Source organism: Helianthus annuus, chromosome 12, assembly GCF_002127325.2.
Source record: "Helianthus annuus cultivar XRQ/B chromosome 12, HanXRQr2.0-SUNRISE, whole genome shotgun sequence".
Classification (NCBI taxonomy): Eukaryota; Viridiplantae; Streptophyta; class Magnoliopsida; order Asterales; family Asteraceae; genus Helianthus; species Helianthus annuus.
This window is the reverse complement of record NC_035444.2, coordinates 150,658,923-150,731,011: the sequence shown is the minus strand read 5'-3', so window position 1 is coordinate 150,731,011 and position 72,089 is coordinate 150,658,923. Positions and strand designations below refer to the sequence as shown.

Below are 72,089 nucleotides of genomic sequence, written 5' to 3'. Positions count from 1 at the left end.
TATGTATCGAAGAATCGAGTTGTACGTCAAGGGTTTGGCTCCAGAAATTCGAAGCCATGTAACTTCAGCCAACCTCACTACCATTCAGCCGATCGTTCGACTTGCTCACAAACTCACTGATCAGGCCGTAGAAGAGGGCAGGTTGCCCAAAAGGATCAGTGCTACTGTCGGAACTTCTAGTGACAACAAGCGTAAGTGGGAAGGAAATCAAAGCAAGGATGCTAACCCCACTCAGGCCCTAGCTCAGCAACGGAAAACTGAAAACAACAAGGGCACTCAACAACAGGGTGGCTATCGCGGTAACCACCCCAAGTGCAACAAGTGCAATCGACATCACAGTGGGCCTTGTGGGAAAAGCCAGTGTCAGCGATGTAACAAAATGGGGCACGAGGCCAAGGACTGTAGGAGCCCACGTCCCATGGGGCAGAACCAGCAGCAACAACATCACGGGAACGCTAAGGGTTGTTTCCAGTGTGGAGCTGAGGGGCACTTTAAGAAGAATTGCCCTGAACTGAACCAGAACCGCAACAACAATCAGGGAGCTGGAAACAACGATCAGAACAACAATGCTGGGAATGGTGCTAGAGGAAGGGCTTTTGTGATTGGAGCTGGAGAAGCGAGGAATGACCCCAATGTCGTGGTGGGTAAGTTCCTACTCGATGATCGTTATGTTTCTGTATTATTTGATTCTGGAGCCGATGCTAGTTATGTGTCCCTACGTATTAGTAAGAAGCTTAAGCGTCCGCTTTCGTTACTAAGTTCTCACCATATCGTCGAGTTAGCTAATGGTAGAAACATCGAGGCCTCACATGTTATCAAAGGCTGCAAGCTAGAATTGTCCGGTCAGACATTTAGTATCGATCTTTTCCCTGTTACTCTTGGAAGCTTCGACGTCGTTATCGGTATGGATTGGTTATCCAAGCATCGCGCTGAGATCCTCTGTCAAGAGAAAGCAGTCCGTATTCCCCGCCGTTCTGGCAAACCTCTTATTGTACAAGGTGGCAAAGGCGGAGAAATCTCCGGCGTTATCTCGTTCTTGAAAGCCCAGAAGTGTTTACGAAAAGGGCACACCGCTATCTTAGCACTTGTCACCAACACGCAGGAAAAGGAAAAGAGGATTGAAGACTTTCCAGTAGTGCGTGACTACCCCGAGGTATTTCCTGAAGAATTACCTGGACTCCCTCCCCACCGTCAGGTCGAATTCCAAATCGAGCTAGCTCCCGGAGCAGCGCCTATAGCTCGTGCGCCTTATCGACTAGCCCCTGCAGAATTGAGGGAACTCTCTACTCAACTACAGGAACTATTGGATAAAGGGTTTATCCGCCCTAGTTCATCACCCTGGGGAGCACCGGTACTCTTTGTTAAGAAGAAGGATGGCACGTTCCGAATGTGCATCGACTATCGTGAGCTGAACAAGGTTACCATCAAGAATCGTTACCCTCTCCCGCGAATCGACGACCTATTCGATCAGTTGCAAGGATCGAGCTACTACTCTAAGATTGACCTGCGATCAGGTTATCATCAGCTAAGGGTCCGTAATGAAGACATCTCCAAAACTGCATTCAGAACTCGTTATGGTCATTATGAATTCCTCGTTATGCCCTTTGGAATGACCAACGCGCCCGCGGTATTCATGGATCTCATGAACCGAGTGTGCAAACCTTACCTCAACAAATTTGTGATTGTGTTTATCGACGACATCCTGATCTACTCGAAAAGTCAAGAAGAGCATGAACAGCACCTACGCCTTATCCTCGAACTCCTTCGCAATGAGCAACTGTATGCCAAGTTCTCGAAATGCGACTTCTGGCTTCGAGAAGTCCATTTCCTTGGGCACGTGGTTAACAAGGATGGAATTCACGTCGACCCGGCTAAGATCGACTCAATAAAGAATTGGCCTACTCCTAAGACTCCGACCGAAGTCCGCCAATTCTTGGGACTAGCGGGATACTATCGAAGATTTATCATGGGATTTTCAAAGATTGCTCAGCCTCTCACGGCTCTTACTCAGAAGGGTATGGTTTACAAATGGGGTGAAGCTCAGGAAACCGCATTTCAGAAACTAAAGAATAATCTCTGTAGTGCTCCTATTCTCTCGCTGCCTGAAGGCACTGACGACTTCGTGGTTTACTGCGATGCATCAATCCATGGGCTCGGTTGTGTGTTAATGCAACGCGACAAAGTTATTGCTTACGCCTCTCGACAACTTAAGACGCACGAAAGGAACTACACTACGCACGACTTGGAACTAGGAGCAGTGATCTTTGCGCTTAAGATATGGAGACATTACCTGTACGGTACCAAGTGCACCATTTACACCGATCACAGGAGTCTCGAGCATATCTTCAAGCAAAAGGAATTAAACATGCGACAACGTCGATGGGTCGAACTCCTGAACGATTATGAATGCGCCATCAAGTACCATCCGGGCAAGGCCAATGTCGTAGCAGACGCCCTCAGCCGGAAAGACACTACGCCCAAGCGCGTGCGAGCATTACAACTTACCATCCAGTCTAATCTCCCTACCCAGATTCGAAATGCTCAGATTGAAGCTCTGAAACCGGAAAACATCAGGGCTGAGTCCCTGCGAGGATCGAGACAACGACTAGAGCAAAAAGAAGACGGCGCCTATTATGTGGCAGGGCGCATTTGGGTCCCACTTTACGGAGATCTACGAGAGCTTGTGATGGACGAAGCCCATAAGTCCCGTTATTCAGTACATCCTGGTTCAGATAAGATGTACCACGACTTAAGGACCACTTACTGGTGGCCTGGCATGAAAGCCCACATAGCAGCTTACGTTAGCAAATGTTTGACCTACGCAAGAGTCAAGACTGAGTATCAGAAACCAGCAGGCCTACTCCAGCAACCAGAAATCCCGAAATGGAAATGGGAACAAATTTCCATGGATTTTGTTACGGGGCTACCTAGATCCCAACGCGGGAATGACACTATTTGGGTGATAGTAGATCGATTGACTAAGTCTGCACACTTTCTGGCCATTAAGGAAACAGACAAGTTTTCTACCTTGGCAGAAATCTATTTAAAGGAGGTAGTCTCGAGGCACGGGGTGCCAACTTCCATTATTTCCGACCGAGACGCTCGTTTTACTTCCGAGTTGTGGCAAGCTATGCACAAATCCTTTGGCTCACGTTTGGACATGAGCACCGCTTACCACCCACAAACGGATGGGCAGACTGAACGCACCATCCAAACCCTGGAAGACATGCTTAGGGCATGTGTGATCGATTTTGGCAAGAACTGGGAGAAGCATCTACCGCTGGTGGAATTCTCCTACAACAACAGCTACCACACTAGTATTCAGGCGGCACCTTTTGAGGCATTGTACGGTCGTAAATGCCGATCACCTCTTTGCTGGGCGGAAGTCGGTGACAGTCAACTCACAGGCCCAGAACTGGTGGTAGATACGACGGAAAAGATTGCCCAGATCAGGCAACGCATGGCGGCAGCTCGTGACCGTCAGAAAAGCTACGCTGATAAGCGTAGGAAACCGCTAGAATTCCAGGTCGGGGACCGAGTTCTACTTAAAGTCTCACCCTGGAAGGGTGTGGTTCGTTTCGGTAAACGAGGCAAGCTGAATCCGCGATATGTTGGACCATTCGAAATTACCGAGAAAATCGGTAAGGTTGCTTATAGATTGAACCTGCCTGCAGAGCTGAGTGTTGTGCACAATGTTTTTCACGTGTCTAATCTGAAGAAGTGTCTGTCAGATGAAACACTCATAATTCCTTTCAAGGAACTCACTATTGATGAACAGCTACACTTTACTGAGGAACCGATTGAGATCACGGATCGAGAGATCAAAACCCTCAAACGTAGCCAGATACCTCTCGTGCGAGTTCGTTGGAACTCCCGACGTGGCCCAGAGTTTACCTGGGAGCGGGAAGACCAGATGAAGTCCAAGTATCCCCAGTTGTTCCCTAATGAAACCCCAGCACTGAAGCTACAACCGAATTTCGGGACGAAATTCCAAACTAACGGGGGGATGATGTGACACCCCGCTGAAACACTCTAGCTTGACAGTGGCTGCTTTAACTTTCGGGACGAAAGTTCTTAAAACTTGGGGATAATGTGACACTCTAGGTTTTTCCGAACGAACACCTCGTAATATTTTTGTGTATATATATGTTATTAAAGGAAAACGTGATCCTTTTTCATGATATGTGTTGTATATATGTATTATATATATATGTGTATGTGAGTCGAGACCATGACTCGCAACCACTCGGTTGCGAGTGGGCCACTCGGTTGCGAGTGGGCCACTCGGTTTCGAGTGGGCCTCTTGGGCCGTAACCGGTTTGGGCCGAAACCCCCTAAGCCTACCTTGAAGCCTTGTATAAATCTCCAACCTTTCCCCACTTACCTCATTTGTTGCACAAACATACCCACACTTCTTCTAGTCTCTCTCACTAGAAAACCCTCAACAACACCACTTTCTCTCCCAACTTTCGGTTCAAGCTCAAGGATCTCGGACAAGAAACTCGGTCAAGACCATCATCATTCGGACACTCTACTTTCTCGGTTCCTTTCCTTTGTTTCGGCTCCTTCTTCATAACCGGTTAGTGTTCTATGGTGTGTAATGGATGCCTTGTATGTTTGATGAATGAAATGTTTATGAACTAGAAAATGCTTGGTTAGTAGTGTTATGCATGATCCTTGAAGTGATTTGTGGGTTTAATGATGTGGGTAAATCATTATGTGATAACATTTGATAGCATGATTCAAAATGGCTAGAATGATATTTTAGGAATTATGATAAATCAACCAAATTCATGTTTGATGTTACAAAAGTATGTTTCTCTTATTTTCTTGCATAATGATCTTGTTAAAGCATGTGTTGGGACTCATAAAATGCATGTTTATAATTACTTTGTGTGAATGAGAAAACCCTAGAATGTTGAATATGGATGAACTTGTTGAATGATAGTTGAAGATGTGAAAACCCTTATGATTTGATCCATTTTACTAATAGACAGATTAGGAAAACTTGTTTCTTAAACCTCATTGGTTGTTTCCCGATTTGGGCCTGATGCCTTGTACTAATTAGCCTGACTAAGTCTGAACCTACACGTGAACATGAAAAGGACAGCATTACGACTCGCAACCACACAGTTGCGACTCGTAACCATAGCATGACAACTCGCAACCACAGCGGTTGCGACTCGTAACCATGGCGTAACAACTCGAGACCACGCAGTTGCGACTCGCAACCACAGCGTGACAAGCCGAAACCTCATGGTTGCGACTCGAGACCACCTGGTTGCGACTGGGCTGTCCACTTTGGTTATTGGGCCATAATGTGTTTAATATGGGCTACCTGTTGACTGATCTACGTGTTACTGTTTGAGTGTGTAAATGTTAAGGCCGGCCCAATAACCCACTGTCTGATTGCATGCGTGATACGTGGTAGTTATGTGTAAGTTTTTACGTGAATGCTTGTACACCGAACCTGACCTATACCGGTAACCATGTTAGGACGTGGTGACCAACGTGTTTGACAAAGTAACCTAATCTGCCGAGCAACCCAAGGTGAGTTCACACTAAAAGCATGCGTCCCGCGGAGGGACACGAACAAACTACCAATTTTGGGAAAAACACTTTTGACCCATTACTCCGGGGGAAATCAGAATGGGTAATTACTATCTCCGGGGGAGATACGTTTGGATATTATTTATAAATCACAACTAGCCATGCTAAACGAAACTCTATCACTTTAAGTCCCTGCTTACAGTACCGATTAATCGCCGGGGGCGAACGGGTTATTAGTTGATAGCGCTATTAGGCTTGACAACCTCACACCGTGACCGGGGGGATCGGGCGTGAACTAGTAGACCTTGCAACATGGTCAATGACGATAGACATTGACTCGGGGCACAACAACATTCCGTCAACAGTTTCGGTATCTACAGTTTAGTGAGCTTACAGATGGGGTAGCTCCCCACAACGTGATTATAAATGCTTTATCTAAACAACCTAAGTTTTTGGTAAACTAAAACTGGGCAACTAGTGAACTCACTCAGCATTATTGTTGACCCCTTACTGCATGCTTTGCAGGTAACCAGTGACTCAGGAGCTGCTGCTTGGGGATGTGTAGTGTTCGTCAAACCCGTGTGTTGGGTTTAACTATCTTGAACTAAGGACTATCTTTAAAACTTTTTGGTTTATGCTTCCGCTGTTTTGTTAAACTAATCATCGAACTTAAACTGCAATGTTGCTAACTACTTTGAATAATAAATATTTCATATATTAAATCAATGCTCAGTATGATTAGTGGCTGGATCCTGGTCAGTCACGCCTCCAAGCGGTGGTGTCCGCATGTGGATTTTGGGGGTGTGACACATTGCTGTTAACTGCCAATACTGGAGTTATGAGACCAGGAGGTGATTTAACTGCAACATCAAAGGTCACATTGCCCGAGATTGCCCAAGGAGATCGCATGAAAGATTGAGGGCCAATTCTCAGAAAATGGCAAAGAAGAAACCAGTCGTTGTCAAGCCCAAAGAATTAAAAGTTTCGGGCCAAAACGTCAAAGAACAGAAGGTCAAAGAACCTAAAGTTCAAGAAACAAAGATAAAGCTTTCTCAGGGGCAGAAAGACCGACTGAGGAAAAAGAGAAAGAAAGCCAGAGAATATCTGGAGAAGATTTTGTCCTCGGGTTCACCCGACAGATCGAAGAAGAGTGCTGATAAATCGATTCACTCGACAACTAAGTCAAGTAAACCAAATTCATCAGATACAAATCTGAGGACGAAAAAGGAAAAGAAGAAGGTAACATTTTGTGGCGATGAATCTGGCTCATCAAAGTCAGACAAGCCACAGTCAGGCAATGATTCTAGTATGGTAAAACCAGAAGAGCCATGTGTTGAGGTAAAAGTCGAGAATTCTAGTTTAACAATGGATGAGAAAAACTTTCCACCATTGTTGAAGAAGAATTCAAAATCACCTAAGGCTGGTCAGGCTTGGGTGAAATTATTCAAATAGAAAAAACCTGACTTGCCGGAGCTCCCAGGTTGGTAAGCGTGGAGCATGAATCGGCATCTTTCTTGAATTTAATTCGGTAACGTCAATCATATAAACGGTAAAGAGGTTTGTTTATGTTTGTTGATGTTTTATAACTGGTACAGAGGTTTCTGAACTGATAATGGTAAATCAAGGACATTAATTTGTACTTGTATTTTCCTACATTGGTCGAAAGACAAGATGATGAACCACAACCCCGAACATTTGTTGGATATTCCTACAAATGGTAACCTACAAGTGGTAAAATCTATCAAACTTATTTTCCGGAAAAACCATTTTGATTAAAACAAACTTAAGTGTTTTGAAATTTAAATGGGAAAATAGTTTGTTGTGAGGGGGAGTTCTGATTGTTTACGCCAAAGTGGATGGAGAATTGAAGTAATTCTCATCATGTTGTCAATTTTGTACAGTTTGTTTCAAATTTTCCCAGAAAATCAAAATTGAAACATATTTTGATTTTAGGGGGAGTAAAATTTTAAAAAAATTAGAAAATTTGAAAATGTCAAAAACATTAAAAATTTAAAAATGAGTTTTGTTGCGTAAAAAGAGGAAATGATAGTAAATCAGTGGACTATCACAGCACGCTAAAGAAATGTAATGCAAAATGTGATAAACGGTCTCACTGATGATGTGCCGATAGGTTTTTGTACATTTAGTAAATTTATTCGGGATATAAACCTAAAATTTCAAACTTGTGAAATTTGTGGGGAACACTACTTGGATATATAGGTAACCCCTGAAATCTCGTTTGAAAGGTCTCGTATTCTGATATACTAGGTGTTTATACTCTATAATGTCTGGGGTATTATTCCGGGACTTCTGTTGAACGGTAGTTCTGACCTAGTCCTTGGCTAATACTTTCCGCAAAATGCTTGAAATATAGCATAAAGCCCTCAGTTGATTAGACAATAAAATTGATAATCATCTGTTGTAGCTGAAAAGATCCTCTAAAGGGGACACACTGCTAAGTCGAAGCTGATATCTCTCTGCTGAACGGAAGTTCTGACCTGAGATCCCTCAGTTCTCGCATTTTTCCCCTAATTTATGTACAGGCATCATTGTAGTGTTCATACCTGTAAGACTGAATATTGGGATTTTGGATACGGGAGTATATTCAAGAGGTGGGACACATGAATTGAACTAAGTTCATAAAACAACTAAATAGTATCCTGAATAGATTGAAAATTGTATGGAAATTTAAGAGGACAATTATATCGTCAATCTACGTGAATCGTTTAGAACTTAAAACGATTAAAAGCTTAACGGTGCTTGTGATGTGTTTCAAAATCTGATATGATCCTCTTGCACAAACTCACAAAAATATGTTTGTACATATTTCATTTCTGCATTTAATTTTTGTCTTTGCATTTTACGTTTTATATTTTTGAAAAATCCAAAAAGATTTTAGACAACTGATGGTGAAGAGCTGATTTTCAAAATCTCAAAGGCTAAACTTGATGAACAATCAGGTTGGTTAAGTGGTTTGAAATGTTTAAAATGATTCATTAGGTTGAATCGGAAATTGAAATGTTTCAAATTTGTGATCTGTGTATAATTGTAAATATTCTCATATGTTTAGTTGATTCATTAAGTTGAATCACAACTTTATTTGTTTGTGATAGAGTGTTTGAGATGTATGCAGGTGATGCAGATGATGAGCTGAATAGAGAAAAGCCAGGAGATAATTTCTATGGTGGTAACAAATCCCAGACAACTATCCTAGCAGGATGATAGGGGGAGTCTGATGAAAGTTATAGCCAAAGAAAGAAAGATCCAGGCAGAATCATTGAAGAAGACCAAACTATATCCGAGAATGTCATGGTGAAGACTCTCACTGAAGATTCCGTCAACATTCAAGGGGGAGTCTGTTGGTGCAGTTGTCTGTCGACTACATCTTCGTTCGAGTCTTAGAATAGGATTGATTGTAAAATGTACGATATACGAGTAATTGTGTGAATTGTATAGATTTAGGTTGTTTGGATCGCTCATAGTCCATTAAGTTTAGGGTCGCTCGAATGGTAAACAGCCTGGATCGCTCGTACAGCAACTATGTTGGATCGCTCGAGTAGTAATTGGCTGGACCGCTCGTATGACACCTGATGGACCGCTCGTGTGTCATGTCTGGGCCGCTTATTGGGCCTGTCCAATAAGCGGTCCCAAAGCCCTATATATACATGATGAGCGATTTCAGTTATAACAGTTAGAACGGTTGGAGAAAACGTGCCGAAGTGCTGCCGGTGCGAGATTTGAAGTGTAGTCAGCGTCAAATCAATAAAACAAGTAGTTAAAGTGATCTGCGTGCTATTTCTACCTTAGTTTCTTGTTATTCCGCACCTGAAACCAAGGAGAAAGCCTCTGAACGACTCGTTTGGGTCAGAATACGATCCTACAATATTGCATTAGTAAAAAAAAAATTTAAATTTAAATTAAAAGTTTGGTTCATACCGACTATCGGGCAAGTAGAGGCCTTAACAAACGCCATAGCTAGCGCCTCCTCTTCTACTTTCGTCCAAGGTCTCCCCTTTGCTCTCGGTTTTGGCACGGTTTCGGGTTCAACCTTCTTTCCCTTCCCCTTGTTTTTTTTGTGCGTGAGCTCTTGCGGTGGCGATTCGGGGACGACTTCTTCATCATCATCGTCAAGTTGAACCGGGGGTTGCGACTGGAGTTGTTCAAACGTGTTACGTTGCATGATTTGTTGGAGCGCTTGGTATTGTTGAACTTGTTGAAGTTGAGACATTTGTGAGAAGGCGTTGGGTGTTTGTTGGAAACCCGAAAACGGAAATTGTGAAGCCCCCCACGAAGGATCCATAGTCGGAGTGTAAGCGGGACTCGAAAAAAAATTAGGTTGGTTCGGATTGGGATTATTCGGGTTGGGGTTGTTTGGGTTGGGGTTGTTTGGGTTGAATGGATTCATGATTGGGAGAGAATGTTATAAAAAATATGGAGTGTTTTTATAAAAAAGGAAGAGAATTGGAGAAGAATGGGAGTAGAATGGGAGAGAATGGTATAAAAAAGGATGAGATTGTGGTATTTATTTAAAATGAAAATGATTTTTTTTATTAAAAAAACCGTTATCAAACGGCTATATATTCAAAAGGTGGATCGGTGGACCCGGCTGTGGGTCGCCGGGTGTGACGGGCCGAGCCCCAGGGGGCGGTGTGGGGGTCCGGCGCCGGGCCTAGCCAGGCATCAGCCGGCCCCCATACCTTCTAGTCTAAGGACACACTAGCACATCCTTAAACCTACTTCTAAATATATATCATTTAGCCATTAAGGTGTAGAATAGGTGGAGGTCATGAGTTCAATCCCCATAACATGCAAGTTTAGACATTAAAAAAAATATGTATCATTTATTCATCATAGACTTGATCTCTTACTATTTGAGCGGGACATCATTTTCAACACCTTGATACCATTAAATCAGCTTTTAGTTACATTTAGTATATTATTGGTAAAATCAAATTTTAATAATTAGTTCCTTCGTTGTCTCAAATCTATAAGACTAGACGGTATGGAGCCCCGTCGCCGCCCCAAACTCCCCACCCCCCATGCCCGTCGCCGCCCCAATCCCGGCAACATCGGCTCCCACCAGCCGAACTCGACGCTCCCACCTCCTCTCTCATTCTCTCACATATACCTATACATACATACATACATATATATATATATATATATATACAAAGAGGTTCATCCCCCACCCCCTTAGGTCCATCACCCTCAAACCCTTCCTACGTGGCGGCCCATCCTCTTGAGGATGGGGCTCTCCATACCCTCTCGTCTAAATGAATTTTAATATTTAGGTTACTTGATTGTTTTAAAATCTTTGCACTGAATGTATAACAGAATCACAGTTACAAAAAGAGAAAACCGGGTAGACAAAAATGATACAATCTTTCTATACTAATAAATGAAAATATTTTTTGGGCAAAATCTATAATGGAATCACAATTATAAAAAGAGAAAATCAGTTAGACAAATGATACAATCTTCCTATCTTCCTATATACTAGTAAATGAAAAAAAAAAAAATTGGACACGTGTCACTTTTTAGTGTTTTCTCACCTTATTTTCATATTATCTCTCATATTAAATAATAAAAATTTTAAACGAAAGAAAAGATAGGAATAAATATTTGTTTTTCTGTAAATGATTTTAAACAAAAATTTAGATAAGGATAAACGTTTGTTTTTTATACAATCATAAAGTTATATCCCGAGCATTATAAGTAGAGATATATGTACTTTGGAGTTCGGGGATTGAAATTATGGTAAATTAGGAATCAAAGGTTCCCCTTTGATAATTGTATTATTGTTTTTTTTCATTAGAATAAATAATTATTCTAGGTCTGGGGCATATGCATCTATCAAATTATACGTGTTTTAGATGCATTGCTATAGTGGTTTAAATTCACCTTTATATTCGCACAATTATTTCAAATGTCAAATCTAGACAATTTAGTTTCACTTTTGTAAAGTTAGACGTACTGTTATAATTGGTTTAAACCCATCATTTATCGCACATTGCATTAACATTTAGAAAGAACACTATTTTTTAATATAACAATTCTATACTCCATTCGAAGAGAATTTAATTCTAGATTTTACGGTATAATTCATAAAAATGACGAAATATATAAAAACGTGGGGATCGATCTCCACCCTTTTGTACTGTAAACTCTCTTGAATACAAATTTGAAACGAGTGTTTTATGAATGAAATAAACAAATGTGGCACCCGAGGAAAATCCACAGTCATCCTAATTTAACACCTTGCCGCTTTGTGTTACTGATCAAATTTCGGGACGAAATTTCTTTCAAGTTGGGAATGATGTGACAACCTGAACTTTCGAGGTTGGCTTTACCAAACTTCATGACCTGTTACTTGTAACCGTTTCATTTTAAGGTGTGTTCTTGTTAGCAAATAAATTGTTTTGAATAATTGGATGAACCTAGTTACACACTTCACTGAGTTGCACAACACGCTAGTGATCGTACACCTTTCCATGGATGGGTTGTCCATCGGCCCGGATCCTTATGGGCCCGAACTAAAGCCAAGCTGGGTTCGGCCCACTTGTTCCAAGTGTTTACATGCACATCGAAGTTAGAACAGTCTTCACATTTGTGCAAACACAAGAAAAGCAAACCCTAGCATCCTTCCTTCCCCTCATGATCGGCGGTATCCATCCCCATCTTCGAAGCCTTCTCTCTCTCGGACTAGCACATCCCTTACGTTCTTTCGGTTAGTAAAACACTCTCGTCTGGTTTACTTTTCATGTGTTCTTGATTATGTGTTTAAGTGTGATTAATGTTAGTATGCCATTCCTTTGTTTTAGTTGATGATTCTTGATGATGTAGAATACGTGTGTATGTTCGGGGTATGCGTTCTCGATCATGTGCGGCTTGCCTTTTTGTTGATTGTTATCGATGGATTCTAATTAGATTGAAAATAAGGTTCACCGATTTGTTAGACATGCGCAGGAATTGGTGATTAGAATTAATGATTTGAATAGATTGATAATCAATGAATTGTTAAACTGATTCGATGTGGCTGGTAAATGAAAAACTGATTTAGGTGTTTTGAGAAATCCGTATGTGATGGTTCAACTAGATCTTGAAGCCGGTGATGGTTGATAATCATTGTGTTCCAAGAAATTCGTATTTGCTAGACATGTGCTTATGGTAGTTATGAGATAATTATGTTGTTTGATCTTCATGAAAAGAGAAACTGTTAATGATTAATGTTTGCGAGAATTAGGGAAGTAATGATAGAAACTTGTAATTGAATAATAGAAACTTGTAACAAATTGCCAATAATTCACGGCATTAATTGGCACCACACGCACACACACTTGTGCGATCGCACAATATGGATCAGTCGCACAATATGGTTGCAATCGCACAAGGGTACTGAATCGCACAACACATCATTGGGTTAGTCTGTTGGGCCGTAGACTATTGGGCTGGGTAACATAGCTGATCGCACAACCCAGTCTTGATAGCACAAGTAAGGTCTGATCGTACAAGCCAGTCTTGGTCGCACAAGCTCACGTGGATTGAATGAAGGTTGGGCCTTGCTCGTCGGTTGAATCGCACAAGTAGATTGGGCCGTGGCCCAGTGTGGGCCGCATAATCCACTCGAATCGCACAAGGCCATTCGGGTCGCACAAGACGTGTGGGCCCGAATGCTTGGGCCGTACATGGTTTTGTTTAATGTTTGGACTGTTATGTGATACGTGTATATGGACTTGCATGTTAGTTTGTATGTCGTGAAATGTGAAGCTTGTGATATGAACCTGTGAACGTGCTAAACATCTGATATGTGTTACTAGATGAGTTGCATGGAGTGCAATGTGATAATTATGTGATAGTATAGCATATGTTACCGTTGGATCTCATGAACGACTGTTATAATTCATATGATGATGTGTGTATACTACTTGTGTAATGTGAATGTGGAATATGTGATGCATGTATATACGAAACTGACTGTCTTTGGTAACCTCGGTAGGGTTTGGTTAACCAACTTGGAACGGGTAATGTAATTAGTCATACCGAGCAAATCTAAGGTGAGTTCACTGCTCTTTTTCCAAGCATGCGTCCCGAGGAGGGACATCTAGTAATCGTTCCGGGGAGGAACGTCGGGTTATTGGGATGTTGGTTATTACACTCATTTCTATCATTAAGTCTCCTTAAATCTACCGATTAGTTGCCGGGGAGGCAACGGGGTTATTAGTTGATAGCGCTATTAGGTTTGGCACCCTCACACCGTACCGGGGAAGACGGTCGTGAACTAATTACCTTAACCACTTGACCAATGTGTGATAAAGCATTGGGGTTTGGGCAAATAAATCTAGAGCCATCTGCGGTAATCGAGTTAATAACAAAATCAAATCATTGAGATGTTTTATACGTATATCTGGTAACTAAAACGTGTTAACAAACTTTGAACTCACCAGCGTCGTCTGACACACTTGTCTGCATGCTTGCAGGTCTATAGGGTTATAGCATTGGAACTTGCTGTTTGGGAGGCTGGAGTGGTCATGGGTCGGGTTACATGGAATCGCAAGACAAGTCTATTGGTTTTCGTACATATGGTTTATGAAACACTTAACAAATGATTTATGCTTCCGCTGTACATGTTTAAATACATTTACTGTTTTGTAATACTTTATGTTAATGAATGAAAGTTTTTATTTAAAATCTTGTTATGAGTTCAATGTGATTAGTGGCTAGATCTTGGTACGTCACACGCCTCGCGGAGGATTCCGCACGAGGTATTTTGGGGGTGTGACAACAAATAAGCATGAAGGTGCATAAAAGTAATTAAAATCATTATATCTTATAATTTGAGTATATCATAAAAATAGGATTCAACCCATGTAATAGATGTGTTTTTTACCTAATAATAAATAAAATAACAAACTAAAATGTTTTAATAAGTAAATACTACATCAAAGTTCATTTTTAAAAGATACATCTTGATAATTGTATGTGTTAACATATGACGTTATATTTTTATTCAACACGTGCAATACACGAGTTTTTTTTTAAAGTTATATCTTTTTTATTTTTTATTATATAAAATTACATTTATACAGTCCGTGTAATACACAGAGTTCAGGGTTCAAACCTAGTATTCAATATACAAACTTTCACAAAACTTACTTTTATATGATCAATTTGAATTTTACTACCTTAGAACTAACATAGCCGGTTAAAAATCTAAGAAATATATATTACAATTACAATGAAATAACTTGCGTCCATTAGTCAAGAATCCAGATGATGAAATACATAGTTCGATAATTGGAATAAACCATCTTTTATTGTTTTTCAAATCATCATTCTGTTGAGATATATGCGTCCATTAACTAAGTTATGCAATTTCTAACTAGCCTCTTGCACAAAAGTGTAGGGTAAAATAACCTGCATCAAAGCATGAAGTGATCCGACCCCTCATTAGGCTGAACGGTATGTTTCGTGAAGGGGGTCGTGGAAGTGATGTGACATCGTGGCAATTGGCAAACACCGCCCTCTATCAGTGAAAGTGAAGTGTGAAGGTAGAGGAATTCTCCACAATGCTCACGAGACATATTTGAGTTAAACCGTTATAAATAATTAGAAAATGAGGGGATAGTGGCCACACCTCTGGATAGTAGAGGAGAGAGATAATGGAAGAGGAAGCTGACGTGATGCCATGGTGAAAAATAACGATGAGTGTTCACTAGTGAATCAAACCCAGCAGCCTTGGACCCTTCACAAACGCCCCTTTTTTTGAATGGCCAACGAGACCTTCAAATGGGCTACTGACGAAATTCACCATATAAGGATACACTCGCCTTCGAGCTGGGAAAACCCCTCACCTAGCGCTGAAGCCTGTTAACACTAGCCCGAAAGCACGATAGTGCGGAGAGGTAAAACTCGCTTAGTACAAGGATCGAACTAGCGATCGCCGTGTTTCGGCTAGTCTCCCATTATCACCAAGTGCCGCCGAAACTAAATGTAAAGACATAAATCAAACCTAAATCACTTGAAACATTAGGTTCCTCACTTACCACTCAACCGCACCTCATCGGCCACAAACGCCCTTTTTAATTTCCAATTCACTCAATTTTTTTTTTTTGTTTTTTTTTTTCTGGTAGTGTCTTGCAGCCGTGCAGGTTAGCTCAATGGGATTCCAAGTTAACCCCTGGGGACCTCTCTAGACACCTTCTCCCTCTCTCTTGGTTCTTGCTTATTTAAAAGAACCCTTTTCTGCCCCCCTCTTTTCTCTCTCTACACTTCCTTTTTGGGTTCTTGGGACCGTAGACCTCACGCTCGCCTTCACTTCAATGGCTTCTTGGAGATTAATGGCAGCCCTCCTTCTTCACCTTCTACCCTTAGCTGCCATGGCTGCTCAAGGTCAACTCAACAACCTCTTTCTTTAAATCTTTCATATTTTTCTTGTATTTCTTCAACATTTTAGACTTTAAAAATCAAATCTTTTTGCATTTTTTACTAGTTTAGTACCCAAGATTCAATTTTTCACATACCCTTTTGTTTATTTTATAATCTTGGTTTAAGGTTTAGTTGATATTATAGATGTTATTATTAGGGTTTATGATGGTGGCAAAGATAGGGAAAAAGAAAAAAAAAAAGAAAAAAAAACATGAACCCAGAAACCACATTGTGTTCATACTTATTTTTGTTAATCTTGTTATGACAGCACAACACAACTACTCAAGTACAACTCATTTCATCTGAAATCAACATGTTTCACTTTAATATTATTTATTATTATTTTTTCTTTATTTTTACTAGTTTTGTGGTCAAAAACACTTTTTTCTGATACCCTTTTGCTTATTTAATATTCTTAACCCACAAAGTTTGGTTGTCATTACATACATTATAAATCAGGGGTGTTTATATTTGTTTATATTAGTAAGATTTTAAGGGGTCAAAGATTTACATTGTGTTACTAAGCCCTAAACCCTAATTTTTTTTTTTTTTTTTTTTGTTGTATTTTTGTTTGGTGCAAATGAGTAAAGTTTTGATTTTTACATTTTTTAGTGGAAGAAAGTTCTGGATTTCATATGCTTTTTAATGTATTGAACATGAAAGTAGTAATAAGAGGACTATGAAAGATTCCATTTGGGTCCATTTAGGTCAACTTTGAAGGGTATTATTGTCATTTTCTTAGGTTATAGAGACATAAGATCTTAGTACAAGGTTATCATTTTTCATATAGAATTGTCAAAACCCGTCCTTGTCTCTGAAAAAACTAGCATTTGTCCATTCTATTTGTACAAGAAATACATTTTTTTTATTTAAATAAGGAATAATGGATTTTAATAATCCAAACTTTTAGTCGTTGGCCGGCAACGGTCCCAACTTAAAAAATAACTGGTGGTAGTCCCAACTTTTTACATATTGTAAATAAATGGACTTTTACTAAAAAGAACCTTAATTTCTTTTTGTCTCTTTATCCTTTTCGGTTTAGTAAAGGTCCATTGGTTTACATTATACGAAAAAGTTTCCGAAAAGGATAAGGAGACAAAAAGAAATTAAGGTTTTTTTAGTAAAAGTCTATTGATTTACAATATATGAAAAGTTGGGACCACCACCGGTTATTTTTGAAGTTGGGACCGTTTCCGGCCAATGACTAAAAGTTTAGATTATTAAAATCCATTATTCCTTTAAATAATGATTTTAGCTGCATGATATATATTTTTTTACTGTAAAACTGCTAAAAAATGCTATTTTTTTTTGCAAAAAAGTTTGTTATATATTTTTTTGGGTTTGTCTTTCGGATGCTTTTGTGGGATTTACTGGTTACGGTTGATTTTTTTCAGATGCTTTTGTAGGTGTGAACATAGGCACTGCCGTAACCGACATGCCGAACCCGACCCAGGTGGTGGCCCTTCTCAAGGCCCAACAAATCCGCCACGTCAGACTCTACGACGCTGACCCGGCAATGCTGACTGCTCTAGCGGGAACCGGAATCCGCGTAACCGTTTCCGTCCCAAACCAACAGCTTCTCGCCATCGGGCAGTCCAACGCCACTGCCGCCAATTGGGTTGCCCGTAACATCCTCACCCATGTCCCCGCCACCAACATCACCGCCATCTCAGTAGGCTCCGAAGTCCTCACCATCATCCCTAACGCCGCCCCGGTTTTAGTCTCCGCCCTTCAATACATCCACGCTGCCCTAACCGCCGCTAGGCTTGACTCCCGTATCAAAGTCTCCACTGCCCACTCGTCTTCGATTATTCTCGACTCGTTTCCACCGTCGCAAGCCTTCTTTAACCGCACGTGGGACCCGGTTATGGTCCCGTTGCTCAGGTTCCTACAGTCCACCGGATCATACCTCATGCTTAACGTCTACCCGTATTACGATTACATGCAATCACACGATGCAATCCCGTTAGATTACGCATTGTTCCGCCCTCTGCCGCCGAATAAAGAAGCCGTGGATTCGAACACCATGCTGCATTATACTAACGTTTTCGATGCGGTGGTAGACGCCGCCTATTTTGCAATGTCGTATTTGAACTTCACAAACATTCCGATCGTCGTAACGGAATCGGGCTGGCCCTCAAAGGGTGATTCTACCGAGCCCGATGCGACGCTTGACAACGCAAACACTTATAATAGTAATTTGATTAAACATGTTTTGAACAACACGGGGACCCCGAAACACCCTGGGGTGGCGGTGAGTACGTTCATTTACGAGCTTTACAACGAGGATGCGCGAACGGGCGCGGTGTCAGAAAAGAACTGGGGGCTGTTTGATGCAAACGGGAGACCGGTTTATGTGTTGCATTTAACGGGTTCGGGAAGTATGCTTGCTAATGACACGACGAACCAGACTTTTTGTGTGGCTAAAGACGGTGCAGACCGGAAGATGTTGCAGGCGGCTTTGGACTGGGCTTGTGGACCGGGGAAAGTTGACTGTTCGGCTATGGTTCAGGGTGCGCCCTGTTATGAGCCCGATACTGTTGTTGCACATGCCAGTTACGCTTTTGATGCTTATTATTATAAGATGGGTATGGCTGAAGGAACTTGCGATTTTAAAGGGGTCGCCACCATTACTACCACCGATCCAAGTAAGTTTGGTTTTCGACTTTTCGTGCATTAACGGTTGTACATTTCGTTATACAGGTTGTTTTTTTTAACTGATTTGTTTTGTTTGCAGGTCATGGCAGTTGCGTGTTTCCAGGAAGGTAAAATAATTCACTATGAGTAGTTAGATTTTAATCTATGCAGTTAATGCGGTAAAATATCAGATATCGGTCAAGGACCGATATTTGAGATATAGGTTATATCGGCGGGATATCGATAATTTTAATATCATGCAGAATTTATATATATAGAAATTTAACACTAATAATTCAGTGATATATCGGTTATATTGGTCAATATTGCAGATAATATTGGTACCGATTCTGTCCGATATTTTACTAGGGAACCGAGGCTGACAATTGGGTACCTGTTAAGACACGATTAGACCTGTTTGACTGAAAAATACACCCTTTGACTTTCTTAATTTTTAAAATAATTAAAATTACAATGTTAGGATCTATCATTTATTCATCTTTGTACATAAAACATAAAACTGTTTTATAAACATGAGGTAGAAAGTAGTTAAACGAGTTGTAATCATGTTTGAAACTTATGTTGTGCGCGCCGTCAGGAACCTGTTAAGACACGATTTGCCAGCCTTATTGTCTGATATAATGGTTTTCATGTTATGTTTTGTGTAGTAATGGGAGTAACGGGACGTTTATAAACGGTACATCGCTGGCTCCATCTTCGAATTCAACTTCATCAGGTAGCTCGTTATCTTTTCACACAGGCAATTCGATTTCTTGTGTGACAATTTCCGTAGTGTTACTCTTGAGCGCGGTATTCTTGTAAGCGGTCTTAAAAAGTCTGGCTCGTGATTACCGTTACCGGATATTGTTCCTCTCCAAGAAGCTTGGAAGGTAAGGGGTGGTTTGAAACTCGAAAAGAATTGTGAGATTTAGGTTTGTGGTAGGGATGAATTCGTTTGTAAATTGTAGAAACAAGCGAATCGCGATTTGATCATTGTAACCGATCATTCTTGGAGCAATTTTTTCGGTCATTTTTGAGGTTGATATTGTTAGGGAAGTAGAATGGGTGTTTGGACTTGCATTTTTGAGGTTAGTTATCTGTTGCAACTTGCAATGATTGGTTTTTAATGTTTAGACAAGTATCTTATGCTTAAAAACATGCTTATGGTGTGCGGTCGCGTACCATTCGGACAAATTCTCAAGTCTATGGAAGAAAAATCCTTTAACAAATAGTGTTTGGAAGCGTTCTTTGGTGCAGGGCGGACCCATGTTTTATAGGTGAAAAAATCCGATCGCACCCCTTGTAAAAAATAGTGTATTTTATAGGTTAAAAACCTGATCGCGCCCCTTGAAAATATGGTTAAACCACTTATCTGCACTTCAGAAAATAATTCTTGGGTAGTCTTTAGGTTTTATAGGGTGGTGTGTGGATTTAATGTTGTCACACTAATACTCTCAAAAGAAATTTGTTTGAATGTTATTTTTAAGTTGTTGACTTGACCCAAAAACTAGAGCTTGTAAACACATGTTCAAGTGACCAAAGTTAGCAACTTATGAGGCTGAATTTAGAACCAATTGTTATTGGTTTTTGGACGTTTTTTCAAAACTGTGTTTTAAAGTCTTGATTTTTTTTTTTTTTTACAAATTAAAAAAAAAAAATCATTTCACACGAAAAAGAGCAATTACAAAGCAATGGCAGGTAGTCGGGCAATAAGTTGCGCCTCCACCCACTTTTGAATAGAAAAACCAATTCTACTAAATACAAAGTTTGAAACCTTTAGCGACAAATATAGTCTTGAATATGTTATATCTATATCTATTTTATTTCTATACTTACTGCTTACTTAATAAATAAAGCTTAATAAATAAAAATCATATGGGACACATAAATAAAGCTTAATAAATAAAAATCATATGGGACACATGAAATAACTTTAGGTCTCCTTAATTTGTGTTATTTCGGCCCCTCTCATTTAAATAATACATTAAAAAATACACTTTTCGATAATTAATATAAATTTAATTATGGATGCTTATTATGTAATTATAAATAATTATTATATTATTAACCAAATGAAATTAATTATTGATGTTATAATTTCTTATGCCTATCAATTTCGAAAAATAAATTTGTATTATGGATGGTTAATATATATCTTACTTCTATTATGATATGTTATTATTTTGTGGACATCAATATAATCGATAAAATTTTACATTTTAGTAAGAATTTTCTAAATAAATTTGTTTTCTTTACTACTTAAAAGCTTCTTCACCAAGTTCATATTATGTAATAATACATTTACTCAACTTGCGTAACACATGAGATTCTAACCTTGTTTATTTTACAAATAACATATTGCATATCACATTTTTTCTATATGCTAATAGAATTGATTATATTTATAGCCAGATTCACTAATTGAAATTAACTTACCACCTACGGTGGATAAATGAATCAATCAAACCATCTTTTCCAATAGCCGACTTAACTTAAGCCTTTATAACGAAAACCAGTCAGTTATAAAATCAAAAAACGCGAAAAACATCAGTTATAGGTTCGGTTTTAGTCCATAACAGAACCGACCCGTGTTCACGCTAGTTTCATGTAAAAATCTTCATATCCATAGCTAAAAATAGATTAACAAAGTTAAACCAGTAGTGTCAATATGTCATACCTTATGAACAATAAGATGAGTCAACAAAAGGGTCATTAAGGTACAAGAAGATTAAGCTTCAAAATTCACCAAAGTACAACTACCATTACATCTATAGAATTAGAAACAAAAGGGCCATTAAGCCCAAGGAAATTGTTAATGGGCCATGGGCTCAACACTAGTCTTGAAAAGGAGAACATAAACTTTGTTGATAGAAAAATACAAGAAGCCTCCTACCGAATGTGTCACATATGACCCAAAGTTGGTCCCCACAATGCAGTGCCACGCTGGACCATATGACGTGTCAAATTCCTATAAATAATAAATACAAGTATAAGTGTTTCTTTTTCCTTTTATAAAGAAAAAATAAAGACAAAAACCATAAAATAAAAACAATTGAAAGTAAAAAAAAATGCTATAATTTACATGAGATGGTAAAATAAGGAAAAATAAAGACAAAGCCATAAAATAAAAACAACTGAAAGTAAAAAAAAACATGCTATAATTTACATGAGATGGTAAAAAAAAAGAAAAATAAAGACAAAACCATAAAATAAAAACAATTGAAAGTAAAAAAAAATATGCTACAATTTACATGAGATGGTAAAATAAGGAAAAATAAAGACAAAACCATAAAATAAAAACAACTGAAAGTAAAAAAAAATAATAATGCTATAATTTACATTTTTTTTTGAACGGTGCTATAATTTACATGGGATGGTAAAATCTCAACTCCCCAATTAAGAATGTAAATAAAGTCAAAGTCATCATAATTCCTGAATATAGTAAAAAACATGTTATGCAACAATCAATTTCTATGTACATTAAAAGCATGCATTTGAAGGAAAAACATATGATCATGTTTGTTAGACATTAACGGTAGTTATAACTAACATACTTACAATTATAGTAAAAAAGTTTAACTTTGTCTCTAGTTGCACAAAAATAAACTTCATAAGTGTATTTTTACTCCTCAATGTTCATTCATAGTTTTCTTTTTGTAACAAAAAGAATCACGAACAAAGTTCATGTATAAATTTTATTTTCGTAGATTGTCATATTTCCTTCAATAGCACAATTTTATTTATCGATTTTTTTGCGCTTATAAGAAACTTTTTCGAGCATGTATTTTTTTACATAAACAAAACTTTTTTAAGAATATTGAATTTTACAAAGTAAAAGTGAATTAGTATTGTATATATAAAATGCATTATTACAAATCATGAATAGAAAGCATATGCTTGAAACCTTTAAACATATTGCATGATTATAAAGATAAAATACTACCATAAAATATAGTAATATATGTTGTTTTATGTTATATTAATCCATAAATCTTTTTCATCAAAAAGAAGTAAAAGATTGGAAAGTGTTTTGGTCATATTGTACCAAGAACTTGATGGGAACATCTCCATGAAAAGCTGCACACTGTCCAACATACCTTGTCCATACTCAAATTAAACCAGCAACTTGACAATAAAACAATGATTTAAGATACAATTTTGCTAAATGAATATAACATCAGTTGCAAGTTTTGTGTGATTGCACCATGATAGTTGTCAAAAATTATTTGGTATACTGAAGACCTATTTTTATATTTGGTTACTTTGTTCAATCTTCTAAAAAAACATTTATACATTAATAAAAAATCAAATGTACATATGCTTTACTTCATCTAAACATATGGCTTAAGACGCCTGGTACAAATGTGGAAAGACATATTTTGTCCTGGTTGATATTCTAATAAATAATTAAATACTGTTTTAGAGTATCTACAAAAATAAACATTCAATGGAAAATCTTATCTTTGTTAAATAAATAAAGTCAAAACTCTTCTTTATAATCATTTTATGTAAAATTTAAACATAAGACTCCAAGTATAATAGTGAATAGAATCTCATAAAATTACAAAAAAAAAAAAGAGACAAGCAAATGAATCTGACACCAAAAGAAAACAATTTTGACTACCTACTTTGGAATTTTTCTGTTTGTCCCCTTTTTCTTTAAAACAGAAAAATGAAAAGATCAAAATTTTGCCATGTTTAATAGATTTTGTTTGATTTTCTAGAAAAATTCCAACCCTAACAGGAGTTTGTTTATTTTCTGCATAAATGATAAACATTAACGAGTACAAAAAAATCCAAATTATTTGCATAACGATACTATGTTTCTTCAAAGAAACTAACCAAACAAAGCAAATGATGCAGAAGACAGATGATTAAAAATTGGGGGAAAAAAGTCTCTTTCTTAATTGAACAAGATTAATCAAACAACCAAATAATATTATAAAATGATTAGAAAATTTAATCTACAAAAAGCTTTCTTTCTTAGGGGCGTTTGGCAATTACTAATTAGCATTGTGTACCAATTAATATGAAATAACCATAATTTGATACTTGTAGCAACACATAACTTTATAAGATAGTGTTTTGATATGATCATTGTTTGAAAATTACCCACATTATTCAAGAATCTACATGTAAAATACAAAGATTATTCTTTAATACCCAAAACCCTTAAATTGCAAAAAAAAAAAAAAAAAAAAAAAAAAAAAAAAAAAACCTCTCATCTCCAAATAATCTTTCACCAAAAACAAACATGAACACTTAAATTTCAAAGATTTTGCAAACCCAAACACCCCTTAAACCCTGAAACAACATATGCAAGATTCTTGCTAGCAAATGAACAAAACTCTAACCAACCCAACCCACAACCAAGAACAAAAAAATAAATAAAAAGATCAAAACTTTAAACTAAATAAATTAAAAAAAAGTAAAAAATATGATTACCTTCTTAAGGGCAAGTGCAAGACGTTTGCTATCAATCTTGATCCCATTTCCTGTAGAAGCAATATGATGTTTTGCACATTCAAAAGCTTTGTTCTGCAACACAATGGACATATCAGAAGCTTTGACTTTGATATTGAGTTGTTGATGGAGGTTTTGTTGATCAGTAGCTTTCTTTTTCTGTATTAAATTGCTCAAGAACTTGCTTCTTCTTTCTAGCTCTTTTTCTGCTTCCTCCATAGCCTCATCCCTTGGTTTTTGATCTCTAAATTTGTGGTTTTTGAGTTCAATTTTGGTTTTCAAGAAATGGGTTTTTTGTGGTGTTGCTTTTTTTCTTCAGCTTTTTGTAATGAGTAAAAACTGAAAAGTTGGGTACGGTGATGAGGTGGGGGCTAATTTCATTACTCTTTGGTTTGGTTTCTACATTTTATATTTTCATGGTGATATATAATTTTTTTTAATCCTCAACGAATATTTCGAATGTGATACTAGCGAAATCCACTACATTGGGATATATCTGCCTTCGAACCGGGTAAAACTCTCACCTAGGGCTGAAGCCCATGAACACTCGCCCATAGGCACGGTAGTGCGGTGAGAGAAACCCGCTCAGTTAAAGGATCGAACTAGCGATCTCCACCTATTCGCCTAGTCTCCCATCATCACCAGATGCTGCAGAAAATAATGGGGAGGGCAGGAATCGAACCCGAGTCCCTTAGAACACCAAGTCTCTTGCTTACCACTCTACAACCACCTATTTTTTTTAATAATATGATTCGTGCCCATGACTTTATAGCCTAGTGGCATCTTGGAGGTGAGATAAAACTTTAGGACCAATAGGTCATGCGTTCGATTCTCACAAGGGGGGTTTTCCCATATTTATTGGGTTTCCTCCTGAATTGGTGTATAGGCATTATGCCTAGTGAAGATGGATATAATCGGGTGGTTTCGCTGGTGACACGATGATACTCCGGTGGTCCGTCAGTGATCCAAATTTGCCGTTAAAAAAATAGTAGGTTTTGTTAATTATTATTTACTTATTGAAAAGGAAAACTTTTGGGTAAAAAAATTCTTAACGGAATTTTATAATATTTTATATAGAATTCAATCCAATCATTATTGAAATCAAGTGTAAGAATCAAATACAAAATGAGTTTTAATCTATAAAATAACCTTAACGTGAGCAAGAATTTTGTTCACGAATTAATGGATTAAACCTACCTATTTAAGCAATAAATTTACGGTTTCGAAAACACTTCCCTGGAGGCCAAGATACAAGTTTGGGGTGGGGTGTAAACTCGTGAGCAAGAGCAAGAATTTCATCAATTCCATCCCGAATTAATTTCGAATTTTGACTTAACTAAAGAATCAAAGATGCATATGCATGGATAATCTCCTTGCGATCAACCCAGGTGTAAGGTTAGTGATTTTTTGTGTATAGACATGATTTGAACTTGTTTATGGACATGAATGATTGGTTAGTCATCGTCTATAACAATCGATTAGCTTTTATATGTTATGTGTAACAACTGTCACTAAAATCCATAATTAGGATGGTAATTAGCTATTAAGGAAACCTTAATTGAGAAACCCAAGTAATTCCGCATAAACCCTAAAATTTTCATAACCATCGGAATCAGGATCAGGGCCCCTAAAAACTCAGGGGGGGTGAACCCTAGTTGGTAATATCCTCACAGTTTTACGTGGGAAATAAGTTTTCAGTCGAAACCAACTCACCTAAGCTACCTGTACACGAACACACCCTATGCTAGACTAGGGCCTCTCGCGCCACGCGACACGCGCAAGGAAATCCTTCGCGTGGCGCGAGGGAGCGCATTTTCCAGATATAAATAGGGGACGTTGGCACTTGAATTTTGTTGTTCATTCGACGTCCAAATTCTCTGTAACCATCGAGTTATAGCGAATATCGTTCACAAACACACACCGATCACGAAGTGCTGCCGCAATCAGGGTAATAACTCGATCGCTATTACGATTCAACGTCCGATCGATTATAACTATCCAACGATTGTCCGAGTGCTGCTCAAATTGAGCTTGTACTTTGATTATTCGTCGTGATTTCGACTTGAATATTAGAGTGCTGTTCGAATTCGGACTATGCTCTGTTATTCGTTGTGAATCCGATTGAATTATCGAGTATTGCACTGATTAATCGTTGTGAGGGTTTAATCTCGTGAATTGACGTAACTGCTGTATTAGTTACTAACCTGCCTGTGTGTGCATTGTGTTAATTTAGGATAATCGAGGCTAATCATTTGCTCGTTAATCTGCAATGTGAGTCATTCTTCTTTTTAAATTGTTTTCTCACAGTTTGTGAGTAAGTATTACAAAACTCCAAGTTATTTTCAAAGTTATAATTACAGGGATTAAGTCTATGTAATCACCATATTACAGCCGGTGTGTGGGGTTTTGTATACATTACTTATTTCCCGTCACACTTGGACAAACGGGTGGCCAAGGGGTGATCTGACCACAGTCACAGACACCATTGGACAAATGGGCTAGCCAATGGTTGGTCGAGTGACAAATACTGTGGGTAGTTGGTTTGATATCAGAAACATTGTAATTCCCCTTAATACTGTAATTTATAACTAACGGGTCGTTTTTAGAAAACAGAATGATTCACTCAATATTTCCCCGCTGACAAAACCTTTTTCAAACATGTTTCAGGTGATCTGTGTGATCCAGAAAAAGTGCAGTAAAGCACTACAAGCTCAAAGAAGTGGCTCATTGTGAATAAATAAATAAAACATGTTTTGGAAAATAATGATTTCTGTGTGAAATCAACTGATTGTAAATTATGGGATTTTATCCCTAAAAACTTTGTGTAATATATTAAAACGAGCATTTTACGGTGAAAAAATCCTGTAATAAAAGACTTCCGCTGCCGCATAAATTAAATACCACGGGTACCACTGGACTGCTCGCGGCTCCCGATTCCGTCCAGGGTGGGTCGGGGGTCGTGACAGAAGGTGGTATCAGAGCTAATAATTAATAACTATTGAGCCACTGATCGAGCCACTGATTTAAGCCTATTTACGGAATTAAGTATTTGACAAAATACTTAATCCTACTAGTTATCATTCTGTGATTATTTGTTGTATTAACTGATTATTTGTTAATTACAGTATGGGTAAACAAAAGTTGTCTGCTATTTACCACAAATTAGATATTGTATCTTTTTCTAAAAACCCAGTAAACCTAGAAGAAGGAATCTTTGTCCGCAAGGCAAACTATGAGAATCCTCTTTCCCTAGAGAAAAGGGAGTCGATACTTAAAAAAGAGTCAGGAGAAAAAGAAACCCCGAACCAAGAGAGTTAGGTTTAACCCAGAAGTCCAAGAGTTGGGTAATAGTACACCTTGGGAAGATAAAATAGACAAGAAATGGGCAAATCTCTATATGCTAGCTACTGTAGCAGAAAATGCCAATCTCTAAATAACCGATAAGTTGGGTCTAGTAAGCAAAATATCCAGTAAATAAATAAAATTCTAGTGTGTTTATTTCTGTTGTCCTTTGTATAAATTAGTATGCAATAAAACTTCAGTGTTTGTTTGTTAAACTTTGTTCCAAAGTTTTAACATTGCATTCTTGTATTTTGCATATATACTATGCAGCATGAATGAGATGTCGGAAGCATTCCAGAATCTCAACTTATATCCAGTGCCTATCGAAGTCTCTCACGACTTTACTGGTTACATTGCTGACATAGAAGAACCTGTGGAATTCAAAGCTCCACCGTTGGAAAAAGCCAAACCTAAAAAGAAAAGAAGATATGTAGGGTGGAGGAAAGTGCGCCGTAGGAAACCAACCACTAGGAGACTTCCTAAAATAGAAAATCATGTGAGCATGAACAAGGGAAAGGAAATAGAAACTGGAGAAAGTTCGAAACCACCAGAAAAGGAAATAGGAATAGATCTTAAGCAAAAGGGAATAGAAATTGGCGAAAGCTCTAAACATTCTGAGGAAATCACGTTCCAGGACGAAATAGACCGCCTACTGGATAATTGTGATGTTCTAGAGCCTATCAACGATAATCTTTTCTCTTATCCTGTTACAGCTCAATTCCCACTAAACCTAGGACCAGCTATTCCAGACCCACTAGTTCACACTAGACCATTAGGCCAATTGGAGGAATGGTGGACTAATGACTGGCAATTCCAAAATATAGTTAATAGTCCCTATAGTTTTCTCCCACAGTTTGATCCAGAACCTATCCCTAATCCGCCAATGAGCTATGAAAATTTAGCTGAGTTACGTCAGTTCGGTGAAGAACTGATAGGCACCGGGAATAGGATCCGGGAAATGGGGGAGCAGATCTCTTGGAAGTACGACGAGAGGGAGCGTCGTTACTGAAACTGCCAGTGGACCAAAAGATAGGAAGGGCTGGAAAAAGTTTGTCTGTATTATAACTAATATAGTAAAACTGATTCTGTAAAATGGGCAATAAAACCTTGTAAGATATGGTGTGTACGGAGGCATATACAATATACATTAACAAAATGAAAGTCGAGAAATCGACAATTTTGGTTATATTTGTATGTTGTAGTAATTTATGTCTTCATCTGTGCTAAATTGTTATTAATAAGTTAGACACTAATAAATTCCTACTAATTAGCAGATGGAAAACGCTAACAATGAACCAAATAATGAAGTAAATCAATCTGAGCAAGAACCGGAAGATCAATATATAACCCGACAAGATATTGAGCACTTTATCGCCCAAGGGATAGCCAATGCTATTCCAGAAATTGTGGCTGCTGTTCAGAAACCTGCCGAGCCACAATTAATTCCTAGTAAACGTATTCCAGAAGATAACGGTAGTAACAGCATAAATGGAGGCGGCAATCATGACAATCATGATCCGCAACAGGCCCCACTCCCTAAGAGAATAAAAGCTGCAACGCCTGGTTGCACTTACAAAGAATTTTTTGCTTGCAAACCCGCAGAATTTGCAGGTAATGAAGGGGCAACTGCAACACTGCGTTGGTTAGAGAAAACCGAGGCAGTAATTGCAATAAGCAAATGTGCCGAAGAGGATCAAGTGATGTATGCATCAAATCGGTTCAAAGAAGGAGCACTAGAATGGTGGAACACGGTCCTCCAGGCAAAAGGGAGAAGGATAGCCTATGCTATGAGTTGGGAAGAATTTAAGAATCTTGTAGAAAGAAAATTCTGTCCCGAATACGAGAAGGAACAAATGGCAAACAAGTTCCTGAGTCATCGTATGTTAGGTGTAGACTGTCGAGGATATACTTCGACATTCTTTGAATACGCAAGGGTGGTGCCAACACTGGCTTCGCCGGAACCGGTACTCATTTCCCGTTACATCTGGGGGTTAATTAGTGAAATCCGAAACATCGTTAAAGCTGCGAGACCTCGTACCATTGACGATGCGGTAGAATTAGCTAACACCCTAACAGATGAATTAGTACGCACAAGAGAGGAAGATCGTAAGAAAGAAATAGCTCAGAAGATTACCCAAGGGTTTCGTATGGGTAATATCAAGAAAAGAGGAACAGGGCAATCCTCATCACCTCCTTTCTGCAGAAATTGCAAAAAGAAGCATTATGGACAATGCAATATAGTTTGCAATTTTTGCAAGGCAAAAGGACATCGTGAAGAAGACTGCAGGAAGAAAACAAGAATTTGTTATAACTGCAGAGAAAGGGGACATTTTCAATCCGAATGTCCTAAGCTAGCTAAACCAGTAGACAACCAAACCAAACCAGCTGAAGGAGCAACCAAGAGAAATGCACGGGCATTCCAGCTGACCACTCAAGAGGCCGAACTCATTCCAGATGTGATAGCTGGTACGTTCCTAGTACATGACGTATTTGCAAAAGTATTATTTGACTCTGGTGCGAACCAAAGTTTTATTAATACTTCATTTTGTCAAGCTCTCAAGTTACCTTTAACCACTCTTAGGCAAATTTTCACAGTTGAAACCGCAGAAGGAAATTCTGTGAAAATAGATAAAATCTGGCAAGAAGGAAAAATAGAACTATTAGGCCATAAGTTTTCTGCAAATCTGTTACCAATGAATTTAGCCGGATTCGATGTAGTATTAGGAATGGATTGGTTAATAGCCAACCATGCACGAATCCTATGTGACAAAAATGCAGTAGAAATTCAAACCCCTACAGGAGAAGTAATTTTAATCACTGGAGATAAACCTCGAAAGCCATTGAAATTCATATCAGTAATGAAATTGGCTAGTTATTCGAGAAAGCAGGAAATGGTGTATATGATTTCAGTAATCATTAACACTAAAGATAAGGAATTTCAGGACATCCCCGTAGTCTCAGAATACCCAGACGTTTTTCCAGAAGAATTACCTGGGTTACCACCTGATAGAGAAGTAGAGTTTAGAATTCATTTAATTCCAGGTACTGCACCAATAGCTAAATCACCATATAGATTAGCACCTACCGAAATGCTAGAATTGAAAAAGCAATTAGATGAATTATTAAGCAAAGGATTCATACAACCAAGTTCATCCCCTTGGGGTGCGCCGGTACTGTTTGTGAAAAAGAAAGATGGATCGATGAGAATGTGTATCGATTATAGAGAATTGAATAAGGTTACGATTAAGAATCGATACCCACTACCTAGGATTGATGATCTTTTTGATCAACTGCAAGGAGCTAGGTATTTCTCTAAGATAGATTTAAGATCTGGATATCATCAGTTGAAGGTACAAGAAGAAGACATACCTAAAACTGCCTTCAGAACTAGGTATGGTCATTATGAGTTTACAGTCATGCCCTTTGGATTAACAAATGCTCCAGCATCATTCATGGACATGATGAATCGAATCTGTAAACCATACTTGGATAAATTTGTGATCGTTTTCATCGACGATATACTTATTTACTCCAAAAGCCAAAAAGAACATTGTGAACACTTACACGTTCTCTTAACTTTGTTAAGAAAAGAAAGGCTTTATGCCAAATTCTCGAAGTGTGAATTTTGGCTGCAAGAAGTACAATTCTTAGGTCATGTGGTAAATCATGAAGGTATCCATGTAGATCCTGCTAAGATAGAAGCAATTACAAAGTGGAAAGTCCCACAAACAGCTATGGAGATAAGAAGTTTTCTAGGCTTAGCTGGATACTATAGACGATTTATCAAAGATTTTTCTAAGATAGTCGTACCATTAACTAAGTTAACCTGTAAAGCTGCTAAGTTTGAATGGGGACCTAGACAAGAAGAAGCCTTTAAGATTTTAAAGCATCGATTGACGAATGCACCAATCTTAGCTTTACCCGAAGGAACAGAAGATTTTGAAGTATATTGTGATGCTTCAAAATTTGGCTATGGATGTGTGTTAATGCAACGCAAGAAGGTAATTGCGTATGCTTCTAGACAATTGAAAAAGCACGAAGAAAATTACACGACTCATGATTTAGAATTAGGAGCCATAATTTTTGCCCTTAAGATATGGAGACATTATCTGTATGGAAGTAAGTTTACTATTTATACAGATCATAAGAGTTTAAGATATATATTTGGGCAAAAAGAGTTAAACATGAGGCAAAGAAGATGGATGGAGATGCTAAGCGATTACGACTGTGATATCCAATATCACGAATGAAAGGCAAATGTAGTTGCAGATGCCTTAAGTCGTAAGTACCATGAGAAACAGAAACGAATCCGTGCTCTGAGGTTAAATCTACAAGTAGATTTAATGGCACAAATTAAAGAAGTTCAGAAAACAGCAATCCAAGACGATGCTGAAGGAATGAAAGATTACCTAAAAGAACTAGAACAAGGAAATGATGGAATTTGGAAATTCCATAAGAAACGAATTTGGGTACCTAAGCAAGGAGAGTTAAGAAATAAGATTTTAGAAGAAGCTCATAAATCTAGGTATACCATGCACCCAGGAAATAATAAGATGTACCAAGATTTAAGGAATAATTTCTGGTGGATAGGAATGAAAAAGGATATAGCCGAATACGTATCCAAGTGCTTAACTTGTTCACAAGTTAAAGCTGAACACCAGAAACCTTCAGGACTACTACAACAGTTAGAAAATGCCTGTATGGAAATGGGAACTCATAACAATGGATTTTGTTACCAAGTTACCCAGAACCAGAAAAGGTAATGATGCTATTTGGGTAATTGTCGATCGATTAACCAAATCAGCTCATTTCCTACCAATGAAAGAAACCTTTAGCATGGAAAGGTTAGCACAACTGTACGTGGACGAAGTAGTATCCCTACATGGAGTCCCGCTCTCCATTGTATCGGATAGAGATAGTCGTTTTACTTCTCATTTCTGGACAAGTTTTCAGAAAGCCATGGGAACTCGACTAAATCTAAGTACTGCTTATCATCCACAAACAGACGGACAGAGTGAAAGGACAATACAAACTCTAGAAGACATGCTCCGAGCATGTGTAATTGACTTTGGTGGTAATTGGGATAGCCATTTGCCATTAATTGAATTCTCCTATAACAATAGTTATCATTCAAGCATCAAAGCTGCACCATTCAAAGCACTGTACGGACGTAAGTGCAGAACTCCAGTATGTTGGGCAGAAATCGGAGAAAGTCAATTATCAGGTCCTGAAATTATACAAGAAACTACTGACAATATAACTCAGATCAAGGAAAGATTGAAAACAGCCAGAGATCGCCAGAAAAGCTATGCACACAATCGTCGCAAGCCGCTCGAATTCCAAGTAGGAGATAAAGTACTTTTAAAAGTTTCTCCTTGGAAAGGAGTAGTACGATTCGGTAAGAAAGGAAAGCTGAGTCCCAGATACGTAGGACCATTTCCAATAAGCCAACGAATAGGACCAGTTGCTTATCGTTTACAACTACCAGAAGAATTAGCTGGAGTACATGATGTATTTCATGTATCTAATCTCAAGAAATGTCTATCAGATGAGTCCCTGGTAGTACCTCTTCAAGATGTAGAGGTGAACGAAAAGTTAAAGTTTATAGAGAAACCACTACAGATCGAAGATAGAAAAGTCAAGTTTCTCAAGCACAAACGACTGGTGTTGGTCAAAGTCAAATGGAATTCAAGGAGAGGACCAGAATACACTTGGGAGCTGGAATCAGAAATGAAGCGCAAATATCCTCATTTATTCCAATAAATCTCGAGGACGAGATTTTTCTTAAGGTGGGGAGGATGTAACAACTGTCACTAAAATCCATAATTAGGATGGTAATTAGCTATTAAGGAAACCCTAATTGAGAAACCCAAGTAATTCCGCATAAACCCTAAAATTTTCATAACCATCGGAATCAGGATCAGGGCCCCTAAAAACTCAGGGGGGGTGAACCCTAGTTGGTAATATCCTCACAGTTTTACGTGGGAAATAAGTTTTCAGTCGAAACCAACTCACCTAAGCTACCTGTACACGAACACACCCTATGCTAGACTAGGGCCTCTCGCGCCACGCGACACGCGCAAGGAAATCCTTCGCGTGGCGCGAGGGAGCGCATTTTCCAGATATAAATAGGGGACGTTGGCACTTGAATTTTGTTGTTCATTCGACGTCCAAATTCTCTGTAACCATCGAGTTATAGCGAATATCGTTCACAAACACACACCGATCACGAAGTGCTGCCGCAATCAGGGTAATAACTCGATCGCTATTACGATTCAACGTCCGATCGATTATAACTATCCAACGATTGTCCGAGTGCTGCCCAAATTGAGCTTGTACTTTGATTATTCGTCGTGATTTCGACTTGAATATTAGAGTGCTGTTCGAATTCGGACTATGCTCTGTTATTCGTTGTGAATCCGATTGAATTATCGAGTATTGCACTGATTAATCGTTGTGAGGGTTTAATCTCGTGAATTGACGTAACTGCTGTATTAGTTACTAACCTGCCTGTGTGTGCATTGTGTTAATTTAGGATAATCGAGGCTAATCATTTGCTCGTTAATCTGCAATGTGAGTCATTCTTCTTTTTAAATTGTTTTCTCACAGTTTGTGAGTAAGTATTACAAAACTCCAAGTTATTTTCAAAGTTATAATTACAGGGATTAAGTCTATGTAATCACCATATTACAGCCGGTATGTGGGGTTTTGTATACATTACTTATTTCCCGTCACACTTGGACAAACGGTTGGCCAAGGGGTGATCTGACCACAGTCACAGACACCATTGGACAAATGGGCTAGCCAATGGTTGGTCGAGTGACAAATACTGTGGGTAGTTGGTTTGATATCAGAAACATTGTAATTCCCCTTAATACTGTAATTTATAACTAACGGGTCGTTTTTAGAAAACAGAATGATTCACTCAGTATTTCCCCGCTGACAAAACCTTTTTCAAACATGTTTCAGGTGATCTGTGTGATCCAGGAAAAGTGCAGTAAAGCACTACAAGCTCAAAGAAGTGGCTCATTGTGAATAAATAAATAAAACATGTTTTGGAAAATAATGATTTCTGTGTGAAATCAACTGATTGTAAATTATGGGATTTTATCCCTAAAAACTTTGTGTAATATATTAAAACGAGCATTTTACGGTGAAAAGATCCTGTAATAAAAGACTTCCGCTGCCGCATAAATTAAATACCACGGGTACCACTGGACTGCTCGCGGCTCCCAATTCCGTCCAGGGTGGGTCGAGGGTCGCGACAATTTACATGAACATTTTGTTACAATCATATTTGTTAATAAGATTACATGAACATTTTGTTACAATCATGTTTGTTAATAAGAACCATCTTATCAAAGTACCTATTATAAAAATGAATATCTTCCTAAACAAGTCGGGTTTAGATCAAATTGAGGTGTCCACACTTTAACCCGTTTATTGTTATAAACTTTTTCTTTAAAGAAAACATGTTTTATGTTATATATAACAATTTTTAAAGAAAATATGTTTATGTTATAACATAAAGTATAAACTATTACCAAAATTCTGTTCTAAAAAAGAAATGGGTTTTAGGTTTTATAGTTTAGACGTAATTGTTATATTCACATTTATTTTTTAGGTAATTTTAAAACTTTAGAGGATTAACTTGCAAAAGAATGAACAAAATATATATTCAAGTTAAATTGGTCATGTTCGAGTTTAATTGTCTAACCTAAGTTTTGAGTTTGATTCCCTAACATGTGAACATAACCCATTTAACAACCATTTGACTTCATATTAAGTTATTTGATCTCAACAATTATATGCATCAAACATCTAAATGACACTTTGATATTATTTTTGGTATTTATTTATAATTATAATGAAATTAAGAGTAAATTACAAACATCATTCATGTGGTCTGGTGTCAATCACGAATCTGGTCCATCCTAGAATTGGGCGAACATGTTCATTAATTGGGCTGGGCCATGACAGATGGATTACAGGTAAATTAATTGGGCCAGGACAGTCAATTTCACCACCAAGAATATAAATTTTTGAGTAAACTGTCAATTTGGTCCCTGAGGTTTGGTCACTTTTGCCACTTTAGTCCAAATCTCAAACCGTTTACATCTAGGTCCCTGTGGTTTCATTTTTTTTGCCATTTTGGTCCAAAAACAAAGTTAGCTCAGAATTCTAAAAAAAACCCTGATTTTTTGTCTTATTCTTAAGGGGTAAAATCGTCATCTCTGTATCTCTGCATCTCTCTCTTTCTCACTTTCCCTTTCAACCGATCCATTTCTACATCTCTCATAACCTCAACAATATGTATCACAATTTCCAAAAAAACATTTTCACCAGAATAACCTCAACAATGGTTTTAGTAACACACCTCTCGCAACGATCCGATCAAACAACTCTCCACCCTTACACAACTCCATAACCAAATGCACAGCACTATCATCTTCATAAGTATCCTTCAAACTCACAATATTAGGGTGAGGTGGCATATGCTTCATAATCTCAACCTCCCTCCTAACATCAGTACACAAATAAGTAACCCCAAATTCACCCCTACCCAATTCTCTACCAAGAACATATGTTTGTTCTATTTGATTCCCACTTGGGTTTTCTAAAACATATGGTTTATACCCATTTCCAGATGGGATTGACCCACCGTTTTCGGAATCGTTATCTGTGGTAGAGGGTACAGCACAACAATTCCCCAGTTAATATTCTGATCAAGAAACATATTCTTTAATGGGTTATCAGAAATTTGAAGATTTTATTAAAAAAAAAGATTGAATTGGGTCAAAAGGGTTATCAAGAAACAGATTCTTGAAATGGGTATACTGAAATTTTGAGAATTTATGAAAAAGATTGAAGTGGGTCAAAAGGGTTTATGTTGGATCGAATAGATCTTGAAAATGGTAAGTCTTGATTGATGAGATTTTGGGGTTTTAAAAGCAAGATATTATGAAGAATTGTGAAAAAAATTGAAGCTTGATAGACGATGATCAAAAAGCGAATCGCAAAGGGGACAAACAAGTTGGAGGTTGACTGAATAGAGAGAGGGAGGGGGTCGGGATAGTTGAGAGGAAGAAGATGAACCGGGCATACATATAATCAGGTTTGCTTTTGGACAAATGGCAAAAAAAATGAAACCACAGGGACCCAGATACAAAAGGTTTGAGATTTGGACTAAAGTGGTAAAAGTGACCAAACCTTAGGGACCAAAATGACAGTTTACTCTAAATTTTATAGTATGTTTCACATAAACTATTGTATCAAGTTATTTTATGTTATACGAATGAAATTATTATTATATTATATTATATCAATTTACATCGCTACTTTGCGCCAGTGCGCTTCTTCAATTTTAGGTTTTCACACTGAGGTTTGTTTTCTTTCATTTTTTCCCTCATCCAACTACCCACCGCCCCCTTCTTCTTCTTCTTCTTCAAAATCTAACCCTAACCCACATGAAAGTGTCTCTGGAGAGACAGAGGGGAGAAGAGATGGGAGACAGAGAGACCTCCGGCTTCCACACGGTCGCCGCGTCGCACATGCCTCCCCGGCGTCGACATGACAGACGGGTCCGCCGTACATGGTGGTGGGGTTATGTCGGTTCTCCGGCGGTTGCTAGGTTGTCCGTTGCTGTTTCTGTCCACATCAGCAGAAGTCGATGGTGACCGCAGATATGGTATCCCCAGAGTGACAAGGATGGCTTCAAGAAGCTCCGGCGAAACACCTAGGTCCGCTCCTATTCCGGCGAAGTTCCCCGTATGCTTTCCCGATTATTAAGGTAAAACCCGTTTACTTTCCGATTATACAACCCGAACCAGGTGTTTATTGCTTCATTCTTTATGTTTCAACCATGTTGGCGATAGTAAGGCATGAATTTGATCTGAGATGAGCGTATGGGGATCACAGGATGGGGAGAAGAAACTTAAATTCAAACTCACATGTTAACCAACACAATGGCGACCTCGATTCTCCTTCAGCAATCCATCAACTGCTTCATCTGCAACCACCAGGTGCTTTATCTCAATCTTCATACATGAATCTGTTAATAACTTTCGATTAAGGTTTTATTGAATGAAATTGAAGCAGTTTGGGAAGAACAACTTGGCCGCAACTAAACCTAATTTCGTGGAGAAATGTAAGAAACTTCGTGATATTAAGGCTAGAGTAGCGGTTGATGCTATGGAGACTGCTACTTCTCCTACTGCTTTTCCGTTTTTTCAGACAGAACCGAAACAAGAAGATACGCCTGCTTCTAAGGTGAAGTAACGGTTATTGTTTTACTGTTAATAAGTGCTATTCTTTTTAGACCTTTAGATCTGTATACTTGGTGTAGAGGAGATGTGTATCCATTTGTTACTTGAGTCGATCATATACCGAGGTTATAAACAAATCCATGGGACTTTTCGAGTGGTATAGAAATGATAAAAGTAATTCCAGACAAACTTCTCGAGCTGGTTATGTTGCAAATTTATATGCTCTGGGTGCTTGTGATTTAGTCGACGTTTGGATCAGGAAGTTTGGTGCTACTGAGCATATGACCTCTGATCCTACTTTAGTTGAGGGTGCGTGAGCTTATCGAGAAGAGATGGAAAAATCTGTAACATTACTCATATCGGCCATTCCACCATCATGTGTGTTATTTTAGTTTCAGGTCTTACAAAAAATCTTATGTCAGTCATGTATTGTTAAATTCTCATATCTTTGTTATGTTTTTGATGCTCTTATCACATTTATACTCACAATAGTTATGCTATGTCTACTGCTGTCACTTTCTAGGTCGCTTTGGCATTCTAGACGTTGGGTTTTCTTAACTGTTTTTGACCTTTGTGTCACCCTCCTAAGTTCACCATAGACCGTAGCTTTGGTGTGCAAGTACTGGTGATACTTATATTATATGAAGACCAATCAGGTGTTTCATTAGCATGCGAAACACAGACTGACATCCACTTCATTCGAGATGTGGTGTTAGTTCCACTGCCTCAGCTTCATTATCTGTGACTTTGCTTGATTGCTGATGTTTTGGCAATTCAGTCGACCCCAACATTTTGCTTGCGAGTGTGTTGATTAGGGTTCAAGAGGTGGCGTGCAGAAACACATTCCGACGAACGCTCCGGTTACGGCGAAGATCCAGTAACTTCCTTTTCAGAGATAGGTCAGTGAATAATCTTCCATAATATTCGTACTTCATTTCTTGCAGGGAAAAACTGGTATTTACAAGTCGATATGTTGGTTCAAAATCGAAGTTTACCCTTCTAAAATATTAACAACTAAATTAAACACTTTGAAAGATTAAATGCTGTAAAACACGATGCTTGAAGGTGAGTGTTAAATTTGTTGTTAATTTCACTTTAGGTATTTCATTTTATGCCCCAAAGAAGTCGAATTCCGTTAGTGTCGATTTAGATGCAGTTTGCTTAAATTGGCGCATCCGCCGCAACGCGCGGGACGCCAGCTAGTTATATATCAAACAACATCGATGGTTTGCGCCAGTTTATTTTGCGTGCTTCAGAGATTTGCCACACATCTTTTTGACTTTCGATAAGAAACCCCACAGTTTGTTCTTCGCCTCACAACTCAGAGAAAAACTTATCTCCTGCTCTATGCGACACGCGAGATCACCGGCACCGCACCTCTTTTCTTCTCTGGCCAAATCCAACGACTTCAAGCCGGATGATGAAATCTGCCTTAATCGTATGGCTGTTGGTTGTTTGAAGACCGCCAGGCGGCAGACAGAAGGAAAGGAACAGCCGGCAGGACTCCGGCGACGTCGACGGTTGTCAAATTGTCCTGCATGTCTGGTTTCCGGCCAGATCTGGTACGTTGGAGGTCGATCTCCAGTCAAGTGGTTGTTGGGGGTACTGCTGCAACTAAACAAAGAAGCCCCTTGCCTGAAACCATTGGCCTAAGAACCTTAAGATGGCGATCGTGATGGGGAAGATAGTCGGCGAAAACAAAAAAAGAAAAGAAATGAAAACACAAGATATGATGGGTATTTGAAACAAGAGAGATGGTGTGGTTAGATGAGATTTAACCTTCATTCAATCAAAAAGAAGCAAAATTAAGCAAGAAAACAAATGTAGAGAGAGGATGGTTGATTTGCTGTGTACCAAAAAGAAAAAGAAGAGAGAATTTCAGAAATCTGAAAATTAAATGGCAATAGGTAAATTATTTGGAAATGCTTATGACGTATATGTTATTCTTTTTGTAAATAAAGGAAATGTAATTAGCCCATATCTTTCTCAATAAATGATAAGACTAAGACCATATGTAATGGGGCTTTATAAGGGCATGAAAGATTTTGATAATGCCCTTACACCATTACTCATGGGCATTATAAGGGCATGAAGAGTGAGGGGCATTTCTAGAATAATGCCCACTAGAAGAAAAAATAAGGAAACTAAAAATAAAAGGGCATTATGAAGTCTTAACCATTACATGAAACATTTTGATGGTGATGTGGCAAAAAATGCCCCTTAAGAGGCATTAACCATTACCCATGATCTAATAAATTAATGTTCTATATAATTTATTTGTCATTTAGTCACAAAAATATATTTGAAAAGCTGCAACTTACTAAAACGAAGTTAGAATCAATTTGAGGGTTGATAAATTAAAGTTTAAGATGCTTAAATATTACTTATATCTAAAGGCGAGCACTTATTTATTGTTAAAAGAAAGATCGAAGTTAAAAAAAATTTAGAATGAGAGAGATGACCAGATTTTAATGTAAGATATGTAATCACGTAACTGTTTTGTTGTTTTAGGTGTAGTTTGCGTTTTTCTTTTTGTTTTTGCTTTTTGGGTTTTACAGCCTCCGCTGGCCCCGTTTCTATACTTATAGAATCTTCGTTTTTTTAAAAAATCGAATCTAAAATAATAAAATATTACTAAAGTTATCGTTCAATTTACCAAAGCGAAGCTTTTGAGAGCCGCCGTTGTAGATGATGGCTTAGTCGCGGTCTACCTTAGCAACAGAAATGGGAGCTAATAGAAGCTATATTCAAAGATCCAAGACTCAAATTGTTGGATCAAATTGTTTGCTTCAAAGAGACTTTCGATTAGATAAACATAGGAAACGTGATGTGAATATTTATTGAAATATGAATTATATATTTCATGTGACTGTAATTATGAATCAATGGAATGCAACTTATAATAATTTTAGAATACTGTAAAAGACGAACATGCTCTATTATTATCGTTAACTAAATTTTAAAATTATTATCTAATGCATCCATATATGATTCTTTAACCCTATATGTGTATTTCTGATTGTAATCTAACTTTAGTTGCTTAAAAATAGAGTTTTTCTTTGGTAAAGTACACTACATATGTATCGGTACCTTATGAATTAAACGCCTGTAAATGAGCATCGCTACCCGTATTAGTACCGATCAATTTTTTTCATTTTGAACGCATCACTGGCTTCTTAATTAGTTTTTTTCTTTTGTTTTCTCTTTCGATTGCGATAGTGGATGTTAGCATTGTTGCCAACAAAAACGCTAAAAACCGGATTCCCGCCGCGTGGCGGCGGGGAATCCCACTAGTTTACACCAAATTATAAGTTATTTGAATGAAATATACAACAAAATATGAAGAAAAATAAACACGCCGATCACGCGTTACGACGGGTCGGTTTAAACATGGATAAATAAAACATGTCGCAATGTTGTATTTTGAGATTAGCGTATGTTGGACATATTATAACACGTCTAAAATAACCAGTTATTTTAAAAATGGCATTACAAAATTTCAAAATTTTATAGAAAATCATAGTTTCACGTATAATTTTCCTTAATATTATCATCATTAGAGTACGTGAGCCGATGGCGGTCATAGGAAAATCTGGTTTCACGTGTGAACGTAGCTGATGCACTACGCAAGTTAGACTGTGCGTAATGGTTAATGCCCCCGAAGGGGTATTTTTGGCCTTTCTATTTTTTTCTCCTCTTTGAGCATTATTCTAGAAACGTCCCTCCCATCTTCATGCCGCTATAACGCCCACAAGGATGATGCTGATGGCGTTCTTAAACCCTTGCATGCCCCTATATGGCCATTACGCATGACCTTAAAGTAGATTCTCATGATGTCACGTAACTCTTGACTAAGATCGTGATTTATGATTTATATATGGCGTGAACATAGGGCCATATTACATCCGAAAATTGACAAGGTTAGTGATTTTCTGTTAATTTTAGTAGTTATGTATTCTCGTCATTAAATAACTTTTTTTTCAACGGTAAATTTCTTTTAACCCATGTCGTCTGTGAGACTCATGGGCGAAGCTTCTAAAGGGCGGGAGAGGGCGGTCAACCCCTCGAACTTTTCGCTCAGTAGTGGAGAGTATGTAGTTTTTGTATAGAAATTTTTGGGTATATACGTTTTCGACTCCCCGGTTTTATAGAAATTTTTAGGTTCGGTGACTTCCGCCCCCCGGTCGGAAATCTCAAGCTTCGCCACTGGTGAGACTTGAACCCAAGACCTCCCCCCTTCTCAAACATGAGTGTTTAAAGGTTTTGCCTTTGCCAATCAACTACCACCCCATTGGTCGTCATTAAATAACTATATTATTCCGGCTGATTATTTTAAAATTTATGCAATATAAAAAGAACTGTTTACCCAGTCTTAATCCTTTTCATTAAAATAAAGAGTTAAATGTCATTTTAGTCCCTGTGGTTTGGGTCATTTTGCCAGTTTAGTCCAAAGTTTTCATTTTTAATCTGTGGGTCCAAAAAGGTTTCACAGTTGACATTTTAGTCCACTGGGTTAACTTCATCTATTTTTTGTGTTAACGAGAAGGCCAATTCGGTTATTTTATATGGCTGAATTGCCCTTTTAGTTAACAGAATTACATACAAAATGACCAAATTGGCCTTCTCGTTAACAGAAAAAATGGATGAAGCTAACCAAGTGGACTAAAATGGCAACGGTGAAACCTTTTCGGACCCACAGGTTAAAAATGAAACCTTTGGACTAAACTGGCAAAATGACCCAAACCACAGGGACTAAAATGACATTTAACTCCAAAATAAATTTGTCGTGATGGTCATGGTGTGGTTCTATGAGGTGTTTGACATGCAACTTTTTTTTTATGGTAAGCTTATTAAAAATGCAACACCTGTGTTGTACAAGTGTGAGTCTGTGAGTGCAGTTATATATATCGCCGGATGTGAACAAAGAGCTTGATACCTTTCAACATCTTTAAATATAAACCACCACCTTTCTAACATGTGTATTACACGATTAAACAAAGGAAATAATAAATTAGTTAGTAATAAAGATTTAAAAAATTTAAAATGATATTTTAAGATAAAATATATTTAAAAAAATCAAGATAAATAATATAAAGATGTGAAACAAGAGAAGCGAGAAAAAAGATTTTGAACTTATAGAATTATGAAACGTGACGTTATCGATTACTTTTTATTAGATATTGATTAATAGATTAATTATTAAACCTTAACATGGTTTTCTAAAAGAGGAAAAATCCTTAGAAGTGTCATGAACAACCGGAGGACCCATGTCCATGTGTACCAAGAATAAAGGGTAAATGGCTTCAACTCACCGTCGTAATCTAGATGCACCGTTATCAGTGATATTGACTCACCTTTATAAGATAATCATGACTCACAGTTGTAAGATAAGGTATAAAAAGTTTAAAAATGAGAAAATTTATAAAAGTCAACACAGGTAGGTTTGTGGAAGGCTAGAAATAATTTGAGATTTAACGGTAAAAGAAGTAGTGTTGAAGAGGTGTTTAGTGAAATCATGATAGTTAGTTTCTCTTGGTTCAAGTATAGAGCTAAGAAAGGCAATTTTGATTGGGGGGATTGGTGTAAATTTGTGAATATGTAAGTTTTGTTCCTTAGGCCGTCCCGGTTTTCGGGTTCGGAGTTGTTAATGAAGTTTACCTTTAAAAAAAAAGTACCCCTCAAACCCTTAAATCAATGTTTAGATCCTAATTGACAACCACCATCAATGTTATCCATTAATTTCTCTTCATCAATAGTCCACGTTCAACGCCCCGCTTGCGATATACGCATATAATATAATATATGTGTGTGGGGCTCAGTGAGCAAAAGTAAAAGTGTAAGTGCATTCTCAAAAGTAGCCCATTCACTATAATCAAGAGTTGATTATTACCTATTTGCTATATATTGCAGCTAACGTCGATCTCTTTAGTTATTAATAAGGTAGCAATATATAAAAATATGATCTTAATTAACACTAAACAGAAAAAAAAAAATTGATATTATAGTTATTCAGATGTATAATTATAATTACATATAATTTATTTCAAACATAAAAAAAAAAACCATATTGTACGACTATTGACATGACTTATATAAGAGCACACAAGGTAAAACTATATGAGCTTTCTTTGGCTCGTAACATAATCAACGTGTCATTTCTTTAGGACCAACCGGCGGCATCACTACTCCTTGATTCTGCCTCGCGAGATTTCCCTCCCATCCTAATAATCGTGCAAAACCAGTAAAACTCGAGTTAGAACTTTTAATAACAATTTATAAGTCATTTTGATTGATTTTAACTTTAATAAGAGAGACTGAGAGAAAATTATTACCAAGAGATGGTTCGAATCCACGATGCTTAAGCTCACGATACTCCTGGCAAAGAGCGCACCACTCACAACAACAATGGACAAGGCAGTCGTTGCAAGGTTGCTCAGGCAGCATGTATTGTTTCCTTAGTTTAGAGCGAAACATACATGAATATATGCACTGGCATCCGGTGAGTAGACAAAGTAGCGAATAAAGGGCCCCGTGTACACCGCACGCTGTTTTAGATTAAAAAAAATTAATAAGAAATTAACTGTCGCTGTCAACTTCTAAATTTGTACCGTTAAAGATTTATTTTAGACCTAAACCAAATTGATACTTTGTTAAAACAACTCATTATGAGCCGAAACTGTTACTGGCGCGAGTCATACGTTTTGCTAGACTTAGCTATTGCTACTATTTAATTAACAAAAATTCATATGTAATCAAACTCGAACGGGGACGCTTACAAGTAGTTCCCTTGTCGACGATCTCACCAATTCGTCCAAACGTGATACACGGGCACCAACACGTCAAGCAACCTGTAGTTCCCAAAAAAAAAATACGAAACTTCAATAAACAATCCTATAAAAAAGTTCTTAATATATAATTCTTCATATAGTGTAACAGAATGATGAGTATATGGTTAAGACTTACAACTGGAGGAATCTTTGCCGCAGTCGCAAAGGCCGGTGGACCACTGGCTAATGGGCTGTTGAGGTTGTCCGGTGGAAGAATACATGATTGAGCTAGCTGCTAGGGGCTTAATTTGGATTGGTGGTGGTTCAAGTGTTATGGACTATCTATATATAGAGCTAAGGTTAGTGGTGTGGATGGGTGCGGATAGAATCCATCAAACAAAGCGGTATATTATCATTTCCTAGCAGCCTTTTAATTTGGACTTGCCTTCATACCATGTTGGCATATATTATCATTTCCTAGCAGCCTCTCGGTTTAGGTCAGTATCGGTTAGGTGCGCTATACACTAGTATGATATTGATACTCGGTATAATTTATAATATTAATTCGTTTTCAGTAAAATTTATACTACATCCACCTATTAAGCTTCTATTAAAAAGTTTATGAACGCAACATATTAGAGAAAACTCAATTTAAATTGGTTAAGGACGTATTTAAATGTAGATTATATTCGAAATTTTATCAAACATTATATATGAAAAATTACAAAGAAATAATAAAACTGTATTTCATATACAAAGAAAAAATAAAACTGTATTGAAAGTGGATAACCATAAAATAATTAATATACCATCTTTGGTTTGGATAGAACTTTCATCGAAGGCGAATAAAAAGAAGCATATCGCGATGTTATATACGGAATTTCTTAAAACATTATATGATACTAGGTTATCACCCGGGTGCTATCTGGGTTAGGGAAAACTATTAAAATAAATATCAAGTGCATAAATAAAATAAAATACAAAGTCCGATGTTGCATAAATTAGTAATAGAGTGGATATACAATTTAAAGATGAGTCCTTTTGAAGATGCATATCCTTTGAGTTACCAAAACCTTTCTCTTAGTAAATTGAGTTCCCTCCACAAAAAAACAACCATATTATAAGTGTTATATACGTTTGTGTATGTTGAGTCCCAATTCCCAAGCTAGCGACCCGTATATATTCATCTAACTGTTCTCCAAAACATGTATGTTGTGTTCACCCTTATATTAAATTTCATCCACATTACTTTTTTCTTTGAACAAATAACCAAAACTCGTCTTCTAAACAATGGCGCTAATCGAAAAGACGAACGCCACTTTGCCATCTTTTCACTTCATACAGTTCATGCCATGCTTGTATTATCTCGTCAATGTCGAAGCCTAATCCTGAAAAGAAAAAAAAAAACCTTCAAGGTCTAAAATTGCTTCCAAAATCTTTTTGAAAATTATTTTAATAAATACAGTTCTTGGGGCAGCTCCATATATGCCCCTAAAAACGTGCATAATATCAAATTTACTCAACCCAAATAACTAATGTCGAAAATTCCCGTTCAAAATACTTCAAATTTCATATATACCCACCTATTAAATCAAAATCATAATATGACCATTATACACTTCTCTTTCTCCTTACACTCCAAACTCTTAAATCCTAATGCAAGTTCAAGGAAAGGATATATATATGTCATAAATTTAAAAATTATGAATATTTGATATTATGGATTTTTGTTGGGTAATTATGATATTATACCAAGTTTTGAAGGGGAAATATGAAATTATCCATTATCTTTGATGTATTAAAAAATGTTGACAAGTTAGCCCGACATGATTTGAGTAGTATAAAAATTTATCTATTTTGACCCGTTACCTAACATGCTCGTTTTGCCACCTATACCCATAAGAATTATGTCGTCAAGAGTAGTGTCCATTTTTATACAAAACCCGTAACTCGACCCGAATTTAAAGCCACTCGAACCAAAATTAGAGAATACCTGAAAAACCCAAACCCGACCAACCGAATTTCATGACAGCCTCCCAACGACCTAAGTGAATATGGGTTGGCCTGGTAAGAGAAGAACATATCTAAGTGAAGATGAAAAAAATGAAAGCCAATTGAAATGGTAGAAATTACTGTTTAAATTTCATAAAATACTCCAACTTCATAAAAATTAAAGTATAATGTTACCTTACAAAATTGTTGAAGACCCTACTTCAACTCATGGTCATCATCAATACCTGTACGCAGAAAAACACAATCCAGGTATGCCCAAATACGAAACTGGTATAGATTCTATCAAATGTGGACATGTAATCAAAAGGTTTCTGATGAACTGAGTTCTCTTTAGAGGCTCTTGTCCTAATGGCTTTGGTTATAAATTTTGCTTATAAGTTTATACGAATTATGATAATAGATTTTTTTAAATAAAATATATCAGGGAAAAAGGAGGATTTTAATGGTAGGGGCCTATGTCAAAGCGTACTCAATACTACACAACTTCGTAAATATAAGGTTATCATGGAATACTTATATAGGGATGAGCACGGTACCCGTTCGGTACCGAAGTACGGAGAAAATTGGTACCTACCGAAAAAGGGGGTAAATGGGAACCGGTACAGGTACCGAATATACCCGGTATGGTTCGGTACCGGGTAAGTGCTCATCCCTATACTTATATCTTTACAAAAACCATACAAAAGTCCAGATAACATACGAGTTGAATCTCCATTCAAAGAAGTGATTTGTCCTGTCAACACCAGGTAACGAACTTCCATTGCTAATCGGCGAATCTATTTTTATCATTGTTAGCATGAGACTAAAATATGCATATAATAAACTACTTGTAAACAAAAAAAGTACCTCACAGTAGTGGTATATGCATAATCACCTTCATCTCCCAGTCTTAATAATCAAAATTAAACCCCTAGTAAAACTTAAAATTCCAATCAAAATTTAAACCAATTACCACTACAAATGTATCTAAAATCAACCAGCATATTTTACCTGAAGTTTGCCATTGTTAGCAACACTATAGTGCTGTACTCTGCAACAATACGACAACGTTTGCATCAATCCGGTCTCTCTTTTCACGCTCTCATCGGTCAATATACTGAGTGTGAAACCAAAGAAGAACTGAATTAGACATGATAATGTTGCCACTAATGAGTAAAAATTAACAAAACATATACCGTCAAGCATCCGAACACGAATAGCTTTATCTAAAGATAACACTAAGCATAACTATAATAATTTAAATAACAAATGTTTTAGATGAAGAGATGTTATGTACCCAAAATTTAAAAAATAAGGCAAATACCAACACCAATTATTGTTTTGTTTTGGTTCCCTTCACTTTCAGAAGAAGATCTTTTCTCCCCAACTTAAAAATGTCCTTGCCGCTGTCATTATCCAACTTGTGTTTGATTTCAGTTGTGGCAGATGATTTCTTGGCATTAGAAAGGTGGACTTGATAAAGCAGCCTAATGCTTGTTGATTACACCAAGTAACCAGAAATCAGTTATTATTATATCAATGATAAAAATAAACTAAAAAATGTTACAAACATAAAAGGGGATATGAGTACCAGTTAAGAAGTGGGATCAATGAAAACCTTGAAGAAACAGGTGCTGAACCAATATGACTTGATCTAAAGAAAAAAAAAGAATCTACGTTTAGCCTTTCAATAACCACTTAAAGCTACAAAGTCATAATAATACGACTAATATTAAGTACAAATTGGAACATATTCATCAAGATCATAAACGGTGAAAACAAACGAAGATTAGCATAACATCACAAATACCACTTACAACTGCAAATTCATCAAAATAACACAAATATCACTTACACATTGCAAAAATTTATAACGATCATAATCAAATCTATTAACTTCAGCATCAAAACAAAAGATACACTGAAAAGAAACGAACAACCTGCTCACATATAAACAAAAAATAATACATCAGATGAAACAAATTTATCTTTTTATCAATGTCTCAACTAAATTGTGATACGGTACCAACTGCCGGTACGAAGAAACGGTTTCAAAGATCTCTATCGGACCTTTCATCTTTATTATTATCCCTAAAATTCATTGTTTATCAACAACTGATTTGTGTTTGTAGAGAATCTGCTATCATCGGTGATCCAATCTGCCCAAACATTGAAAAATAAAAAAAATGGATAATATGATGGAAGGAATGCCAAAACAAAATAGAAACAAATGAAATCAAGATAAATAAACTTTGAAAAATATAGATTCGATATAGAAACAAAACCTTGGATGAAGATGTTTGAGAGGCGATGCGAAGAGAGGGAGAAGACGGTGAAACCCTAGAAATGAAGAACTATTAATCAAACTTGGATCATAAAACTATTAATCTAACCGAGACACCAATCAAAATGAAGAACTAAATATGTGTAAGATCCCTTTTGAAACTGAATGAATCTCGTAGAAAAAAAAAGAAATTGATAGCCAATACCACAAGATCAATAGAATTGAAAGAAGATTTGGTATTAGAAGATTAAACATACCTCATGCTTGATCCTTTGAACCAGAATGGAGATGGAGATGAAGGAAAACGGAGATGGTTCTCTAGGGTTTTGGAAAACAAATTACATAACTGCGTATAAATATAGTCGGGTCATAATAGGATTTGGAGCAGGATATGGAGCGCGCCTAACCCATATTTTATACCCAAAATTTTCCCGCCCAAAACAATCTGAGGTGCAATATCACGCTGACACGTGGCCCAAATTCTATTCATTTATTATATATAATAGATTCTTAAAATAAACATGTGCGTTCATGCTTAATTCGATTATTTATACATTGTCATTCATAACTTAGTTTTGAATCAAACATATATTGAGAATTACATGAAAATAAGCAGATCACAATGGTATTAGTTAAAAAGATCATATAGTGAAAAATGGAATACAATTATACGGAATTTCTTAAAACATTATATGATATTCTTAAAATAAACATGTGCGTTCATGCTTAATTCGATTATTTATACATTGTCATTCATAACTTAATTTTGAATCAAACGTATATTGAGAATTACATGAAAATAAGCAGATCACAATGGTATTAGTTAAAAAGATCATATAGTGAAAAATGGAATACAATTATACGGAATTTCTTAAAACATTATATGATATTCTTAAAATAAACATGTGCGTTCATGCTTAATTCGATTGTTTATACATTGTCATTCATAACTTAGTTTTGAATCAAACGTATATTGAGAATTACATGAAAATAAGCAGATCACAATGGTATTAGTTAAAAAGATCATATAGTGAAAAATAGAATACAATTAAGACAATTATAATAGTAAAACAATAAAAATATAGGAATAAGCATTTAGCAAAGGACACAATTCCAACCGCTTTCGTTAAATAACCCATAGTTTAAAGAATATAATCATCAAAATATATACGGAATCACTCATCTAACTGATTTCTTGTGTTCATAGATAAATCTAGTTTAATCTTTATCTATATCTATATCTATACTATATAATAAAAGAAACCAACTTCGGACACTTGTCATTATTCTAGACCATCCTTAAGTTTAGATAATTTTTATTTAATTTAAATTTAAATTATTAAATATCAATTATCCTATATATTAATAATAGAAGCTTATGAATAGTACTTTTTATATTATAATAGTAATATTTTATTTAAAAGTAAAAATCGACCAGGAACTTTAAAAATTATAAATATAAAAAATAATGTTCATATGCCTATGTTAATTTCCACGAATTTAATCTTAATCTGTATGTGTGCATATGATTATGAAAGCAACAAAAAGAAATATCTTTTTGCATTTAGCACATGCAATATTAATTAATAAGACTTACAAGTTTCAAGATTCTTTTGTTTTCTTTTTTTTTATTTGAATTTTTTTTTTCTCTCCTATCTCTCTTTTTTCCCCGTTTCGCCGGCGGCTCGACGAAGATTGCCTGCTAGGGTTAGCGTGCGAGGACGCCTGTATTCGGCTTGACCTTTTACTCTAATTCTTCTGGTCGTTTCTTCCATTCGCCTCCGGGGTCGGGTTTTATTCTCGTGCTCTTTTTTCTCGGTCGTTGTTGATTGCCTCTCCAGCCAGTCCTTCTTCGGGTGGCTTAGCGGGTCTGATATTGGTCGCGGCTATCGTATATAGTTCAGCTAGATTGATTCGAATCCCGTTAACACACCTTGAAGCCGTGACTTGGTTGTTGTTTGGCTGTGGAGTGTTTTCCGGTGGGTCATGGCTGCTGAGCCGCTCCGTCAGAAGCATGATCTTAGAAATATCACGAAGTTCTTTGTTTCAAACCTGCCAGATGGTTGCAATCCTTGGGACGTTGCTGATTTCGTGGGAGTTTTTGGAGAAGTAGCAGGTTGCTACATTGCTAGGAAGAAAGACAAGGTTGGGAACCGGTTCGGGTTTATCAGTTTTAAGAACATTGGTAATGCTAAGGAGCTTGAAAGAAAGTTGAATGGTGTCAAGATGGGGGGTAACAAGCTTAGAGTTAATATTGCTAGATTTGCGGTGGAAAACGCTGCTTTATGGGAGCAGGAAGTGAAAGGAAAAAGCAAACTTGACCCTGTTGCTGGGCATAAGTCCGATAAAGTTCCTGGAACACATGCTTTTTTTAGCAATAATTTTGTGCAAGAAGGTAAGAAGTTTAGTGACATGTTCAAATCGGGCCCGTCTAGAATTATGGATTCCTTTCCGAAATCTGGTGGGGCGGACCACGTCTTGAAGATCGAGGAGAAATCGGTGGATGTTCACGTGGAGACTAGTGCGTTTTTCTTTTTTCAGGGGAGAGCAGTGTTGGGGAGAGTCGTTGATTTTCAAGCGCTGATCGGATTGAAGGAGATCCTCAAGGATGTTGGGTGCAAGATTTACTATACGGGTGGGTTTAATCTTCTGCTGGTTTTCAAGGAAGATTACGAAGCAATAGAGTTTCTCGATAATAAGGATACTTGGGTGAGGTGGTTCAGCCATCTGGACATGTGGTCTGGCCAGTCTGGGGCTTTTGAAAGAATTGCTTGGCTCAAGATAATTGGAGTGCCGGTTCATTTGGCAGAAAATAAGGTTTTTGACGATGTGGCAGGTAAGTTCGGTAAGGTTGTTCATCGCTCCCAGCTGTCTGAGGAAGATCAAGACTTATCTCTGAATATAGTGGGTGTTCTGGTCGATGGCGGTTTTCCCATATCTGAATCGGTCACGCTTAACTGGAAAAATAAAAGGTTTAAAGTTTGGGTCCGGGAAGAGGAGAGAGATTGGATACCGGATTTTCTTGACAACGATGACTGGCCGGAATCTTCTTCCGGTGATGATGACGATAAGTCTTCCCAGCTTGGTTCGGTTCGTTCGATGGAGGTTAGGCGGGAAGAAGAGGAAAAGTCTCACGTGCATGGGGAAGAGGAGGAGGGTCAGGGGGTTAATAATGGTGTTGGGGAACACAATCTGCATGAGGAATGTTCCAAGGTCGGTGGTCAGCAAAACTTTATTTTTGGGAATATCGAGAAAGTTGGGAGAATTAAGAAGAAGCCATTTAATATTCTAAAAGACAAACATCTCCCTAGGCCTTAACCTGTTAGCCCAATAGTTGATAACAGGCCTAAAAAAAGGCCCAGAGCCGAAATAGAGAAGTCCTGTGATGATTTGTGGTACATTGGGCCTTTCCCTGCTGGTAGTAATAATAAACAACAGGTGGGTAACACTAGTGTGACCTCGGGGTATGTTATGGGCACGTGTCCTCAGCAACAGGAGGCTCCTTGTGGGGATACAGGCTCTTCGCGAAACAATAGTAAGGAACCAGAGGAACTGGTTATTGAAGATACTCTGGAAGCCGCAAGGAAATTAGGAGCGGATTCGGTTTTTTTGCAGCAGGAATTTGCTTCAACAGTTAACCTAGGGGCAGCGGTGGGTGTTAATTTGGGAGGTCATGATTCGCTTGTTAAGGAGACGATTATCAAAGAAGGTAACAATGCTGTTGAATTATGAATTTTCTCTCGATTAATGTTAGAGGTATTAGGGGTTCTGTTAAAGAAGGGTGGATTAAAAATTTGAATTTGGTGCACAAAATTGATTTTTTGGCTATTCAAGAAACTAAACTTGAAGATTTTATGGGTTTTAAAATTGATAAACTCTGGGGAAATACCGCCTGTTGTTCGGAGTTCGTTGGTTCGGTGGGGCAGTCCGGTGGTCTTCTTTGTATTTGGGATGACGGTATTTTTCAGGCCTCTGCTTGTATTAAAAATAGGAACTTCCTTTACATAGGTGGCTTTTTAAAAGGTAGCAATGAGTCTTTGAACATCGTTAACGTGTATGCTCCTCAAAGTGTAGTTGCGAAAAAAGCTCTCTGGGATGAGATTCTGGCCCTGTCGGTCGGTGTCTCTGGAAAATGGATTATTCTAGGTGATTTTAACGCGGTTAGGGACCCCTCGGAAAGGAAAAACTCTAAATTCAAAGCTGGATGTGCAAACAATTTTAATGAGTTTATTAATCAGGCTGGTTTGCTCGAGTATGATATGAAAGGGAAAAGGTTTACGTGTATAAGAGAGCATGGTAAAAAGCTAAGCAAAATTGATAGGATTCTGGTTTGTCCGGAGTTTTTTAATAAGTGGCCGGTGGCGACGTTGAGGGCCCTCCCTTCTAAATTCTCGGATCACTGCCCTCTCGTTTTAACTATCTCTGATAAGAACTTCGGGCCAAAACCTTTTCGGGTGTTTAACTCATGGTTCGATCAGCCAGGATTCGGGGTATTGGTTGAATCGGCGGTCTCCCAGTGTGGTAATGAAGGTGCGCCGGACGTTAGGTTGTTGAATAAATTTTCAGCTCTGAGGAAAGCTATTAAAATTTGGCGGGATGATTATTGTAAAAGGGTAAATGAAGAATCTGATAAAGCTATTCAGGATTTGGAGGAAATTGAGAAGATTATGGAGGATAGGGAGTTGACGGAAGAAGAAGAATGGATTTTTGCTGAAAATAAAAAAGTTATTTCCGATATTTCGTACAAAAAAAACCTGGACATTAAACAAAGGTCTAGAATAAATTGGGCTATCGACGGGGACGAGAATACTAAGTTTTTTCACGCTTTGGTCAACAATAGGAAAGCAAAAAATTTTATTCCCGGTCTCCTTTGCGGTAGTAATTGGATTTCGAAGCCTTCGAGAATTAAAAAGGAGATTATGTGTTTCTTTAGGGATCAGTTTAAGGAGGATATTTCCACTAGACCTGAATTTGTTTGTGAAGGTTTTAATCAACTGTCGGAGGATGAAAAAAACAGTCTGACGGGCAGGTTTTCGTCAGAGGAGATTAAAGTAGCGGTTTTCGAATGCGGTAGCAATAAGGCGCCGGGGCCGGATGGCTTTAACATGAAATTTATAAAGACTTTTTGGTATCTTTTTGAGAAGGATTTCAAAGATTTGTTGGAGTATTTTTTCGACTATGGAAAGATTAATATTGGTTGCGGTTCCTCTTTCATCACTCTCATTCCTAAAGTTCGTGACCCGGTTGAGTTGAACAATTATAGGCCTATTAATCTAATAGGGGTGGTTAGTAAGGTCATCTCAAAAGTGCTCGCGAATCGTTTAAAGAAGGTAATTGGGTCGGTTATCTCAGATTCTCAGTCGGCTTTTTTAAGCGGGAATTACATTCTGGACGGGCCTCTTATCGTTACTGAAGTGTTAAGATGGGGGATTAAATTTAAGAAAAAGGTGTTTCTGTTGAAAATCGATTTCGAGAAGGCTTACGACAATGTTAACTGGAACTTCCTTCTTTCTATCATGGCTCAAATGGGGTTTCCTAGTCGTTGGGTGACATGGATTAAAGGCGTTTTGGAATCGGCTAGATCCTCGGTGCTTGTTAACGGATCCCCAACCTTTGAGTTTGGGTGCTCAAAAGGACTTCGTCAGGGGGATCCGATCTCCCCGTTTTTGTTTCTTATCGTAATGGAAGCTTTATCGCGTATGTTGGACAAGGCTAAGGATATTGGTGCTTTTGTTGGTATTAAGTTGCCTAACAACGGGCCGAATATTTCTCACCTCCTCTTTGCGGATGATGCGATCATTCTTGGGGATTGGTCTAAAGATAACATGCTGAGTATTGTTCGCATCCTGAGGATTTTTCACATGTGCTCGGGCCTTAAGATTAATTTCGCTAAATCTAGTATTTTTGCGGTGGGGGCGGGAACTACGGAATTGAGTGATGCAGCGGCTTTGTTTGGGTGTCGAGTAGGGGAAATCCCTTTCGTTTACCTTGGCTTAAAGGTGGGTGCCAACATGAATCGGATATCAAACTGGAAGACGGTGTATGATATTTTTGATGCGAGATTAACCAAGTGGAGGGCTTCGTGTCTATCCATCGGGGGTAGGGTCACTCTCATCAAATCGGTTCTTGAAAGTCTTCCGATATACTATTTCTCCCTTTACAAAGCGCCGGTGAAAGTTATTAATGATCTTGAAGCTAAAATTAGAAGATTTTTATGGGGTCACAACGGTATAGCCAAGAATCTCCATTGGGTGGCATGGCAAAAGGTCACTAGACCGAAGAAACTGGGAGGTCTTGGGCTTAGCAACTTGCAAAAAACAAATGTCGCTCTCCTTGCGAAATGGGGTTGGAGATTCAAATCGGGTTCAGAGTCGCTCTGGAAGAAAGTCATTGAAGCTATTCATAATACAAGGTTGTGCTGGGATTTTATTCCGAATAGAAAGTCTATGGGAGGTGTTTGGAATAATATTGTCAATGTGCTCCCTAAAACAAAAATCGAAGGTACTCCGTTAAGGAATTTTTTCAATAGCAAGGTCGGAAATGGGGAGAAAACCACCTTTTGGTTGGACCCGTGGCTTAGTAATGAGCCGTTAAAAGATAAATTCCCTGAAATTTTCAAGTTGGAAACTGATAAAAAATGCAAGATTGCTGATCGGCTGATTGTGGATGGAGGTGGGAGTAATTATGTATGGGCTTGGAGGAGACCGATTCAATGTGGACGTGAAGTTGATGAATTAGTGGGTCTGTGCAGTCTTTTGTACAGCTTTGTGCCTTCATCCGCTCAGGATTCTTGGATTTGGTCTGATGGCAGTGGTGGGAATTTCAGCACGGGGGCGGTTAAACGTTTGCTGGATTGTAACCGGATTAGTGACATGATTGTTGACGATTATAGCTGCAAATGGCTACCTGCCAAATGCAACATTTTTATGTGGCGGGCCAGCCTTAATAGTATTGCCACAGCAGAAGCGCTAAAGATCCGGAACATTTCGCTCGACGAAGAGAATTGTAAGTTATGCAGCGAAGGCCTTGAAACTGTGGAACACATCTTCACGAACTGTTTTGTGGCAAACCTGGTTTGGAATCACCTCAGTCGCTGGTGTAAGATAGCTCCATTGTTTTTTTTCGAGTTCAAGGACCTGCTGTATGTCCACGAACAGGGTCGGCTTTTCTGGTCTCAAAAAGGATATTCTAAGGGGTCTTATCAGAATCGGCTGTTGGTGCATATGGAAGGCTAGAAACGAAGCTACTTTTAATAATAAGGAGATTAAGATTGAAGACATTATCAGTAGTGTTAAAGCTTTAGGTTTCTTGTGGAGTAACAGTAGGATAAAAGGCTTTTCGATTTCGTGGCAGGATTTGTGTAAATTTGTAATTATGTAACTGCGTTGTTTTGGGTGGCCGCCTTGGTTTGAGGTGTGCTGTTTTGTTTGTTAATGAATTTCTACTTTCAAAAAAAAAAAGTTAAATTAATATAAATCTTATCAACCCTAAATTATTGGTATAAACTTAACTTCAAATCATAAAGTCTTATGTAAACTAAAAAAGATCGTTTCACTTAACAGTAGATAAACATGCATATTATTTATTGTTAATGTTATTATTGTTAACTATTATGAATTATATTAAACAACTTATTAATCAAATCAAAAATTTAAAATGGTATTAACCTAATTTAAAAAATAATAAAAAAAATCCATTTTGATTTAGAAAGATATTTTTAACAATAGATAAACTCGTGTAATACACAGGGTTTTTAAAGATATATCATTTTTTTATTATTTGCTATATAAAATTAGATTTATTCAACCCGTACAATACACGAAGTTTTTTAAATATATATTTTTTTATTATTTAGTATATAAAATTGCTTTTCTTCCACCCGTGAATAAACATAATTTTTTAAAAATATAACTTTTTTATCGTGTGGTATATAAAATTACATTTATTCAACCCGCACAATAAACGAGGTTCTTAAAGATATAATTTTTTTATTATTTAATATATAAAATTATATTTACTCAACACGTATAATAAATGAGGTTTTTAAAATATAATGTTTTTTTATTTAGTATATAAAATTACATTTATTCAACCCGTGTAATACACGAGGTTCTAACCTAGTTATCTAATAATTAATAAATGAAATGTTTGAGAACATATATCACTCTCTAGTGCCTACTCACCCTTATTAAACTTTATTATAATTTAACAAGAATTTATTTTAATTAAATATTAATGAGAATGTGGTGTTGTCAGTGACATTGTTTGAAATTGTTTATTAGAGATAGAATAAGATTGTGCCTATGTAGAGGGTCGGACCTATAGTACAAGTAACCTAGGCTTAGCCTAGGGCATCCACTTAAAAGAAAATTAATATGCTAACTATTATATTAGTGCAAACTTATTGTTTTAGAGTTTTTTAATTCCTTATACAAGCAAACCACTTTGTGTTATAGTTGTGTTAGAGTTTTTGCTTGGTTCCAGACACGTATCGTTTACAATAATCAAAGAAGAAAAAAAAGGTCTCAAAATTTCATTTTCGCCTTGGGCCTCCAAAAAGGTTGGAATCGCCCTTCCTATGTAAGGTAAATTTATGATAATGTGTCTTATAATATCTTTAGAATTCAATGAAATATTAAACATGTTTGTTAAGCTAGAAATTGATTAATCATGTTTATTTACGCAAGACATGGACAAATAGTGAGGAGGATAGATCCACAACTTCTTGAAAAATTTTACGTAGTTAATGTAATGAAGTGTACATTTAATCAATTTGTTTGCGTTCTTTAACCTTTACTTTTAGTTATCTCGGAAATTAACACATCAACTTATCTGAGTTAGAATGTCACACCCCGATCTCCACGTGTCACCGGTGGGCCCGGTGTGGGGTATGGTGACGTAGTTGGCATCGTCATAGACAAACAACACAATATAATAATGCACAGCGGAAGCAGAATAGATTCATTTCAACTTTAATTAAAAGGTAATAATAAATATCACAAGTAATTGAAACGGATCCACAGGCGGATCAAATAAAATAAGATAATTGTTCAACAGTTTTATTGTCGTCCGAGCTTGCGAGACTATTGTGGATGCTCTAGGAAACAGCCAGCCTAGTACGTGTAGTACCTGCACTTAACCTTTTGGGAAAAATACGTCAGTTTACACTGGTAAATACAAATTAACTGACTCATTTTAAAAAATGGTTGAAAATTGATTTAAATGCACATGGCATAAATATTTTTATTAACTTGGGATAATTATGCAATATAAACTTGTGAACGAATTACATGCTACTCGTACGTTCGGTAGCCCGGATCTTGTCCGGGTTAAAGATTAATTGACACACCACATTAAAGAGTTATACACGACGGGTGTACGCCTACACCCCGTGCTCTGGTCGTGGCCATCTCGTAAGATAATGCCAAGGATATCCGGGACACGGTCAATAACCCCCCAAATGCTTAAAGTAAAACAAGTCTGTTTAAACGAGCCGATCAAATTATTCCAACTGGACACCAAAGGGTGCAGGATTTGTACGCTCGATCAAGCGGTATTCTATATACCGTACCCCAAGCCCGTATAGGGAAAATAAGTCAAAATGTATTTACCTGAGTAAGTATGAATCACAATTGGTAAGTGTAGATAGCTTTTACTGGGCCTCCTATTCTGGAACAAAGGTTTATAATAACCTATTAGATTCCTAACGGGTCTTTATTTAAGCCTAAGCTTAGACCGGTTAGTTTAAGGACGATACGGTACAGGCGCATGATTAAGCGAAGACCGGATAGAATGTGATTTAGACCCGACAAGTTTGAATACTTGTGTAATATGGGTATACTAAATACATTCTGGATTTTGAGACAAAAATGATAACGTTTGACCCGTTTCGGTCAATTTATGCAAACTAGTTACATAAACCGAACCGAACGCTAAAAGGGCGTTACGGGTAGGCAAAAGAGTCATATGTAAGTTCCTTGAGATAATATGCTTTAAGTATGATATAATATCAGCAAGTTATGTTCTATATTGCCCCGAATGAATTTAAACTCAATTTATGCCTTATAAGGGCATTTTGGTCATTTAAAATATTATAAAAGAGTTAAATTGGAAATCTGAGTTACGGGTCTGATTTATACAGTAAATATACTTAGTTTGACATATTATAACAGTAGGGTATGACCCGTATACAAAACTTATCATTTAAAATCAAACTATGCACCGTAGGGGTATTTTGGTAATTTCACAAGGGCTAAAAATGCCAAAACTGGAAATTTGAGTTCAAGAACTTATACTTACTGTTATTATATGAAAATATGCTAAATACATCAGTAGGTTTGAGTCTTATATATTTAATATGAGTATAACGCTTACTATGCGCTAAAAATGCTAAAAATGCGATTTAGAGCCGTTTCCGGGTTTTTAAAAGAAAGCTGAGATTTTTATATTTCCAGAATGCTCAAAATATTTTATTTAACAAATAAAATCAGTAGAAAAAGGTTTGGGGTCTAAAGGATTTATAAAACTCATTTTATGGCTTAAAAGGTTAAAACCGGCATCAACCGAATCGACTTAGCGATCTATGATACGATCAGCCAAAAATTAAATAAAAATCTTCAAAAATCCCAAAATATTATATAACATCAGTGGGTAAAAAGTTTTATATCAAAAAGTGGTCTTAAATAGGTTATACGCTAAATGCGCCGTTTATTTAACATAAAGATATAGTTTTACGATATCGGCCATAACTCAAAATCTGGACCACCAACTGATCTCAAATTTTCGGTGCAAGTTTATAAATTAGTAATAAAGATTTCTACTCTTTCACTTTTCCAAAAATCACGTTTTATATCAAAAAGGGCAAAATAGTCAACTTTTAAGCATAATCGGAAACATGCATATGAATCGGTTAAGCATAGACTCAAGTTGTAAAAATTCCAGAGAGTTACACTTAAATAAAATTTGTCAAAAATAGACTCCAATACAGATCTCAAACATGCATGCACGGATCCGAATCGAGAGTCAACGAAAAAGTCGTTTTATAAGACTTTCGGTTCCGATCCGAGTTTATACTAAAGATTGTCGAGTTGATCATGGTAAAACATATTCTTACATTCATTATAAAGCTATTTTTGATGATCAAACTGATTACATGTCATCTACATTACCATTTATGCCATATTTCGCAAAAATCATTTATGTTGACTTTTTAAGAACAACTTTGACTCGACAAATAGCATGCTTAGAGTGGGAATCAGAGAATACCCTTTTGAGGGTTTGTTTCCCACATAAATACCAACTTATAAGTGGTTTCAATTTGAGAAATGACAGAGCCAAATTCGTTTAATCGAAAAGTCAAACTATATGAACAATGGATTGACTTTTGGCTAATAATCAAAGCTAGAACGAATTAGAGAATGATATGAAGGCTTACAAAGGTCCTAATGAAGCTTAGAAAACACTTGGAGGTTGCCTTGACGATCAGATTGCTCCTGGAGAGTCTTGAGAGTTCTTGCAAGCTTGTGGGTGTTCTTGTTACTATCACAAGTGCCTCAAGAATGGACAATTGATCTGATTAAATTTAGAATTCAGGAGTTGTGAGAAGCTCACAGGTGTCCCAACATGTAAGGCCATCTATTGGTGCATTTAGGAGGTGCTCCCAGCTGTTTTCAACTCACAAAACTGACTTAAAAACACATTTTCGCGAAATTCTGATACTGGCAGGGGCATGCGGCCCGCATTAGGCAGCCCAGGCGGGCCGCCTGAGGTCTGCTGCTGCCAAACTTTGTTAAATATTGGCAGTTTTGGTCCCTGTCTTCGCAAACGATGTTTCGGCTATTTATTTTGACTCGTAAACCCCCAAACTTGGTTTTTAAGAACCTTGGGACATTTACCAACATGGTAATGTCCTCGGTTAACTTTGCGCTCACCTGAAAAGCCATGAATTTCGACGTTGACGCTTTTAACCCCTCAAGTACGGTTTTGGCCATAACTTTCTCATACGATAACGAAACTTCATGAAATTTTTACCACATATTCTAGTGAGTATATTTTAGCATTAAAAAGCTTCGGGTCTGCCAAAAGATCACTCAGAGGTATAAATTCAACATGTTGACACTTTTGGCCCCTATAGTTTGTAATTCCTCACTTTTGTGCAATTTCCGCTTCGTATGATCCATGATCCATCCGTTTAAGGTTATAAACATTATGTAGGGTTATCATAGAGTCTATTTATCCATTGTTGACACTTTGGACCCTTACGTTCCATAGTTTTCACTGTTTGTCAACTTTAGCCCTTCTAAAGTATGTTTTCACATACCGGAAGTCTATGACACGTGTCAATACATTATTGGACGAAATTTTTCGAGGTGTTACATAGAAGCTGTTTGTTTATCTCTTAATGAACCTCTTAAAGGTTCAGACATCTTACTGGTTCATCACTTAATGGTTCAGATTGTTTATTTCACAAGCAGATGTCTGAATGGTTCAGACATTTGCTTCTGAATGGTTAAGCATTATATAGAGTCTGAATGGTTAAGACCTCTAATCTAAATTGGTCAGACATTTGCCTCTGAACGATTAAGCATTATACAAACTCTTAATGGTTCAGACCTCTTACTGGTTCAATACTTAACCATTCAAATGTCGTCACACAGCCCCTTAGGGTGTTTGTTATAGGATTATTATTTAAGTGCTTGTGTCAATAATAGTTTTGGTAGAGTTATTAAAAAATAGAATTCTGATAGCAATAATTGAAAGCATGGTTGTAAAAGTCCCGCCTAGGCTCCGAGTACTCCCCGAGTACTCGCTACAAGGTAGGCTGCCGAGGCACGAGTACTCTTCTCCCAGGCCAATTACTCCCCGAGTAATCCCCGCCTAAGCCGAGTACTTCCCGAGTACTCCCGAATCCGACTAGGGAGCGCCTAGTGACTTTTGCAACCATGATTGAAAGTAGATATTTTAAAATGTAATTTCAGTGATCGCAATTAACAATGATAATTTTGAAAGCAATTTGGATAAATCCACAGATTATTTAAAACCGGATAGGTTGAAGCATATGGTATGTATGAGCACTCATTCTACTACTACGAATAGTAAGACAAACGTGTTGATTGATACTGAAAAAACTGTTTAATTCTTCGCTTTAAATCATACGTCATTCCTTCAAATTTCATTGGTTGATGTAGTTTTTTTTCCAATAATTGAAAATTTTAAAATAGATTTGGTCACGGACCGTGGTAACAAATTACACATTTAATTGAAAATTTTAAAGTAGATTTGGGCACATATGGCAGGGTATTGACAAAGTGTGATTGTGATTTGGGAGATTCAATTGCTTTAGTTGAATTCATTCACATTTGAAAGGAATGCCAAATTTCTTTGAATTTGAAGGAACTAATTTCAGTTTCTGTTAGACCATGTGTAGTGGGTAATATCTATCCTTGGGTGTTTTGCGTTATGTGACAGCCCAGTTAGTAAGGGGCATTATTGAACGTTTTTCTAAAATGAGTGTAGTGGGGATGGGGGCATTATGATAAAAGGGTGTAAAGAATTAAATAAAAATAAAAAAACAAAAAAAAATCTATTGGAAGATTAAATAAATGAAAAAGGAAGATAAGATTTGATTGGCCAAAACAACTTGATCCAAGCGTGTTTCAAAACACGCCTGCGGAGGATTTTTGCCGGATCACGCCGGCGGGGGTGGGGAGGGCGGCGTTTTTGGGCGTGTTTGGGGGGGGGGATCACGCCGGATGATGGTTTCACTACGGGTGGTCTTACGTTTATACTTCAACCAAACATATATTATTTGAATTCACATTCATATTCCAACAAGTTATATTAACCGAACATGTTACGAATGAAATTTAAATTTTAATATCCATTGAATTCAAACGAACCAAACAATCTTTATATTTTATAAGAAGCTTGTAAGACTTTGTAGATTTCATGTTCCCTAAAAGTTTCTAGCATAGAAAGTTATCAAGATTTCACTTAGGCCATGAGGTATAATGGTAAGACAAACGTGTTGACTTTTACCACAAAGTTTTTTCTTCTTTGTTTTAAATCATACGCCATCCCTTCGAACGTCATTGGGGTCTTTTATTACGTCTATTTAGCTAAAAATAAATAAATGCTCATAGTGTAAAACTTGAATGAAATGTGATACTATATCTCTAATATTTACTCATAGTTGTCGTCGGATAGTCAAAGTGCATAATTATATTCCATTGAAGTTATCAATCTAATCAAATGCGAAAGCCGTTTACGATATGAAAATATACTTTATTTACAATACAACTTCATTTCCAATAAAACTTATTATATCTTAATATTAATGAATAATAATTAAACATAATTGTGCATTTAGAAGTTTATAAAAAGTTAACAAACAAAAGATTTTAAAGAAAAAACAAACTTAATTACAAATAGAATATTATTGTAATTTAAAAATAAATAAATAAAAACTCGTCGGGCATTGTAAATTGTATAGTATATAATTTGGCGATATCTTATCTGATCTTTGAAAAATAACGAAACCTTAATTATGTTGGGTCATGTTATACCCACACCCTTGCTTTTTAATCCAACACCTTTCTACATCATCAAGCGGTCGTTCAATGTATACGCAAACCATCGTTTGAAATTTAAAGGGCTATGATGTTCTAACTATTCATATCTAAAATTACACTTATTTTGTTCCAAAACTTTAAAAAGAAGTGTACTATTGTTGACATGACAGAAACAAGAGCAAAGGCAAAAATATATGAGTTATCACAAATCGATTACTAAATTTCTTTGGCTCATAACCAAATCAACGTTTCATTTCTTTAGGACCAACAGGCGGCATCACGACTCCTTGATTCTGCCTCGCCAGATTTCCTTCCCATCCTAATTATAGTGCAAAACCAGTAAAACTCGAGTTAGATCTTTTTACAACAATTTATAAGTCATTTTCATTGATTTTGAATTTAATAAGAGAGACCGAGAGAAACTTATTACCAAGAGATGGTTCGAATCCACGATGCTTAAGCTCACGATACTCCTGGCAAAGAGCGCACCACTCACAACAACAATGGACAAGGCAGTCGTTGCAAGGTTGCTCAGGCAACATGTATTGTTGCCTTAATTTAGAGCGAAACATACATGAATATATGCATTCGCATCCGGTGAGTAGACAAAGTATCGAATAAATGGCCCCGTGCACACCACAAGCTGTTTTATAAAAAAAAAATGCAATAATTCATCAAATAGTTTAAAATTATCCTACAGAGTCTTCTAAATCTAAGAAGTGTACAAAAACATAATAGGTTGCAAAATATAACACAATGTCGAGAGAAATATAACACAATGACGCAAATATAGAATAGACACAATAGATAAACAAATAAAATTCTAAAATCTACAAGCTATAAATTTAAAAGTGAAAACCTAAAATCTGATATCGTAGAGTTCGATGAGACGGTTAGAACACCGCTTGAATGGGGTCAGTCGGAGTCCGTTTGACAGTCTTCTTACGATTTATTATTTTTAGAAGACTTTCTATTTGATTTTAACCCTCGTCAAATAGTAGTGATATAACTGTCACCGTCAACTTCTAAATGTGTCCGGTTCACAAATCATTTAGACCCGAACCAAATTGCTACTTTATTGAAACGACTTGTTGTCATGAGTCGAATCCGTTTTGATCATTTACCTCACCCAACCCATACGTTTTGCTAGACTTAGCTGTTGCTGTTGTTTAATTAACAAAAATGCATATATTATACCAAAGTAGGTTTATAAATATTAAAGACTAAAATGTCGTTTTCGTCCCTAAGGTTTGGCCAGTTTTGCATCTTTCATCCACAAGTTTGTTTTTTCGCATCTGGATCCAAAAGGTTTGAAAAAACTGACTATTTTCATCTGGCCCGTTAACTTCATCCATTTTTCTCCGTTAAGTCAGGGATATTTCCGTCTTTTTTGTTAACTTAAAGGGCAATTCGGTCTTTTTCACTTTATGAAAAAAGAGCGAATACCCTTGAAAAAGACTGACTTGCCCTTAAAGTTAACAAAAAGACAGAAATACCCCTAGTTTAACAGAGAAAAATGGATGGAGTTAACGAGCCGGATGAAAATGGCAAGATTTCAAATCTTTTGGATCCAGATACGAAAAAACAAACCTTTGGATGAAAGTTGCAAAACTGACCAAACCTCAACAACAAAAACGGCATTTTACTGCATATTAAATCATATGATGGATCAAACTCGAGCCTGAGACACAGTGAGACACTTACAAGTAGTTCCCTTGTCGACAATCTCAGCAATTCGTCCAGAAGTAATGCATGGACACCAACACGTCAAGCAACCTATGATTCCCAAAAGCAACATGCAACAAGTTCTAGATAATCAATACATATATAGTATATAACAAGTTCTAGACAATCAATATATATATAGTGTATAACAGAATGATGAGTATTTGGTGTACAACTTACAACTGGAGCAATCTTTGCCGCAGTCGCAAAGGCCAGTGGACCATTGGCTAGGGGCCGTCATGGGCTGAGCTGGGACGCCGGTAACATATTGCGGTTGTCCGGTGGAAGTATACATGATCAAAAATTGATTGAGCTAGCTGTTATGGTGTTAATTTGGATTGGTGTGTGGTTCAGGTGTTGTGGACTACTATATATAGCTAAGGTTGATGATATAGATACATGCATCAAACAAACCGGTCCATTACCGTTTCCTAGCAGCCTCTTTGGACTTTACTTGATATATAATATTTTATACCATGTTGGTATATGTATATGATTGTGTGTTGTTTTTAGACGGAGATAATGCGTCTTATCATATAGTTGGAAAATAAAGAAACATTAAATCATTAATCATGACTTTTTTTCTAAGAATGAGAGTAATTCGTTGATACATTGAATTTTTAAAATTTTTGTTTGGTTAGTATAAAGTGCATACTTGTTTGATTCAAGTATCTCGATCTCATGATGATTTTTATCTTCGTTTTGGTATAAATTGACTTAGTCGTGTTTTTCTTATGTCAAATAGTGAGGTGCAACGATCCGTAGTTTCTTATGTAGTAATTGTTGCGCTATTGAACCTCATCTTTACTTTTATAGTTATGGTGTTGCTAAACCTAACCCTCGAATGGCACACTATTAAAAGATATTTTTTCTCTGACATAGGGGTATGTTCACTGGTAGGGGCATATATTTATTTAGACATACCTTTTAGTTATCTATAGAATTACGTTTAGTTATATTTTTTGGGTAAAGTTCTTGTACAAATAATCTTAACATACTAAACATACAAATTGAAGGAAAACTCAAAAAGACAAGGTGGCATTTTTGTAATTATCAATAACTATCAAAGTTACTCTACAAATATACCTAAAAAAACCTAACCACTCCCTCCACCCCCAAAAAAAACCTAAACACCCCCCCACCCCCCAAAAACCTAAAAAAACCTAACCCCCACCCCCCAAAAACCTAAAAAAAAACCTAACCCCCCCCCCAAACCAAAAACCTAACCCCCCCCCCACCCCCAAAAACCTAAAAAAAAACTAACCCCCCCCCCCCCCACCCACCCAAGCTAAAATGCTAAAAACTAAACCCCCCAAAAAACCTAAAAAAATCTAAAAAAATAAAAAAAACACACAAATTATTTTATTTTATTTTTTTAACATTTTTTATTAAAAAATCGCTACTTTTAGTAGCAGCCAAAAAAAAAAATTTTTTTTTTTTTGCTAACGAAATGTAGCGATTTTTTAATAAAAAATGTTAAAAAAAATTTGTGTTTTTTTAGGTATTTTTGGTTGTAACTTTGATAGTTGGTGGTAATTACAAAAATGCCACCTTGTCTTTTTGGGTTTTCCTTCAATTTGTATGTTTAGTATGTTAAGATTATTTGTATTTGATCTTTTGCCTATATTTTTTATGTAACATCAACTTATTTGAGTTAGTGTGTGTGTGTTTTATGGGTTTATTTAAGTGCATGTATCCCTACATAAAATGTACATGGATCACCTTTAAAGTCTTGGTTATCTAGTTCCACAAGAGTTAACCATTGAGATGATTCTTAACTCATTGAGATATATGAAAGAAACAAGCCATTTGTGATCAATTTCAATATGATTTTCCTCCTCTAGATCGTTACATCGCACGTCTCTAATCCGTAAGTCTCTTTATCGTTTGGTTGGTATGCGTGAAGACCGAATCATATTGAAAGTAAAGATTTTACAAACTAACAACAATAATTTTGATAGTTCTTAGAAACTATAATTTTGATAGCAATAATGAAAGTAAAGATTTTAAAATGTAACTTAAAGGATGCGCAATTCAACAATAATAATTTTGAAAGCAAATTGGATAAATGTATAGATTCATTAAAATAGGGTAGGCTGAAGCATATGGGAGAAGCACCCATTGTTTAAAATGACGTGTTACCAGGAAAGAGCATATAACTTTTTATAATAACTATTTATTATTAAATCTATAACACCACTACCACAAATGGTAAGAGATATGTGTTGACCGGTCTTAAAAAAACAATTTTCTTCTTCGTTTTAAATCATGTGTTATTCTATTGGGGTCTTTTATAGCATGTACATAGATAAAGTTAAATAAAAACTTATGATATAAATTTGAATTAAACGACACACTAACCCTTTAATATTTTCGTTGGGTTGCTATATATGTGTTGTAGATATACGAATTTTAGTTTAAACTAGTAAAATCACCACCGCATTGCGACGGAAAATATGTCGGTGTTGGTTTGATTTGTTATGTTATCGTTATTGTACCGACACTTTTTCATAACCTTGCACGTATGACAATACTCGACGAATATGGTTTATATACACATATATGTATATGTGAGCATATATAGACATGCAGGGTGGGAGTTGGCTACAAAGTCCATTTTTCCTACAAAGTGTACAAAGTCATAAAACACCACAATTTGAGCTATAAAACACACTCAAAACCCACGAATAACAAAGTGGAGATTACTAAAACGCCATATTTGTGTGTTTTGTGTTGTGTTTTGGATGATAAGGCTTTGATTATCGAATGAGTAACATTTGTGTGTTTTATATTGATTGTCATGTTGTGTTTTATATTCATAGTTCTACGATGGTGTGATTGAAGTTTTTATGGACTGATAGGGTTTGGATATTGTGTTTTAATGATCTTCACTTTGTTATTCATGGGTTTTGAGTGTGTTTTATGGCTGAAATTGTGGTGTTTTATGAATTTGTACACTTTGTAGGAAAAATAGACTTTGTAGCCGAACCCCACCCCATGCATGCATATATCATGTATGATGTATGTTTATGAGTTACGGGGAACGCAATCAGAGTAATATTATGATGCAGCTAGGTATTTTATATTTAGTAAGATGTTTTCATGTCTTGATTTAACCATTAAACGAAAATAAAGTCTTCTACGTTTAAAAAAAATGTGGGTGCCAAAATACTCAATTTTTAACTAACACGCGGGTCCTGGATTGACTTAATTATTTTTTTCTATGTTTTACGTTTCGGTTTAATTTCTCTGCAACGAGCGTTCGTGATTCAAAGATTTTACGTCTGTTTTTCGCTCGGTGTTATTTTTTTCGTTTTTATTTAATTTGTTTTTACAAGCTTTTCTGGTGTTGGTGGTTGCTGACAGTGGTATAGCATTGGTAGTACTTGACACGGTTTTACAACAACCGCTGCAACGTAGGGGCTTAATACTAGTTCATAAATAAAAAAATAAAAACTCAGATGTGCAAATGGGTTTGAAAAAATCATAAGACTAAAGGGTATGGAGAGCCTCATCCCTAAGGGGATGGGCCGCCACGTAGGCTCGGTTTGGAGGAGATGAACCTAGGGGGTGGGGGATGAGCCCCTTTATGTATATATATGTATGTATGTATACATGTGTGTGTGTGTTAAGAGAGAGGAGAGAGGAACGGCTACCCCGGCTGTGGGGTGCCGGTTATACCGAGCCGAGCCCCAGGTGGCGATGTGAGGGACTGGCGCCGGTCTTAACCGGGCCTCAGCCGGCCCCCATACCTTCTAGTCTAAAACACCCATAATTGTATAAAATAAAGTCTACTTGTATGCATAAATAGCATTAAGTTCTAAATTGGAAATGTAAACTCATTTTAATTTGCTTATAATAATATGACTAAGTCATGGGTTGAGATCCTGTACAAACAGTACTAATTGTAAGAACCGTAAGAACAGATCTAAGTCATTGATAGTTTAAATGAATGGTTGATATTGATTACAAATAAAACCCCTATAATTAATAATTAATACTATCAAGTTAGGGTATTTTAGTCATTTAGTCATTTCCCATAAAATACTAATTCCACCAAGTTTTTTAAACTAAAATAACTTTTATATATTTCATTAATTTTGGAAAAAATTTATACTATAAAATCAAATATTTTTTTATCTTTAATATGAGTACCATATTGCTATACTTTTTTTAATTATAAAAATGACTTTTAAAAAAGTTACAAAAAGATGTTTTATAATTGTGCTAGTTACGTGGTTGGAATGTGCTAATATGAAAATGTATTGTGTTAATTTTAAATCTATACGTATGTTCTAATTTTATTATGTAATTCTTATGTGTTGTTATTTTTTTTCCTTTTGTATTGTTATTGGGAGCCTATATATAAATAAATTTGTTTTCTATCAGTTATGTAATAGTATGTGCTATTTATAAAATTAAAACAAAAATATGAAATTGTGCTAATTATGTAATAATTATGAAATTGTGCTAGTATGTGTTTATAAGATTAAAAAAAATTGTGCTAGTATGTACCAGTATGTGTTGTTTATAAAAAAAATGAAATTGTGCTAATATAGAACAATATGTGTTGTTTATAAAGTAAAAAAAAAATGAAATTGTGCTAGTTATGTAATAGTATCTGTTGTTATTTTTTTTCCTTCTGTGTTGTTATTGGGAGCCTATTTAGAAATAAATTCGTTGGAATGTCGTATTTTTATTGTGCTAATGTTGTTTTGTTGGTGTTACCGTCGGATGCCCAGACGGTGGTGTTAAGAGAGTGCTAATGTCGTTTTTTGATTGTGCTAATGTCGTTATTTGATTGTGCTAATGTCGTTTTTTGATTGTGCTAAATTCAAATTTTGGTTTGAATTAATCTCCATGGATTTAGGGATATCTTTTTAATTTTAATTAGTTATAAATAAATAGGGTTAAAATGTCTAAATTATCCCTAAACTAATTTTTAATTGAATAACACTTGTCATTTATATATTGGTTCTTATGGTTCTTACAAACATAAGAGTTTGTATTTGATCTCATGCCACTAAGTCATTACCCATGTTAGACGCGGTTCAACAAATAACAATATATTAAATTTGTTAAGATTTAATAAAAGTAAATGAATATAATTTTAAAATTAATAACAGAAAATTAAAAATACAATAAATAATTCAAATTTCACTAAAAAATTCTTGTACGCCACATTGAATGCTAAAGTGCAAGATATGATGGATGAAGTTCACTTATACGTTTTATACTATTTGTTTGTGTTTTGTCAACAATATCTCGATTGTCAATTGCATCTCCAATTATAAGGCCAACAACTTCAAAAACCGTTGGTAATTTGTATGCACGTCCATCTTTTTGCATCATTCCAATAAGACGTAATTTAAGGTTAATATGAGGATTGTAACAAAAATGATCTCTTACATGCCTATAGGTTTTGGCCAGCTCATTATTTGAATCTAACATCAGCTTTATATCTTGTATGATTTCAGCATCAAACGAAACATAATTGAATTTTGAGGCTCTTTTAGATTCACTGTAAGTAATTTAAATAATGATTAGCTAAAAAATTGTTGAAAGAAAACAACTATATAAATAACAAATACTGATTGTGATATAATAAATATAATGAATCCAGATTGTGAACTACATACCATAGCATCAGGCTTATCAAAATCACCATTGGGTCTGTAGTAAAAATAATCAGACGGAGCAAACGCAATATTGTCATAAAAATAAAATATCCGGAAACTTTGTAATGCCTCTTCATACTGAAATACGAGCCATGATCCAGATTGTAGTTTCAAAGTTTCAACTACAGAATACCACCCATTGTAGAAATAACAGGAGTTTCCTAATTGATATACCTTGACTTCAAACACCTGACCATTAGTTGTCCGGACTTTGGCAAAGCCCATTGGATAGTTAAAGTCTTTAATCCATTGTTTATATTTTTGGGGCAGAACCTATGTATAAATAAATTAAAATCAGAAACTGTCTAATATGATATTATAAAGAAAACTAAATTCGCCATAACCGAGTTTAAAATACTAACCAAACATTTCCTTTTGTTGTCATCCATGTAACAAGCAAACCCATACAACCTTCTAACATACAACTATTAGATAAAATATAATGAATATCATTAATAAATAAAAGAATAAAATGTTAAAAGTTATTCTATATATTGCAATAAAAAAGAGTGTAACTAATAGACTAAATCATTAGATAATGTTATTATGATCTTTTCTACAAAATGATAGGAACACAAACAAAGAGTTGAAAACAAAAATGTATCATCTCTACCACGATACACTTGATATTATTTGAATTTGAATGAAATCGAGATTCATTAAAAATGCTCAACTTGTATTAAGGCTTAGTGAGTTCATTGATTCAATTATCAACCCAAACACCTGTTGCTAACCCACCCAATCAACTGTTGCTAACCCACATTCAATCTACTCTTGACTCCAAAAGTACCTACTGTTGCTAATGCACATTCTACCTACTGTTGACTCCAATCTACTGTTGACTAATGCCATGTTGCTAACCAATTATTCAATCTATTGTTCCAACATATAACCCAATCCACTGTTGACTGACTAATTATATTTATCCGCATCAAGTGCAAATCACAACAAATACTTTCACATCCGAATTTATAATAATTTGTTAAGTCAATTGCAATAACACTTAATATTATCAACAAGAATATAAAAGACAAAATTGATCAATAATTATTGTAACATAACTATACTAAACATATATAACTAAGCAAACATCAAAAATATTATAACTCAATCTGTTGAAGACTAAAATTATCTATCTAATATTTGTCAATGTCAAGAACACCAAGTGAAACTATACTAAACATCATAATCTTACAAATTCTTTATATAAAGTCTCATAAATAGTTGTTTTTAACTTCAATCGATCAACTGTCGTTTTTAACCTTGCCCTAAACGAGATGATATAAAATAATTAGACAAATACCAAAAGTATAAACCTCAATCGATCATCAATACAAAGTTACATATGAAAATCAAAAGTATTATACATGGAACACAAACACAAGAACGGA

The 72,089-nt window shown here is 36.6% G+C and overlaps 4 protein-coding genes and 2 long non-coding RNA genes across 13 annotated transcripts; 2 read left to right on the top strand and 4 right to left on the bottom strand.

Moving 5' to 3' along the window:
- Nucleotides 1–15,739: 15,739 nt before the first annotated feature.
- LOC110895552 (glucan endo-1,3-beta-glucosidase 3) lies at nt 15,740–19,725 on the top strand. 2 transcript variants are annotated; one of them, XM_022142876.2, is made up of 4 exons: nt 15,740–15,939; nt 17,382–18,623; nt 18,713–18,740; nt 19,281–19,725. In XM_022142876.2, the coding sequence occupies exons 1-4, from the start codon at nt 15,870–15,872 to the stop codon at nt 19,432–19,434; spliced, it is 1,494 nt and encodes a 497-aa protein (XP_021998568.1). In that variant the 5' UTR covers nt 15,740–15,869; the 3' UTR covers nt 19,435–19,725. The 2 variants fall into 2 exon arrangements, with proteins under 2 accessions (XP_021998568.1, XP_021998566.1); XM_022142874.2 differs by having other exon boundaries at nt 15,741–15,939; nt 17,370–18,623.
- Nucleotides 19,726–21,252: 1,527 nt separating this feature from the next.
- On the bottom strand, nt 21,253–24,464 carry LOC110895551 (dynein light chain 2, cytoplasmic). Its single transcript, XM_022142873.2, has 2 exons — nt 24,058–24,464; nt 21,253–21,580 (listed from the first exon to the last, which is right to left on the bottom strand). Exons 1-2 carry the CDS (start codon nt 24,292–24,294, stop codon nt 21,425–21,427), a joined length of 393 nt encoding a protein of 130 aa, XP_021998565.1. The 5' UTR covers nt 24,295–24,464; the 3' UTR covers nt 21,253–21,424.
- Nucleotides 24,465–35,727: 11,263 nt separating this feature from the next.
- Nucleotides 35,728–39,805, top strand: LOC110895550. Of its 4 annotated transcripts, none has more exons than XR_002567241.2 (5): nt 35,729–37,207; nt 37,293–37,439; nt 37,516–38,080; nt 38,206–38,581; nt 38,782–39,805. It is a non-coding gene; the product is annotated as an uncharacterized LOC110895550 (long non-coding RNA). The 4 variants fall into 4 exon arrangements; XR_002567242.2 differs by having other exon boundaries at nt 35,734–37,207; nt 37,516–37,686; XR_004873774.1 differs by having other exon boundaries at nt 35,728–37,207; nt 37,297–37,439; nt 37,516–38,581.
- A 3,858-nt stretch (nt 39,806–43,663) lies between these two features.
- On the bottom strand, nt 43,664–44,891 carry LOC110895548 (cell number regulator 2-like). The gene is made up of 4 exons (XM_022142872.2): nt 44,646–44,891; nt 44,459–44,530; nt 44,015–44,227; nt 43,664–43,903 (listed from the first exon to the last, which is right to left on the bottom strand). The coding sequence occupies exons 1-4, from the start codon at nt 44,728–44,730 to the stop codon at nt 43,827–43,829; spliced, it is 447 nt and encodes a 148-aa protein (XP_021998564.1). The 5' UTR covers nt 44,731–44,891; the 3' UTR covers nt 43,664–43,826.
- A 2,402-nt stretch (nt 44,892–47,293) lies between these two features.
- LOC110896955 lies at nt 47,294–49,133 on the bottom strand. 4 transcript variants are annotated; one of them, XR_004873770.1, is made up of 7 exons: nt 48,983–49,133; nt 48,727–48,781; nt 48,297–48,600; nt 48,033–48,095; nt 47,739–47,934; nt 47,453–47,558; nt 47,294–47,372 (listed from the first exon to the last, which is right to left on the bottom strand). It is a non-coding gene; the product is annotated as an uncharacterized LOC110896955 (long non-coding RNA). The 4 variants fall into 4 exon arrangements; XR_002568313.2 differs by having other exon boundaries at nt 47,295–47,372; nt 47,766–47,934; XR_004873771.1 differs by having other exon boundaries at nt 47,295–47,372; nt 47,770–47,934.
- A 14,229-nt stretch (nt 49,134–63,362) lies between these two features.
- On the bottom strand, nt 63,363–65,378 carry LOC110895547 (cell number regulator 10-like). The gene is made up of 4 exons (XM_022142871.2): nt 65,201–65,378; nt 65,000–65,071; nt 63,726–63,938; nt 63,363–63,614 (listed from the first exon to the last, which is right to left on the bottom strand). The coding sequence occupies exons 1-4, from the start codon at nt 65,313–65,315 to the stop codon at nt 63,538–63,540; spliced, it is 477 nt and encodes a 158-aa protein (XP_021998563.1). The 5' UTR covers nt 65,316–65,378; the 3' UTR covers nt 63,363–63,537.
- Between the last annotated feature and the right edge of the window lie 6,711 nt (nt 65,379–72,089).

Excerpts from the sequence above, each read along its gene's own strand:
- LOC110895552 (XM_022142874.2), top strand. The coding sequence starts at position 15,870 with ATGGCTTCTTGGAGATTAATGGCAGCCCTCCTTCTTCACCTTCTACCC. Across the intron at positions 18,624-18,712 it reads CATTACTACCACCGATCCAA|GTCATGGCAGTTGCGTGTTT; the intron begins GTAAGTTTGGTT and ends TTTTGTTTGCAG. Across the intron at positions 18,741-19,280 it reads AGTTGCGTGTTTCCAGGAAG|TAATGGGAGTAACGGGACGT; the intron begins GTAAAATAATTC and ends TGTTTTGTGTAG.
- LOC110895551 (XM_022142873.2), bottom strand. The coding sequence starts at position 24,294 with ATGGAGGAAGCAGAAAAAGAGCTAGAAAGAAGAAGCAAGTTCTTGAGC. Across the intron at positions 21,581-24,057 it reads TTGCACTTGCCCTTAAGAAG|GAATTTGACACGTCATATGG; the intron begins GTAATCATATTT and ends TATTATTTATAG.
- LOC110895548 (XM_022142872.2), bottom strand. The coding sequence starts at position 44,730 with ATGTATTCTTCCACCGGACAACCTCAACAGCCCATTAGCCAGTGGTCC. Across the intron at positions 44,228-44,458 it reads CGTCGACAAGGGAACTACTT|CGTGCGGTGTACACGGGGCC; the intron begins GTAAGCGTCCCC and ends AATCTAAAACAG. Across the intron at positions 43,904-44,014 it reads TGGATTCGAACCATCTCTTG|GATGGGAGGGAAATCTCGCG; the intron begins GTAATAATTTTC and ends CACGATTATTAG.
- LOC110895547 (XM_022142871.2), bottom strand. The coding sequence starts at position 65,315 with ATGTATACTTCCACCGGACAACCGCAATATGTTACCGGCGTCCCAGCT. Across the intron at positions 63,939-64,999 it reads TGTCGACAAGGGAACTACTT|CTTGTGGTGTGCACGGGGCC; the intron begins GTAAGTGTCTCA and ends TTTATAAAACAG. Across the intron at positions 63,615-63,725 it reads TGGATTCGAACCATCTCTTG|GATGGGAAGGAAATCTGGCG; the intron begins GTAATAAGTTTC and ends CACTATAATTAG.